Below are 72,089 nucleotides of genomic sequence, written 5' to 3' on the forward strand. Positions count from 1 at the left end.
ACTCAAAGTGCACGGGAAGAAACGTGATGGGAAAGCAGAGAGTGTGTGAATTGAGCAGTGCATGCTTCTGTGAAGCTGACGGCACACGGACACCCCGAGTGGAGGCGAACAAGCCTCGCCTGAGTCAGGAGGAAGCAAACCATGGTTCCACCTGATGCACGCATGGAGCTGCGTGTTTCTGGCCGCTGTGTTCATCAGCTGTGGGCAGTGATTAATACCCGGCCTCCTCCATGTCTACTCATGCCATCGGAGGAGGAGGGACAGGCTGTCTACCACTGCAAAGTAAGACGTCTCTAACAAGGCTAACATTGCGCTGTGGGTCAAGTTGCAGCAGGAGCGATGGCAAATGCATGGGAATGAGTCAAAGCAGGATTAGAACAAAGAATGTAATTCATGGAAACCTCTCAAATGTGCATGTTGGGATGTGCTGAGCCCTCGACTTGCGTGGATGTGTAGCGGCATGTGAGGATAATTTACATAAATGTGAACTCATGCCCAGAAAACAAATGTGACTTGCAAATTCACAAGCCCGAAGCCATGGAAGACGTCCTCGGGGGCAGACACAATGTATAGTAAACAAAAGCCATGACTCCCCTTAACTAGGAGTCAACGTTCAGTGAACTCCACTCGTGCACAGCGAGGATGAGACTGAATGAACTGGCCTTTCCGGGTAAATGGCTGGAGGGCCAAGCCTGGGCCCCCTCCCACCCGAGAGGAAGAAGACTCGCTGCTGCAGATGAGGGTGGTAACTTGGACTCCTCTCAACTGGAAGGGTTTTGCAATGTAGACAGAAGTGTTAACTTTCAATCTATCTGCCCTCCAGCAGCCTACTTCATGTGTCCACTCCAGATGTCCTGCCGGAGCCTTCAACCCAACGCGTGTTCCTTCCGCTTCTGACAGTCCTCTCTCCCGACTCCTGTTCCTTAACTCAGCCGTGCTGTGACCAATCTAGAACCCTTCCAGCCCCCGTTCTCCTCCCGTAATTTAAACAGTTGCCAAGGCAGGTCCATTCCTCTTCTGCACTGGCTCTGGAATCGATCACGTCCTCTCCCTTCCCAAGTTCAAGCCTCATGACCTCGCACCTAAAATATTGCCGTGGGCTCTTAACTGGTCTACCCAGCTCTTGTCTTCATCTCATCCTCCTCCAGTCAATGCTGTGTATTCCAATACGTCATCTTTCTACAAGGCACGATCCTTCTCTTACTCCCAAACCTCAATGGTTGACACAGGCCTCCACTTCAAGTAAAATCATTGAACATCGTTCAGCTACTTCCCAGACTTAGTCCCCATGAATGTCTCAAAGTAGCTACACCCTAGACCAGGGCTTCTCAATGTTGGTTCTATTGACCTATTGGACTTTGCATTATCGAATGCTTAGTGGCATCTCTGTCCTCTGCTCATTAGATGTCCACCACTCCATGTTGTGACAACCAGAAATGTCTCCAGACATCGTTAAAGGCTCCTGGGGGCGAAAATCCCTGCCCTAGACAATCCCGGGTCACTTACGGTTATCAAGATGGGCCTTAGGTGTTTGGGGGTCTGTAGGTGTGTTTGCAGTGGGCCCTCTGCTTGGAATGCCCTCCTCCCATCCTACCTATTCAAATCAGCGCGATCACTGCAGGTTATTCCCGAACGCTCTCTGTCACCGAAGTCTTCCCGTCTTCTAACCAGGATCCCGGAACAGAGGGACAGTCCTTCACCTCTGGACTCACCACAGCATTCGCTGCATTTCTTAAGCCATTTACCTTATTTTCACTGTTTCCCTTTTACATCGCTGCTAAACACGGTTTAAAAGTTGAGGCCCAGCCCGGCCGGTGTGGCTTAGTGGTTGAGCGTCGACCCAGGCACCAAGAGGTCGCTGGTTCGATTCCCGGTCAGGGCACATGCCTGGGTTGTGGGCCTGATCCCCAGTGGGGGGCATGCAGGAGGTGGCCAATCGATGTTCTCTCTCATCGATGTTTCTCTCTCTCTCTCTCTCATTCTCTCTCAAATCAATAAAGAAAAAATAAAATAAATAAATTAGAGTGAGCTGGCCCTTCGAAACTCTCTACCCTCCTCCCCGGCCCCTCACTTGAATGAAACTGGGAGCGCGGAAGGGTCCCCGTCTTTCCCATGGTGGCTGACCGCGTGGGCTGCAGGCATGTACCCAGAGCCATCGTTCAGAATTACTGCACTGGACATATTCCTCCTGTGGGGTCCTCGTGTCAGCATTTCGGGTACCACCTGCAGACTCTGGGGTCCCACCCTAAGCTTACTGACTTAGCCGCTCTGAGGTTGGGCCCATCTGTCTGTATGTGGCCCCGTGCAGGAGGCTCAGCCCCCGCGCCGCAGAGGAACCCAAAGGATGCGCTTCGTGCAGGCCGGTCCTCCAGCGCTGGCCAAAAGGTGAACCGTGACTTCTCCAAACCAGAGTGTGAAGGCAGCTGTGTTCAGTATCAAATCGACAACCTGACCTATTTCCTGGCGTTCACAACAATCCAGATGCCTTTGTTGATGGAGTAAAAAAAAAAAAAATGTATTCTACTTGAATCACTTAGTGTCTGCTTCACCTTGATTAAGAGAGCACTCAGTTTGCAACCCACTTACAATAAAAACGCACTACAGCCCATGGGCTCTGCTTCTGATCGCGAATTCCAAGGCAGCGAGAGAGGGAAGTGTGCTTTTGTCCTTTTGAAAAAGAGATGTAAATGCAAATAAATGATAGGCATTTTCAGACTGATTTGTTTGAATACAAGTGTTAAACATGAAAATAACCACGAAAATGGAAGAGAGAATGTATATTTTTATGCCAATAAAAGAAAAAGTGAAGACAAACATACAGTAAATCTATACAGTAAAGAACCGAATGGAAGGAGAGAAGAAGCAAGGAAAATAAATGTCAAAAAATTGGTATAAAATCAGGCAAAAAAATTACAAAGAAAGGTAGAGAATAAAGGGAGAAAAAAAAAAAAAAAGATGTACTGGGTGAATTCTTTAAAAACTAGGACAGCATTGCCATAATAATCCCATGCAAAAAGAGGGTTAATGTTTTGGATAAAGTTGTAATTCTCCAATGAGAGTTGATAATCACTCACATGAGGGCCCCTAACAATTTAACATTGAGAAATACAGGAAGAAAGTGTCATGAGAAATAGAAGTGGAAATGAACTTATTTTACCATCATGGTAGAGACTTACACATGTTTATCTCAGTAGTTAAGATGTCAAACAGATAAAAAATATTTAAGAGTGTCGATTATTGGAATTGTGTCAACCGCAGGCATAGAATTTGTATCTAACAAAAGGCAAGTCACTATACTCTCATTTCAGATAGTCTTGGCATATTTACAAAAGGTGGCCATTATGTTTTAAAGAAAAAAATAATGCCATATTTTCGGACCACAGTTCAATAAAATTAGAAATTAAAAACAAAAGGAAAGGTAGACGCCTCCCACAAAACAAAACAATAAAAAAATTAAAAAGTAAAACAAGTATTCAACAGAAGATTTTAACCCTTTCTGATAACTTTTGGGTTATTACAAACTACTTAGAATTTTTTTAAATGAGAATGCTATAGATCCAAAATCTAGGGATTTTGGCAAAAGCAGGATTCAGATGATATTTTATAAATCAATGCATTTATTATAAAACAAAGGAAATGGGAAAAATGAACTATAGGCTGAACTCAATAATCTTGAATGAGACCCAAAAGAGTGATACATTTTCACTGTAAAAATGTGAAAATTATAAATAAATTATAAAGAAAACAATGAGAATCACCCCAATCCCATTATTATTATTATTATTTCCTTTCCTGTAACCACAACACATATAATAGACAATTACTAATTCAGGCCAAAAATCTAAAATTATGTGGTGTTTGTACAGTGTTTAGGCTGAATTTCCCCTTTGATCCTACCAATATCAAAAGAGAGAATCCTGACAGGTGACTCTGGGAGACATTAGGGGGTGCATTTAGTTTTATGTGTATATGTGCAAGTGGTGTGTGTGTGTGTGCATGTGTGTGTTTGTGTGTGGTGTAGTGGGGGGGGGTGTTTGTGTGGGTGTGGGTAGGGTGATAGGCAAAATGAGCCTCCTCATAACACTTTGTCAGGAACACTGCCTTCTTTCTTAAAAAAAAAAAAAAAAATGTCAAAGGATAATACATGGTTCATTTTAGCCAGTTTTCTAGAAGGATATCAGGGCCATGAAAACTTGGTAAAGATTTGGCCACAAAACGAAGAGATGGCAACGGTGCGAAATGACACCTCTAAGGAAGTGACGGAGAAAGAATTGCGTGGCACCCACCAAAGGGTCACCACTTTGGACACCACGGTTGGGAGGAAGTTTTCTTACGCAACCAGCCCTGGTGGAAATGTCTCCACTCCACATGGGCGATAAAGCCACGCTCACTGGGCCAGGAGTTTCAAGAAGAGCCAACCTCTTGTTCTTCGGAAGCACTTATTATGTTTCGGGTCAATGAAGCCATTTTGCTCCACCAAAGGTCCCTGGGGCATTTAATTCATTTCTTGTCTGGGCATTGACCCTCCTAGGAGGGATGCCAGGAGAGTACGCTCTTTTCTGGGAAAGAACAAGAATAAGAAACGACCAGCATGTCTACACAAGCTGTGAAATCCTATTCCCTTTGCCCCCTGAATAGAATCCAATGCCCCAAGTTAAAGGAAATCCACTCTGTAACCTGATAGGTTTGTTCCCAAGCATTTTGCCAAGAGCAAAGCCTTTCTGCCACGTACTGCCAGGGTCCAGGTGCATGAACGCCAACCTTATAAACTCCAGCAAGCAAAAAACAAACACACAAACAAATAAAAACAACCACGTTGACGGTGAATACGTGTAACACACAGGGAACGCTACGGATTTTCTCAGCCACGGCGGAGGAGAGGGCACATCTCTTTCACCGACACTACATTGGAGATCTTTTGGCTTGATTGCCAAGGTCAGAGCACAAATATAGAAATCTAAAATTAGATTCCTGTCATTGTTGTTCTCATTCTCCCTCACCCACTGCAAACTCTTTGAAAATCGTACCTTTGAATCTCCGACATCTACCCTCGTTCCAGGTGTTTGATGCTTGGTGACTGTTTCCTAAATGGGAAGAGTTCTCTTTTCTTTTCTGGGTGGACTTAAATGTTTTGAATTTTGAGTAAAGACTCTCTATATTAGAACATAAAAAATTGGGCTCGGCTGGTGTGGTTCAGTGGTTGAGCGTCGACCCATGCACCAAGAAGTCACCGGTTTGATTCCTGGTCAGGGCACATGCCCAGGCTGTGGGCCTGATCCCCAGTGGGGGGCCTGCAGGAGGCGGTCAACCGATGTTCTCTTTCATCAATGGTTCTCTCTCTCTCTCTCTTTCTCCTTTCCTCTCCCTCTCAAATCAATAAAGAAAATAAAAAATTGCTACCACAAGAATAAAACTAACCTATATATATATAACTTTATCATTTATGGAGCACTTTTACAAAAACTATCTCCTTTTAAATCTTGTATTTTTATTTTCCAGTGAGCAAACCAAGGCTCAGAAGTCTTCAAAACATGCGAAAGGCAACTTTTTGCAGCGATTTCTCTGCAGAAAATGACTCCAGTTACAAGTACTGTCACTGAACGGCATTAAATTCATCTGAATGGAAATGGAAAGATTAGGAGAAATCAAATCTGTGCACAAAAACTATAGGAGTTCCTTTGAGGTTTTCTTAATATTTCAGATTTCTTTAGGGAAATATATATGCTAAATTGTGTGTGTGTGTGTATATATGTGTGTGTGTGTGTATATATATATATATATATATATATGTAATTTTTCAAAAGTTGTGCTACCAAAGATTTAACAAAAAGAATGTCAGTGAACTAGGAGGCTGGGCTGGGAGGTAGGCAGGAAGCTGGAGAGGATTCACATGTATTGAGCCCTTGGAAGTCCCCAAGATCTTGAAAATTGGACAGTACAATTTTCCTCCAAGGGTTAGAGGGTAAAACCAAGGACATGATGCATCAAAGCAGAGCTATATAGGGCTTTAAAAGACAGGATGGAATTCTAGAAAAGAGATTGCAGCCTGCAGGTGAAATGGCATGGACAGTTCAGCTAGTACCATTTCTAAAATTAGACTGGCCATGTTGTTTCTCTTTATTTATTTTTTAAAGTGTTTTCCTTGATTTGAGAGAGAGAGGAAAGTAGAGGGAGAGAGAGAGAGAAACATCAATATGAGAGAGAAATATCGATCGGTGCCTCCCATATGCACCCTGACCAGGGATCAAACCCACAACCCAAGCATGTGCCCTGACTGGGAATCGAACCCGGCAGCCTTTTGGTGCATCGGATAATGCTCTCACTCGGCCAGGGCAAAGCTGACCATGTTGTTTAAATATCTACTGAAACCAGCTAGTCTTGCAAAAAAAAGAAATGGAACTGAAGAACTTCCTTGAGTGTCTAAGGTTGGAAATTTTGTTTTTATGAATCTAGAATTTCTAGACCTTTGTAACTAGTGGTAAGAACCACCAAGGGGACATTGTGCAAACATAGTGTTAAATATCTGATTGGCTCTGAGTTCACATGGTTTGTATCTGAGGGTTTTTTGTTGTTGTTGTTGCTGCTGTTGTTCTTTTTTTCTCTCTGAGTTTTTCCAAAATAATCGGAAACTCCATTACAGAGCGATGTTGATTTCACAGAACACTGTATGCGAGGAAGTGAGGAGGGTTCTCCGCACACACTCCCCAGGAAAACATGTGACTGGCAGCTGGTATTTCTAAGTGGATTTCTTTCTCCTACCTCCCCCCAGAGGCTTACTCTTTTTACCTCCAGAAACCCATTGAGATACTAAGCAAAACAGATGGCCACGTGGTGAGCAACACTCTCCTTGTTAGAAATTAGCAGCTTTATCAATGCACAGATTTATTTTATTTTGCATAATAACGGTGCCCCTGAAATGAACAGAGTAATAAACTCCTCTGAGTGGCTGTAACATACCAGGAGGTACAAAGGTCTGGAAATTCTAAATTCATGGAAGTAAAAATTTCCAAGCTTAGACACAAGGAAGTTCTTCAGTTACTTTTTTTTTTTTTTGCAAGCACCCAGCTGTGTTCGGTCGGCATTGGAACAACACGGCCAATGTAGTTGCACAAATGGCGGGAGCTGAACCAGCCTCGTGTCTGACCTGCAGGCTGCTGGCTCTCCAAAAGGGGAGAAGTCCCTTTGCTATTCTGTTCCGGTGAAGGACTTCGTGCCCTGCAGAAAGCCTCCCTCCGGAGGGGCCTCACAGGATGTAAAATGCTGAGGGGGATCAAGAGAATGGGCGGGCGTAGTCCCAGACAACACATAGGATTGTGTCCCGCACCGGCCACGCCTCGGGCCTTTGCATTTTCCTCTCTAAGTAAATTCTGTAAGGCACATCACTGCACGCAAATCACGGGCGGAAATAGCAACCAGCACTTTACCAGTCGTGCCAAGGTGCAGGTTTAGGACTGCCTTGTTTCCCCAAAGGGTGCAGCGAGAAGGGGGGAGTTTTTCCTCCAGCACATTTAACCCCTCCACCCCTCAGAAGGTATAAAGGACAGGGGCCGACTCTCCATTCTGAACCCTTTCTCTCTGACGATATTGCCAGGGGGCCACTCCTGAGATGCTTGCCCCCCCACCCCACCCCAGGAAAGGATGTGTTTATTACAAGTAGCAACAGGATTTCTTTTTTTCTTTTTTAAAAAGGAGAAGAGCCCAGCCGGTGTGGCTCAGTGGTTGAGCATCAACCCATGCACCAAGAGGTCGCAGGATCGATTCCCAATCAGGGCACATGCCCAGGTTGTGGGCCCGATCCCCAGTGGGGGGCACGCAGGAGGCGCCCGTCAATGTTCTCTCTCATTGACGTTTCTGTCTCTCTCTCCCTCTCCCTTCCTCTCTCTCTCAAATCAATCAAGAAAAATCTTTTTTATAAATAAATAAAAAGGAGAAGAATTGTGTTAGCTTTCTCCATGAATTGCTTTTTTTTTGGCATTCTCCTGTGCCTTTTTATGATCCTACAAAAATAATCCTATACCTATAGACTGTTTTAGACCCCGGGAAGGGAAGGCAGGAGGACCTGGAAAGCCCAGGTGGCCCAATATAAACGTACCCTGGAAACTGACCTTGTGTTTTTTTTTTGGTACGTGCCCCTAGCCGAACCGAACCCGGGACTCTGATCCACTCGCCGATGCTCCAACCACTGAGCCAAACCAGCCAGGGCCGGACCTTGTTTTTTAATAGGCATAATATTCCCATTGAATGAGCTGGGGAAAGGTCTAGATGCCTTTATCTTGGCACATCTGCGCCTCCCTTCCATTAAACCTTAAATGAAGACTCCTGCTTGAATAGCTCCAAGGTTCTGGAGTAGAAGACAGAAGGAGCTGCAGACTGAGCAAAAGTACACACTGTATTTATTATATCCGCACACAGCCTTTTATATAATTACATCCCTGTGCACTTTTTATTTTTGGTTCTTGAATAAAGTCACTCAGATGAAATTAAGGAGTGTGCGGGAGAGGCGCCTGGATGCGTCTCTTCGTTCCCATGGCAACTTGGAGGCACCTTCTTCAGCTGCCTCCTTGACTGAGGGGGCCCAAGTGATGGGGGCTGCCGCTTCTAGCGGATCCCGGAGGAGGTCTCCGTGGACCTCATGGCCACGAGGACCTGAGTAAACCTCTGCAGGTGGATTCAACTTCCCCATTCGTCCTATGAATGGCTGCGGCTTTGTTAGGGATGTGTAGGCACTTGCCTTTGAACTTCCTCTGTTGGTAAATCATCTGTTTCTCCGGATCTGTGTCTAAGGGCCTAACGAAACTCCTTCTAAGGACACCCTGATATCCTAGTTAGTAAAACACTCTCTTTTTTGCAGGATCAAATAAAAAGTTGCTTAATGGGGGACTTCAGATGTAGAAGTATATTAGCAAAAATTAGAAACACAAAAGTCAAATAAAACCACCCACTGTGAAACTGGATTCATTTGTTCCTTCTCCAGGAGCGAACCCAGATACTTGCCGCAGGGGTGTCTTTCGGATCCTGCATCAGGGTCAGGGAGGTGTTGAGGCAAAGATGATGTCACGTTCCTAATCGAAGCAGAGTCTAGGGTCTGACTGGCCCTTTAACACAGAAATGACAGAGCAGCTTCCATGGGAGCAGAGTTTTTCCCAGATCAACTTAAACCATGCCCATACTAAAGTGTTTGGATGCACGGTGACATCCCTGAGAAAATATTTAATTAAGCGAAGCTTTCTATACACAGAGGGTGAGAACTGTGTCTTTGCCTCGGATGACATACGTACCGCCTAACTGGTAGTTATTGTTACACGTAACTTTTAAAAATCTAAACCCCAGTGGCTTTTCTCAACTGCAAGACAAAAATGATCACACCGCCGTACTGCCCATTTTCCAAACTGGGGACGTCCAACTCCAGCCATATCATCGTTCCTCAATACATATTGTGGTCAAACCGAAGAGAGTTCTTTTAGACATCGAACCTCTGACCAGCTTCAATCTCTCAGAATATACACTCAAATCTGAAATAGAAAAGATCTCTGAAAAGGAGAATCCTCACCGTGAAGCCCCCACCTGCACCCTGTGTGTTTGGTGTCTCATCTGCATGTGTCTGGCCCCCTGGCATTCTGATACCCATTACGTCATCCGGATACTGAAGGATCTGATTTCAACACCGATCAGAGCAGAAACCTGAATGGTGCTCAGGGCCTCTGGCCCTGGACCAAACAGCCCCTGAGGGTTTAATGGACAAACCTTTCAAAGCACATCCTATCAGAAAGGGCTGTGTGCCACACAAGGAAGGCTACCTGACACAGACCATCTTTTGATTATGGCAGAGAATTGTATAATGTTTTAGAATTCCATTCCTCCAATACAATGAATGCCTTCAGGCAACACCCTTCATGACTTTGGAGAGAGCCACTTATATGTAATTATTCATCATTATTATTCTTCCTAGTCAGTAACATTCCTCTGCCAATCTGCCAATCTAACTCCTCCCCTTCCACTTTCTTCATGACTGGCCCTCCCTCCCTTCCCCCAACTATTCTGCTGCGCTAGCTCCTAAAGTCCGAGCCCATGACTGACTCATCCGTTTGCCCGGAACTTCCCTAGTTTCAGCCCTGCAAATTCTGCATCCCGGGAGAACCTCTGTCCCAGGCGGACCAGGATAGCTGGTCCCCCTAGTTCTGAGCCAGGTACTGTGATCCTCTTATTGCACCTGCACTTTGCAGGTGTCCCCTGGCAAGTATGTAACTTCTGAAAAAGTCCTTATAACAATCCTTGTGTAGTGGCTGAGGTCATCAGGCCACTAGGGTCCTAGATCTGAACTATTCTGAAAAAGAAACGTCTGGGGTCTGAAATATGCTAATCATGGACTTGGTTCTTGACGCCACAGATAAAACCTAGCCCGCTGTCTGCAGCTGTAAATAAAGTTTGATTGAACCACAGCCGCACCATTGCATTCATAGTAGTTTGACCGCTCTCACGCTACGAGCTCAGACAATGTTCCGCAAACCGAAAACTTTTACTATCTGACCCTTAACGAAACACATTCACCTACTCCTGATGCTTAACATGACAATAACAGTGTCCCCATTTGCTTTTTGAGAATGAGATCATATATAAGGCAGAACCCCACAGAGTCTAGGCTCCGGGAAAAGGGACACTGGTCATTAAACAAAAATATCCAAATCTAAACCTTTATCACATTTCACGGACGTTTTGTTTGCTTGTTTCTAGGTCTTTTCTATCCTCTCTCCGCCTGGGTCGTTCTGTCCACAAACAAAATATGAGCTTGACTTCCTCTAACTTGGATTAAACTAATCCGCCACCCCACCCACTGCACCTGCCTGCTGAGGCAATTTCTATGGCTCCATTCATGCAAAGCATCTGGGTTTCTGCCCCATTGTGCTCCACTGTGTATCCCCCAGCTCGGTGATTCTCCGGCGGCACAGCGGAAGCCCACAGATCTTGCACCAACGTGTGTTCAACGTTGAAGTTTTTATTTAGAAATAATAAAATAAGACATAATATATAAAAATATGTACAACCCATGGTTTGTGCAGTACAATAGGAAGACTTTAGGTACAAAAGGACAGCAAACGGGAAAATAGGAACTAACATGATTGTCAGAGGCCGGGTTTGTTCAACTTGCCGGAGGCCAGAGCTGACACCCAACGTCACTAGAAAAGAGGTTCTAGTTCTGAGTGGGGGGTGACTATGCAACACTTTTTTTTTTCCACCTTAACATCAGTAGACACGGAGTGAAAAAGAACCCACTCGACTCGTCAGGACAAGCTTCTTGCCTTTACTAGGTGGGTTATGGTGTAATGTGAGCTGAGATTTGTTATTTGCAAGGGTAACATGATTTGGGGGCGGGGACACAGCTCGTGAAATAGACATCAAGGTCTGGGATGGGAGTTCGTAGGGAAGAAAAAGGAGCAAAGAAAGACATGATGCAGAAACTGAATTTTCTCGGAAAAGGTAAAACTTCCTTCAGGAATTTGGAAAGGACTACAGTGCTAGAGTGTGACATTCTTCAAATGTCTGATTCAAGTATACGCTTAGAGGGATAGAAAACTATTCCTTTCTCGATAATCAAAATAGAGTTCGCTTTGTCTACATTTTATTTAAAAATAGGATCACCAAGAATCTATGCCTCCTCCCAAAAATAGAATGCCCAGCGAGATATGGGCACATCACCCTTTGAAAGGGAGTAAGTCCTAAGTAAATTCAACAAGGGTTTGCTCGCAGTGGAGAAGCAACATGTGTCTAGGACTAGACCCCAGACGTTCACGGAGAGTCTCTTCAGTCTGCATCCCAATGACATGTGTGCACGAATGAAGGAGACCCAGGCGATAAGGACAAATGTTTTGAAGGTAAAAAGCAGCGAAAAAATGTTGTGCATTACTTGTGTCTTGGCTCTCGACGAAAAAAAAAAAAAAGCCATTTAATACTAATAACTAGAAAAAAGCTTTCCAATGAACAGTCCATGCTGAAATAAATAACCGAAGAACATAGCAATACAAACCTTATAAGGCCAGTAAATATCTGCTAAGACCATGCTAACCGGTAGCATATAGTACTGGCTTTCAGAAATCGCTACACTGACATCATACTTCCTATGGCAAGTTTGTTTCCCTTTACAGACGTCTATTTACATTTGGCTTTAAATATGAAAATATCTGATAAACTTTATAAAATGTACACTTTAAAAACATAGCTTTTGCAAAATTTTCTTGAAAAAAAAAAACAAAACAAACAAACAACAAACAAACCTGTGCACCAGAAATTTTAGATTTTTTTTTCCCTCTAGTTCAGAAAGAAGTTGAAAGATCTCCCTCCCTCGTCCCTGCCCCCACGCCCACCCCTCTTTCCAAGAGCTCAAGTCTTTTTGTGTGTTTGGGAGGTCACCCCCTCTCCCCACTGTATCTTCATTTAACTTACGTTATCACTGAATACTCTTTGGTTTGATTATTTTCCTTTTGCAAAATATCAAAATAGCAGCAGCGGAAGCCCTCAGTACCCTCTCCTTAGTCCACGGCCGAACTGTTGTCCCTTTGGCTGATTTGTCTTGTCCACTCAATCCCAGTTCCTCCAACGCTCTGAACAGCTTCCCAAACCTGCCTCTAACTTGGGGTTTCGAACAGCATCCACTTCTCTGTCTTCGTGTCCGTGAAAACAGCCCACGTTCCGAGCCCAAGGTCACTGAAGGCTGACAGCAGGTCCCGGGGCCGACTGCCGGCCCTGCACTCAGGTCTGGCTGCTCAAGACCCAGAGACCATCACAAACGTCAGTTCACCAAATACAGGATTCTGGAACAAGCGATTTTTTAATGGCATACGGGGTATAATACCGTAAGAGAGTTGGTTTGGTTGCGAGACTCCAATTTAAAAAGAAAAGTCAGTAACCCCAGAATTCACATACGGCATACTTTAGACAGGGAGGGGAAAAAGAGAGAGAGAGAGAGAGAGAGAGTGAGTTGCATTATTAAGCTAGAGAAGGGGGGAAACTGTTTAGGAAGTCAGGCAGCCAGGCAGGAGAGGCTTCTGGGAAACCATGTGCTCTCAGTCCCCCTCTGTAGGGGTCCCCAGGGGACAAGGGTCAGCTCGGATTCAATCACAAGTGTCCCTACATAAAGGGAAAATGACCCTTTCAGACCATGCTATCTCCTTTGCTTGTGATGGTGTTCTGCTTTGTATGGCTCTTGGTGACCCTAAAATACTGAGATATTTTCATTCCTACTGTCTACCATGAAAATAAGGCCATCATCCTCTCCCTCCTGAAGACTTGGGCTGATGTACCACATCCAAGGGGCTTGCCCACATCTCGCCACCTCCCTACTGGGGCCTAGAAGCCCTCTGGGACACGGTGGGACTCTCTCCCGACACACTGACTGGAGGGAACCAGCCTGTGGGCTCCTAGTGTGGCATCTTTTCTAAGGCAAAGCCAGTCTGGACGTGTCCCGGGCGTGCGGGAGATGAATTCAACTGCAAGAGTTTCATTGCACTTTCCTTCCACGTTGGATGGCTCAGTTTTGAGGATGGCTACTCAATTCAACCGAGGTCTTAGCTTATGGAATACCTTTTGGAATGTGCTAAAAAGGAAAAGCGAGAAAAATCTGAGAACGTGTCAGCATCTCTCACCTGATGCATTAGCCGGGCCAGCACTGCCTTGCACGAAAGAAAAGTAGTGTATATGTGTGTGAGCTTCCGTTCCCCTTTCTTCTTCCCTTTTTTTTTTTTTTTAATACAAAAGTTACATGAAAGAACAAAATTTTAAAAGCACTACGCTCACTAGACTCTGTATGGACGATGTCCTATTTTCTAGAGGGCGGTTCAAGGTCTTGCTGAGGTTCAAAGTCATGGTCGCTTGATTTCAAGGCAGCTACGGAGCTTTGCTTCCTTTTTAGTGTCAGCTCCACTGTGCAAACATGTGCATTATCTTTGGTATTCATTTTAGGTAGTCTAACTTAAAATTTGAGATAACCCATTAACATCATGAAGGAAAAAAACAAAACAAAACACACAACCCGGAGGCTACCATTTGGCTAGCATTACATAATGCCCTAATGTAACCAGAGAAAGAGAGAGAGAGACGGAGAGAGAGAGAGAGAGAATATCAATTCTAGCAAACAAATTACTGGCCTCAAAAAAGCAGGCTCTCGTTTTGGCAGCTAATAGCCAACACTTGCCACTTTGAAGCACATACCATGAGCTTTCAACGAAGTTCAATACTGACTTTTAAATTACACGAAAGAAAAACTCTACACAGCCACAAAAGCACAATTTGTGCCCGTGTAGTTAGCAGCTTTTCGAGATTAAGGCAGAGACTCTTGCCTTTGTTATGCCATTAAAAACATTCTTGTTCCCTAAACAGAAGCGTTCTGGATAAGTCAAATACCCAACCAAGGCTTGCCTGCAGGTTCAAGTCTTGTGAAAACACAACACAAAACATAAACACCCCATAACTTATTCTACAACGTGTGTATGTGCCATCCGGCCACGGGAAGGCGTGTTGAGTGTTTTCTGTTCATCTCGGAGCTGACAGTCTTCCTGGGAAAAACCGTTGTGTTCGCCTCAGTCGCTGGCGGCCACTTGCCTTGACCCACCTCTTCGCCGGTACCGTCGTCTGAATCGCTGTTTGGGGCCTTGGACCAACAGGCTGTGTTTGAACGGAACTATTCCAGGCAGGAACAGGCCAGTCATATCTCCGATTCTCGCCGCAAGGGCCTGGGCTCTAGAGGTACGCTGGCCTGGTTGTGAAGGTCCATGTCGGGGGGCGTGTCCGTACTGGTGCTTTCGGGGACGCCGTTGTCACTGTCGTCTTCCTCTTTGCTCGTGAGGGCAACTTCATTCTCGTAGCAAAATGAATTTGCGTTGGAGAGGATGTATTTCTTCTCGGCTAAGTCCCTGGCGCTGCACAGGGGCGTGTTGGGCACTTCGTAGGTCTTGTGGAACCGCGAGTAGTCCACTTTGTAGTAATGCTTCTCCTCGAACAGGACCGGCTCGTAGCGGTGGCCCCAGAGGATCTCGTTCGCCAGGTACGAGCTGCGGCACTGCGTGGTCATGGCCGTGGCCTCCACCATGCCCTCCAGGATCACCACGATTTCGAAGTCCGCGTTGTCGATGTCCTGCTTACTCAAGTCATAGAAAGGGCTGTCCTCGTCGATTTCGTGGACTATCGTGATCGGGGACACCAGAAATATGCGGTCAATGCCACTGTCAAACCCCACGTTGATATCGATTTGATCCAGGGGGATGTACTCCCCTTCGGACGTAATTCTGGACTTGAGGAGCTGCGCGCGCACGTGCGCCTCCACCAGGTGGCTCTTCCGAAGGTTGCCCACTCGCCACATCAGACACAGCTTGCCGTCCCGCATGGCGATCACAGCGTTGTGACTGAACACAAGAGTCTCGTTTCTCTTCTTCGGCTTCGCCATCTTCGCCATGACCGCGCCGATGATGAAGGCGTCGATGATGCAGCCCACGATGGACTGGAAGACCACCATGAAGACAGCAACCGGGCACTCGTCCGTGACGCACCTGAAGCCATAGCCTATGGTGGTCTGGGTCTCAATGGAGAACAGGAAGGCAGCGGTGAAACTCTTGACCTCGGACACGCACGCCTTGCTCTCCTTTGTTGGATCCAGATCCCCGTGGAGCAGAGCGATCAGCCAAAACACACAGCCGAAGAACAGCCACGAGAGCACGAAGGCCAGGCAGAAGATAACCAGCATCCACCGCCAGCGGATGTCCACGCACGTGGTGAAGATGTCCGCCAGGTACCGTTGTCCCTTCTCGCCCACGTTGATGAACTGAACGTTGCAGTGCCCGTCCTTCTTCACAAAGCGGCTCCGGCACTGCTGTCGGGTGTGCACTTTGCTCTTCCCGTTCCCAAAGCCATTCGCAACCGCCATGGTGGCCAGCTTCATGCCGTCTTCTTCCGAAGACACAATGCTGTAGCGGTTGGTCCGCACACTGCCCATCGCTTCTGCTGGGGACTCCAGTGCTTCTGCTTTGGAAAACAGTCTGAGTTTTTGCAAAACCCTTTGGAGAAACAGTTTTGAATGCTCAGTGAGGACACACACCAAAAAAAATAAGGAGAGATGGGGGTCTCCAGGAGCCTTGAGGTTCTAGCAAGGTCTGTCTACTGACATGCAGAGTTACCTTAGTAACTCAGCTGACATCCAGGGAACAGGTCCTGCCAAAAACAGAGAGGTCATTCATTACAAAAGAAGTCATTATTAAGGGCTCTGGGCCCTAAGGCAACATTCCCTAGCAAGACACAGAGCCAGCTATAGATAAATAGACCTTACATTGAATTACTGGGTTTTTAATTCTTTGTGCCCTAAAAGATTTTTTTTAATTTCATTTCAAAGCATAAAATCATTAAACACAGAAAAGTTAGTCTGTGACAGTCATTCCACCAAAATTTCAGGTCCTTTTTCTCCTGCTTTCTGTAAGCTATCTAAAATATTTTATTTTATGGGTCTACCTCTCCCCCCTCATCCGCTTCTTCTGCTTTGTCTACTTGTAAGGGTCCCAAGTTATCAAGCAGAAGACAGACTTTCTAACACCAGAGTGTGTCATGCGGTTTTCAGAACTCGAACACATCCAGAGAACACTCCAGGCGAATGCAGAATGTTAATACTAAGGTGCAGGTGCATTGTGGGAGAATATGACAAGGCTGAAATCAGAAGGGACAGATTATTTCGCTTAAATGATGAAATTGAGCAGACAGTCCTTAAAATCATCTGAAATAGATCCCAGTTTCTGGGGACTGTCTGGGCTGGCTTCATCTCCACACACTTCAAGCAGCCACTATGCAGAAATGCCCGATAACATCTCTGTCAGTGCAAGTGATTCTCACTTGAAGACGCAAGTTTGCTCTGGGGGATAGAGAGCGAGTCTGTTGCCTAGCAATCAGAGTCCTGAAATTCTCCGGAGATGGGGCTGCCATGTGTAATGACAGGCTCGGAAGTAAGGACCTTTGTGCCCAAGGACCAGGTCTTTAGTGGATTGAGATAAGGCAGGAACTCATTTCATGTGAGTCCACTTCTGTGTGTTCCCAAACAGAGGCAACGGTGGAGGAATAGATCATAAATGTCAGTCGGCTTATTTTCACTTCCAAGCACTGCTGTTTGCTATAGGTTCCTATGGAGAAGGCACTCACCTTTACCTAATGTGAACAAACAGTCGTTCTCAGTTTCCTCTTGCCTTATCCTGTCCTAGGTAAAAACTATCTGTTGACTTGAACTTTCCTTCTTGGCCAGAAACACTTTTTTCCTTGACTGCTTAACAAAAGCCTCAGCAAAAAGTCTAGGGTGTTTTCTTGATTGACTATAAATGCATGCAGCACAGAATGAAAAAACAGAAGCAATTCTCTGCATGTAAAGCCACCAAATCTGTCTTAAAGGGGGACCAGGAAAAAGAGATTGAAACCCGAATAATGAGGACTCCACTTTTTCTTTCTCCTTCCAAACTATAATGAGATTAAGCAGTTCACAAAACCAATTCCAGCCAAGTCACCTGCAAACAAAACAGCAAATCCCGGATGGTGTTTTTGTGCACCCCTTACAGACAGGCAAGGTGCATTGTCTTTGAAAACTGCCTTGTTACAGTCTTCTCCCTCTTCATCCAAGTTATTATGCAAGAATGTGCCCCAACACATTTTTCCTGAGATTAGTCATCTGTGAAAATTGCAATGTGTGTTACATTTTGGCAGCTTTTGACACCTAAATGATGCCCGATTTGAAAGTGTCTTTGAATTACTTTATAAAAGAAGTTACTGTGCCTTCCCAGTCTTCCACCTGCTTCAATGTTTTGTCTGCTTCCCTATGAAGTTTGTACTTGGACAAAAGAAACAAAACTCCTCGTCCTCAGGGTTCTAGATACTGGACATGGAAAGAACTTTTTAAACAAAAAAAAAAAAGACAGCGATTTCAGCTTATTTGGCTCATGTGAAATTGCCAAGCATTTCTGCAAAAAAAGGGTGATATAACACCAAATACAGGTGTACTTTCCCCCACCCCAAAAAGAGGGGTGAGGAAAAGGCATCATTTAAATAGTACTTGTCTCCTTGAGCTCTGATTGACTTCAGAACCTTATAATTGACCCCAAGAAATTCCTTTTTCATGATTCAAAATAATCCTTCCACTCGAGTTAGTATTAGGGATCACCAGCAGACAATCTCAGATTTCTTCTGACTTATTTCCGCACTTTTCCAGATTAAAGTAGAGCGACCACAGGAAATCTAAAGACTGAATAAGGACTTTCCCAAAATCTTGACCCCAGGACATCAGTCTGAAGGCCACAAAACACACATTACCAGCTTCCTCTGAATAGCTTTCCGCATTTAGACCCCTGAAGAGAGCCTGGACTCAGCGACTATCATTGTCTTGTTTCCACTGCTAATGACAGACTGTGTCCCGCCCACATGCCCACGTCACTGACAAATTTTACCATTTCTGCCTGGAAAGGGAAAAAAAGAATTTGGGGAGGCAAAAGGGAGGCTGTTGTCACTTTGGATAGGTATGCTCCCAAAGAGACGATGCGTACACATGTGTGCACACACGGTACATGCATTCATTTGCTTGAGCTGATTCAAAGGCAACAATCTAGAACCTGTTTTAATATTCCACTAAGAAGAATTTCCTTGCTCTTCCCTTCCTGAAAACCACCCATTCACGAGCATCTGGGGAAGCTTCCATTAGGAACAGGGCTTCTGTGCAACTTTATTTTAGGGACAGATTCAAAATTATTACTTGAGAAAGAATTGATGAAGAGCAGATGAGAACACTAAGCGAAGCGACCCCCTGATGGCAACAACTCGGGAGAACTGGCATCTGATTGGGCGGGCAAAGTACAACGTACCCTCTCAGCCTAAATATTTAAGGTCCTGATGTAAACTTGAAAGACACAAATCATCTTTCACCCAGGCTATAACCAACGAGGTAGAAAATGTTTCTGGGAAATGGAGAGGCTACATGTAGGGCTGTTCATGGTAAGCCTATTTATAGGCTGAGCCAAAATTAAGCATAAGCAATGGAAAAAAATAGTTCAGTGCTTCAATCTTAGGTAGATGTTAAGGGAGAGAGAGAGCTATGGATAAAAAAAAAAAAATTTAAAGGATCACAGGGGGTAACTTAATGAGTGACCCTAAATCATTTTTACCATAGAGGAAATATTTCCAATATGGATGCTAAAAACCAGAAAAATGTAACTGTGAGCAATAAACAAGAATAAATGTGTCCCCTAGTAAGCTCACCGGGTAGTGAGAAAGTTTCTAAGGATGGGAACTAAGGCTAGGGGAGGAAAGTGTTCTGAGCTTAGAGAGAGGTCTGCTAATGAGTGTTTAGTGTGGCTATTCCCCAGCTGACGCCACACAGGCCAGCCTGCCTGTGCTCTGGGCACATGTTGCTATGTGAGCACAACTGCTAGTAAAGTAACCTCTTAGAAGCTCAGTAAACAGAAGGGAGGGGGAGGGAGAGGGGAAGTGGAGGAGGGGCGGGGATACCCATTTGTCTGTGTGATCAGTACAACACTGACACAAAACAACGCATGTAGCATCACTCAGCACGTGCAAATGCTGGAAAATATATGTATTTGGTACACAAAAACATACACTAAAAACCTTAAAACAGTCCATCTGTTCAGGTAAAGATGTCAATCTTTCCTGCTACTCAAATGTCATACAAGGACTCGACAGCTAACAGGAGATTCTACAACTGGAGAGTCTCAAGGAAGGAGAACTATTATGGGTTTTTTTTAAATGCCAAAATACAGGAGTTTAGAACAAATATCCCTAGGGACACCAATAACATAAAAAAAAGTGCCACCAAAACATGAGGGGGAGGGGCTGAAGGCACAGTGAAATGACCTTGACCCCAACTCTCACCCCTCCCACAGTCCTTGAAGTCACACCTCTTACCCCTGAGCAGAGAGATTTTTCTGGATAATGGCAAATCTAAATAAAACACTTGAGGGTGGGGGTGGAATCCAGCAGGAAAAAGGTAACAAGTCACTGTAATATACAGCAGACATACAACAGTGGTTAGTGAGAGGAAATCTCATCGCCTATAGATTATTAGTGTGAAAAAAAGTAGTAAAAAGCAATATGCATTCTTTGCATACCCAAAACATGTTTTCAAATAGCACCTTAATTCCTACCAGGTAAATCCTGAGTTTATGACACTCCCCAGGATTCACAGTCCTGGTTACCATCCTACCCATATGGCTTACTGAGGCACAAACACTGAACTGCCCATGTCTTATCTCTATTTTTTTTTTTTTAACTGTCACGATCAGTCTATGTTATGATGCAATCTTTTTGCAGAAAACGTCGTTTCCACCACTGGGCTCCCTAGAAACCATGCTGTCTTCTACTTAGGTATTTATTATTATTATTATTATTATTATTGTTGTTGTTGTTGTTGTTGTTGTTAAGAATTGTAAGTTGCTTAGGGGAGAGTGACCTAATAGTGTGAAAGTTTTGCGATCGATCTTGAGGCTCAATTCCAACTCGGGCTCCCGCTCTCTTCCCCAGCAAAGCAACTTGGAGACGCTTGCTCTGCTTGGAACTCGATGCTACACTCGAAGCAATGACAAAGAAGAAAAAAGAAAAGAAAAAAGGCCACGGATCTAGACTACTGCTGAGCACCAAGATCTGCCAAGGTTTCAGACCAGGACTCTACTTACACTTCTAACCCCCACTCTCGCTTTTTCCCCTTAGAGCGATAATCCAACGCCAGCTCCCTCACCCTTGTCTCCAAGCTCAGTATCTCGCTACAGCTGGTGCATTGGAAGTTATGAACACAAACAGATGCTGCAGAGAAATGTTTCTATTGCTCAACTGTTCCAAGCATGTCTCAGTATTTTTAGATCTGGGGATGTTCTGGTGCGCACACAAACTCTATAGGCATGATCTGGGACTCGGGAGCGTGGGTGAGCGCTACTGCAGCATGACAGCTGGGCACCGCTGGAGCGGCGGGGCAGGGTAGAGTCGGGAACGGCAGCCCCAGTCCACTCCCAAGGACACACAGGCGGCGAGACAGGAGGGAAGGAGGGAAGAAAACACATAGCAGCCCTTACCTGTTGCTGGCGCAGGAGCATGGGGACATGGAGTGGAAGTAGGGGGGCACAGAGGCATGTAAGATCCAGGAGCTGGTAAGAGCGAGTGAGCCAAAGCAAACCAGAATTTCCAAGACCCAGCTTGCCGGCGCGGGGGAAGGCTGCGCGCTGGCCAGGGATCCAGTGCGCTCTGCAATATCCTGGGCTCTTTTGAGGCGGCCCATGAGATACCGGCCAGCCTGGCTCCGCCCCCCGGCCGCTGCCGGCCAATCGCAGCGCATCTGGCCGCGCGTCCGGCCCCGAGAACCGCGGCGGGGAGGGGAGGATGCTACACCCGGCCCAAGGCTCCGCCAGCGAGGAGAACCTGCCGCGGCTTCCACCGCCTCCAGTCTCCCAGCCCGGTCCGGGAGGCCGGCCCCGGCTGGGCAGGAGGAACTGGCGCCCAAGCTTGCACAGCAGCAGGTGGGAAGCTCCGCTTCCGGGCTTTGGCAGCTGCCTAATTGCAGCCTGGCCTTGGGCAAAGTTTCCTACCCTGCGCCGAGCCCCACACTTCCCTTTTTCTAGCCTCGGTGGCCACTGGGCTGGGCGTGCTCCTCGAGGGGCCTGCGAGGTGCCAGTGCCAGGGCGAAACGTTTGCAGCCGGGGAGGATTGCACTTCGCCCGGAGCGCGTCCTCCCTTCTCCCCTCCCACCCACGCCCCCTGAATCAGCCGCAGAACTTGCGCTTCGCGGAGGAGCCGCGAATTAAATGCGGAAAGGGACGGCGAGCCCAGCTGCTTCAGACGCGCGCCCGGGCTGCAGCTGCAGAGCTGCTGGGCTCCGCTCCTCCCGCGGCTCGGCAGTTACTTACAAGGCGCCCGGGTTTCTCCGCGGGGTGAACGGCTCGTTCCCTCTCGCGTTGGCCTCCCTCCCCCCTCGATCGCTCCCTCCTCCACCGCCTGACGCGCTCTGCTGATCTAAAATCAGAGCAATTAGAGAGTAATGAATTCCCTGGAACAGCAACTCCTACAGACAGACACTCGAGCTCTGCCCTCGCGGCAGCGCCTCCCAGCCCTCATTCCCGGCAACCGGGCAGGAGCGCGCGGACCCTTTAAAAACCCAGGTCAGGTTCAGTGTTAACTGGGCCTGGAACCTGGAACTTCGCAGATTAATCCGTGTGTGTGTGTAAACTAAATAGTAAGTGCATAATATATTGGCAGTCTTTTCTTACCGCCGAGTTTGAAATCGCTGTGTGTTTAATGTTAATTTCCTTAAGCGATCCAATTAATCGTTTGTGCAGTTTATTTACTTCTCTCAAAGGCCTCCTAGAGTCGCCAAACGACTTCAACAATCTAGTTCTTATTCTGAGCGGCACTGTCCCGCTGGATTTGGAGGGGGCGGGGCGGGGGCGGGGGCGGGAGCGGGGGGCGGGTGGAGGTGAAACTAGGAATACCAGGAAAGGGTTTGCGCCTGTGCTCACCTCTGGGCTTCATATCCTCACACGGCCTCTAGGAGGTGCTGGTGAAATGTGCTTAGGCTTTGCAGATATGCACTTAATCCTGCGTTAGCCAGTGTGCCTCTTTTCCTAGCACTGAGCAAACCATTGAAACGAAAAGGGTGTGGAGTCGGTTGTGCACGCAGTGTGGCTGCTCTGATAGCCACACACATTCCGGTCCCATTGCATTTTCTGCGAGTGCGCAGTACCGCAGGCCCTGTTACCTACCGTTTTGCCTTTCGAAGCCCTGTACATGGGAATGATGCTTCACAAGGGAGGTCCACCTTGACGTTTATTTATTAAGTCGTGTGTTATTTATAAACAGCTTCAATGAACTCTGCAACATAGCTGGATGGATAGGAAACCAGGCTGTAGCCCAAAGCTAAAAGAACCTGGAGATAGACAAGCTAAGTCTAGATAGCCCAAGGACAGAGAATGTTACAACTGACTCCACTGTTGAGATCCTTCTTCTGAAATGTTTCCTATGGGATTTCTTCTAAGAAACAGGTGGGAGAGATCTAATTAAATCCTTAAAACATATTAAGCTGTAATGGAAAAAGGAAATTAATCATTGATGTATGTTCTCTTTATTATGATTCAATATGTAGGTCTGTAGATGGATACAAGTTTTCTAAACCACATGAATTCAGAGAGGCAACACTTTTATTTCCAGTTTTTTCTCTCTTTTTTTTTTTTGAACATCAATCACCCAGAAAGAGATGTCATTTCTCTGGAACTTTGATTGAAATGGTTTTAATATTCTACGTTAAATAAACTGAATACAACACAGGCCAAGGTAGTTTGATGTGGTAGGACAATCTTTAAAGAAATGAACACCAAGTTATATGATTGTGGTTGGTTGTATAAATTGAGTTATGGGGAGAGGTAAAAAACATATAAATATATATATATATTCTTAAACTCATATATATAAGTCCCATGGACTTATTCCTTGAAGTAGAAAGTTAGAGAAAAGTGGATTATTTTAATAACCAGATCTCCAAGCTGAATGAAAATGTTTACCTTATTTAGCTAAATAAAGAAACATGAAAGATTACATGTTGTAAGCAACTGAAACATTGTGAACATGTTTGCACTGATAGCATGATAGCACTGATTGATTCCATTGCTTCATCTCAGAAAGGAAATATATATAAATGTGCATTTTAATCAGTGCCTTTTCCGTATGTCCCTATCAGGAAAATTCTAGTGTTCCAATGCGATCAGCGCTTAGATCAATGTACTTCTTAAAGCGATGTGTGATACAGATTTCTAGTCACACAGTACACTTTCTTTTGGCTGAATCAGTCTTTATTTAGTAAAAATCCCCATTAGTTTTGGACACCACTGCAGGTGGGTGTTGGGATCCTTCCATGGATTAACTCTTTCCAAGGAAATGAGTTATGCTCTTACTGATTCCCTCTACAGTAACCACCAATAATATGAGAGCCAAATATTAGTCACAGTCTAGATCTGCAGTTGGAGTATGAATGGTTGGTTGGGTGACGCAGAAGGGGATTGTTCCACTGGGAACACAGATCCTTCCTTTTTACTAATATAAAGCTCTACAGCAATTAGATATAGCTTGACTTCCATTAATCATGCATGCAGTCCAATTTCACAATGGAAAGAGCTGAGGAACTCCTATCATTTGCATCTACTAGGTATTAGAACCACTTACTCTTGTTCACAGCAGTAATTAACAGTTACAATAAATAAATATCAGATTGACTTGAAATGTAGACAAGATGAGTTTGCAATCATCTGCGATGGGGACAAGCCATCTTCAATGGTATTTTAAGGCAATGAATATATTTTTATCTGTTAGAAACCAGCTTTGGCAAGTTCACTTACGGCATTGGTGAGTTTAATCTTCACTTACGGCATTGGTGAGTTTAATCTTCACTTACGGCATTGGTGAGTTTAATCTTCACATTAGGGTCAATAGATGGATTTGTTGGGTACCTCCTTTGTACTTTCACTGTATTCTAGGTTATGATACAGGGGCCACAAGAGCCCTAGGAAGAACAGTTGCTTCCTTGTAATAACTGACCATCTCCAATTAAGCAGACAAGCCATGCGCTCGTGAAATCAAACAACAGTAGGAGGCAACCAGTGATGAAGTGCTCAAATGGACTGTGCCAAACAAAATTCCCAGGGAGTGTCTGAGGAGTGCAATGGAATGGAGTAGAATTTCTGGAGGAGTTTACAATGGAAGACAACATGTATGACACATTGCCACGTGCAGTTGTGTTAGGGATGCTGAGACTAGACTAGAAGGCAACCCTGTTTGTGCCCTCAAATGCATGTTGGCCCCCAGATCTGTCTATAAATGGGCATGCAATTGTGTGGATAATTTCTAAGCTGCTTCTAAGCACGTCATGCACGCCATTGCCTACATAGACCCGGTGTTCCCTGAAGCCATGGGATGTACTCCACACACCCTGTTTGCCATTTGTCACCCCTGAAACACACAGTGATTGTGCCTGACTTATCTGGCATGCTTGGGGATGCAACGTGTCACAGAATGGCTTTTCTACACTGAATTTTGTTTGGGTGGGGATTCTTTTCCCTGATGTACTATATGCATCCTCGATCTCTCCAGTCGATGCCCCTGGAGCGCTGTCTACATGTCTCCAGTAGAGCCTGTTTGGTGCCTCTCCTGCTATCAAGTATGTTTCCCTATGTTTGTTTCTACCCACCAACTACCCACCAAGTGAGCTTTGAAAAAACGCACTGCGTGGCTTCTTTTTCTTTATCTCCTCATTGCCTTGCATATGGCCAAATTCAAAAAGAAGTCAGCCTCATTCAATGTCAGTGGAATGAATGAATGAATGAAAGTAGCAATAGTTGTGAGTATACCGTGGCTTTGGAATAACAACTCAGTTTCTGCGTAATAAACATAAACTATTTCACTTTACCTTCAGTAGAGCGGACCTATCAGGACACAGTATTAGCAGTGTCTCCTCCATTAAATGACCCTAGACAAAGCTTTTTTAGGCCTCTGCTTGCTTTTCCTTCTTCTCCATCAGTGAACGCCTTCTTGTCTCATTGTGGCTCCTGCCAATGTGCCTTGAATCTGTCAGGCTGTCACCGTGCTGTCTAATTTGCTGATTCTCATCTGCACTGGGCCGAGAAATTATGTAACCGAGGTTGTTAAAAAGATGTATATGAAGTAAAAGCAAATATGATCTAAGGGGCTTAAAGTGGATGCATGTTTTTGAAATGGAATGAGGAGAAGCTAAATTTGGAGTTACCTTGTTTTGTTCAGTTCTTTTTTTGGGTAAAAAGCTTCAGGATATGGATTTACAACATCTATTTCAGCTTCTCAGGGCACTTAAATGCTTCCATTCTAGTATTTGCTGTGTGATGAATAGTTGAAAAAGACCTCTGGGTAAATGAGGTACCCGTGTGTTTGCATATATAAATATGCCTATATTTATGTGTCTATGTATATAAAACTTATATGACATTTATGCAAAACAAAAACGTTGTACCTATGGTCACCAATAACATGAATGACTAATGATAACAGAACAATAACATTAGATCATTATTAAAAGAAAAGCCAAGGTATGCCATTACTCGTTTTATAGGTACTGACTTAGATATTTTAACGTATTAATTAGGATTGAATTCAGATATTTCCTCTCCTGCTTTTGGATTTGAGCTACATCGGCCCACTTTAAAGATTAAAAAAATTCTAATGAATTAGCCCTCTAAACAAATGTTCGAGGAAGTCATTTCTCTGATTAGCAATAGAAAAACTTTGAATTTGTAACAGATCGAAACTCTGTCACCCATGTTTCAGCTTCTGGTCTTATCAGCGAAGAAAGTCTCCATTTAAAACTTGTATTGATACCTAAATCTATTCTTTTATATGGTTTGCATACCTGAGTCACCACATTTGGGCAAGGCGGGAGCCCCACCCTGTAAACAATGCTATTCAGCAACTTGATTGTCATCTGCCTGCGTGGAAACTGAACTACGTGCAGACTCAGACTATACCTGTTAAGTCAACCTGGGGAAACAAACACCTGCCCGGAGAGCCGGGTCTCCCACTGACTGACATTAAACGTCTCATGCATGTTAACGCATGCAGCCGTGCTTTTCAAAAGTCATGCAAAACGATCTATTTCTCACTTAGACAGAGGCTAAACCCCAAAGCTATTGCTCTTAATGTCTATTATTTTTATATAAAAGTTTAGTGCCTCCTCCGTACTCAGTTAAATGAGGGAAGGAGTATATTTTATAAATTAGTGGCAGAAAGCAAATTTGAAGTACACACACACACACACACACACACACACACAGTCATATCTGTTGGCGCAATATTGAAAACCTCCTAACAGATGTAGAGGGTTAAGTTTCCAGTTGCAGTTACTTAGCTGTGGCTGAAGAGCAGGGCTCAGCATGGAGATCCCCTTTCTCAGTAACCTGCTTGCAGGATTCTGACTTTATTGTGTTTAGAGTTCACTTACACTTTACATTGTAACTGCAGTTTAAAAAAAGAAAAATCATCTACTCACCCACTACATACACATTTCTTATGCATGAAAGCATGAAACCTTCAAAGCAGCTAATGGTAACCCTCTCGGTAGATTCCAAAGTAAAAGAATCTGTACGGCTCTGAGGCTCAGCTTCAGTATTGCAGCAAAACACTAGCTCCTAGACACATAACATAGGCAATGACAATGTTGTCTGCATTTCCTTGCGGATGTTATCTGAACATCGACCGGGCAAAGCATCATCCAGCGTAAGACCTCGTCACCGAAGCCGTACCTATCGATTCAGAATCCGGGCAGTGTGATGGGCACATACGCACAACTCTCCCTAAGTGAATGAAGCACAGAAAATAGCTGACTCCTCTCTCTGTTCGACCTCCTCTCCTCATGCGTTGCTCGCCTTGCTTTGTGTTCCTCTCCATCACCCATGCATACAGTATTCCAAACCCTGCAGACGAGGCATCGGGACCGAAACCTAGCCAATGGTGCTGGCACAGTACTCGGAATTAGACTGCTGCCATACCGTAGCATTTGGTTCGTCTCTGGACAGACGGCTCAGGAGCTGAGTGCCTCCAGCTCCCAGACTCTACTGGAAAGCATAGCCTCGCGAAGCAACGTGCCCCCCAAGCACCCAGCACTCTTGACGACAGAAAACCAACCCGTACCCTGCAGGTGGGACAGTCCGCAAAAAAAAAAAAAATATTTTTAAAAAAATCATTTTTGAAATTGTTTCTCCAAAAGAAAATTGACTATGAGTTGACTGTAAGGTCACGACATAAAACAAAACCCAAAAAGAAAAGAAAGAGCCCCGCGCACCCTCCCGTCTCCTGGACCCTCCGAGTCCCCGTCAGAAAGCAACGCAGAGATGGGAGAGCGGGCACAGAAGCTCTCACCCCTCGCTCCCCTGGAGACCCCCTCAGACTGTGAACGTTTTCTCACAGGAGCGCTGGGGAGAGGCCAACAGTTCATGCCCAAAGTGAATTTCATAATTTCCTCTCTGTGCAAATACCAGGGTATTTATTTCTCTTACGTAATTTCCAGGGAGCCCGTTATATGACCCGACTTCTATTCTGTTGGTCGGCCCAGGGGCCTTAGCATCAGTCACCGCTGGTGAGAACGACCAAGGTCTGAAACATGACTGCAGAGGGACTTAACAATTCCTGGAAGGAAAAGGGTTAAGAGCCAGTAAAAACAGCATAAATTTATACACAACCGAGTGTGATTTCACGTTGATTCTCTTCCTTGCAAGGAGGACAACAATGCAACTCTGTAACTAACGCTTCTGGTCTGAAAAAACCTGCTCCCCAAAGGGTCCGTTTCGCCCACTGCAGATGGCCTCAACAGCCTTCTGCTTAGAAAAGTCCCCTGGACAGCGAGAGGGTGAGCTTTCTTTCCAAAGGACCTGAAGGGTTCATGACATCATGGAAAAATAATCTCAGCGACGGGGCCGAAGGGAACAGCCTCCTGTGATTGGTCTGTGATGGTTTGAGTCAAGCTGACAGGTTCTAGAATTATAACTGCTTTGTCCCAACCTTAACCTGCTAGGAAGGGGGACGGCTTGAAGAGCCGGAGAACTTGGCTTCAGAAAGAATTATGAGCAGATATAAGCCACTGCACTGGCTTAAATGTTAAAAAACAAATAAAAAGAAAACTGGCCCTGATACGCTTGCGTTTCATCCGGCAAGCACGCATCGAGCTCGGCCTTATTTCCACAAATATAGGCAGAGGATTGTCCACGCGAAGGAGTAACGGAGGAGATGCATTTGCTTCCCTTCCGAAGGACAGCAAACGCTCCTTGGGATGAAGGAGGCAGCTGCCCGAGTCCCCTGTGTCCTCTCCCTGCGACGGAGGCTTCTCCGGATGAGCCAGCGGGTTGTTAATGGAGCGCTCAGGAGGGCGTTCGGTGGGGCCGGTGGAAAGAGGGCAGATGGGGTGCAGCCGCCCCTCTCCCCCACGCAGTCCCTCCTTGCTCTTCTCTCTCCCCTTCTCCTCCAGGAATTGCCTGTCAGTTGGAGAGTAAGGACATCAGTGGTCCCACTGAGGGGAGAAGCTTCCCTTTTTCACTTGGCCGTGGACGGTCCGGGTGGCTGAGTCTTTGCCTGTAGTGCTAGAGGGGCACAGGCAGCTGCCCCGACAGTGTCCTGCCATTGTCCCCCCAGTGCTGCTCTGTTGTCCTCTCCCCCTTCCTTAATGTGCTTTCCGATTCTTCAAGGGAACCCCTTGCTGCCTCCTGGCTGCGGAGCTCGAGTATCCGGATCACGACACCGGGAAGAGCTGGGCTTGGGGCTTCTTCTTTCTTTGTTTCTTTTTTTTAATTTTTCTTCTATATCTACTTTAGAGAGAGGAAGGGAGAGGGAGAGAAACATCGCTGAGAGAAAACACCAGTGGGCAGCCTCCTGCATGCCCCCCACTGGGGATCGGGCCCACTGGGCATGTGCCCTGACCGGGAATCGAACCGGTGACCTCCTGGTACAGGAGTCGACGCTCAGCCACTGAGCCACACTGGCCGGGCGACTGGGGCCTTTTCAATACTATTGATTGTATTAGAAGTTCTGATGAAGATGAGAACTAAAATGGAAAAGCTCCCCCGCCCCCCAGTAAACATTTAGAGATGGCATCATTGGGAGGTTTTTGTTCAAAAGTCAGTTCTCCGAAAAACTCGATCTTTTGTGTGGAGTAACCTCCCTGCCACCAGATAGGGCCAACTCTGAAAGGCCTTCTCCCCAACGTGTCCCCTTCTTTTGTTCATGAAAATCTGTCGGTTTGATCATTTTTGGATGGGAAAGTATCATGATGAAGAAAATGACCCAAAACAAATACATGCTTTGTAGGTGAAAATCCTCATTAGACAAGACCCCTAAAAAAGAAACCATTTTTTCTGAAACCCAGGCCTCTCTGATATTTTAAATCAAGGATGTCCCACTTGCCATGGTGCTGGGTCAGGGCTCTGCGGACCGCAGCTCTCGGGCCCAACCCGGCCCACCAGCTACACAACACGTGAGCTGAGCCCGTTTTTACATTTTTCAATGGTGGGGTGGGGGAGGGGGATAAAAGAAGAAGACTATTTCACGATACTTGATTATTTGATAAAATTCAAATGTCTGTACTCAGAAAGTTTTATTAGAACAGAGCCAAGGTCGTTCGCTTACAGAGAGTCCCTCGTCCCATGCTCAATGACTGAGCTGAGGGGATGAGACCATCTGTGGCCCACGAAACCCAAACTATTTATTCTCTGGCCCTTTCCAGAAGAATTGTGCTGACCGCTGGCCCAGAATAACGCTGTGGAACGTAGGGCCGGGCTGGATAAAAAGGGTACGAATACATCCCTCACCTCTGAGTGGCCGAATACATTATGTGTGCTTCCGTGGAGAACAATCAGTCACGCCAACCATGTGCCACGTGTGGGTAAATGTTCGGAACTGGCCCTAGGACTCAATGAAACAGAAACGCGGGGGGGCATCAGATATAAAGGTGGATGGGGTTTAAAAAAGAATAACCACAGGACTGTGAAGTGCCAGGAAGAAAAGTCATCACACGTTAAAAGGAAAGCAAGCCAGCTCCATCACTTCGGTGGAAGTCCGGGTTGCAGAATTTGAGGAAATGGAAGTGGTGATATTAATGATCTCAAAGGATAGAGGAGTTCCCCAGATGCTCTCCAGCTACTATTCACATGTTTTATTTAAGAGGGGATTTTAGTGACCTTTGGGGTGAAATATTCATCAAAAATTCATGGACAAATTAATTTTCTTTTCTTATCCCATTGTTATTTTACAAACATGGAGGACTGAGTCGGACAAGTTCATCCTCCAGATTCCACCTGGACTTTTTTTTTCCCTAAATGATTTGCTGCTACTCATTCTTTCTGCTTTTTAAATCCTTATCTGAGAATATGTTTATTAACTTTTTTTTTTGCACAAGAGAAAGGGGGATGGGGAAAGAGAGAAGAGAGAGAACAAACATCGATTGGCTGCTTCCTGCACATACCCCAGCCTGAGGATCAAACCCACAACCTAGGTGTGCCCTGACCTGAATCCCCCCGCAGCCTTTCGGCGTGTGGGACGGTGCTCCAGCCAACTGAGCCACACCAGCCAGCGCCCACCGAGAGTTCTCCTCCGTGATCTCTTTGACCGAACAAGATTTTGTCAGAAATTTGACCTTATTTGACTGGCCCTCTTAACAATTTGATCTACAAGAAATGAAGGTGTTACAACCTATTTCAAAAATGTGTGCATGGATGTAAGTCCCGTGGGAGTCACATGACTTAAATGACTATGGCGTAAATACAGTGCAGTGAGTTCCTGCCTTAGTTCTCCTGCCTTGGTGGTCAGTACGCTGGCATCCAACACACCACCGTATAACTTCTGTTTGTTTTTGCAGAGTTCCCTTACTCGGACGATCTCTGAGGGTTCATCTAAAGGTGGTGCCACCACTAGTAATATTATCATCCTCATTACCATTGTCGTTTTCGGTGCAGGGAATGCTAAGCTAGAGGTCAGTACTCTCTCTTCATAGCCAATAATTGCTATGAATTTAAAAGCAGTGGTGCCCTGTCTTTTCAACACCGTGTTCTTATAGGAATACGAGTTCCTTAAGTCAGGCTCCTGGGAGAATGGAGTGTACTGGCAGCTGCCCTTACAAATAACCAGAAAACAAGGGGATCGTGCATCTAGTCCTTCCGGGAATGCTCCCTTAGTGAGTGTGTGTGAATAAGCATTCCAGCAAGTTTTTACGAGCGGCTCCCTCGCTTCCATAGCAGTCAACAAAAATCAGCAATTCAATGGAGCTCTCTGATAGCAACTTGACTATGAACATTCCTTTTTCGAATATTACTATTGAATGTACAATGACATACACAAAATAGTCACTAAATTCAAGTTGATTTGCATCATTATTCATGAGTCAAGATAGTAATGCATGCCCTAAGGTGCACCCAAACACTGCTCTTCAAATACTTCATTTATTCACTGAAAATCCCATTGCCAGACCTGAATCCATCACGCTGTCTTTATAACACTTTAGATGATCATTGAACCTGTTTAGCTTTTATGTTCGGATAGGTTGACTACATAGCCCTGTTAGATTATGTGATAATGTGTTTTAAATGTATGAAAAATAAATTTAAAAGGACTTTGTTCTAAACAAAAGACATATCCCAAACCAAGCTCTGTCCTCTCAAAAAAAGTGGCTATGGCCCTGGCTGGTTTGGCTCAGAGGTTAGAGCATCGACCCACAGACAAAAAGGTCTTGGGTTCAATTTCTAGTCAAGGGCACATACCTGGGTTGCAGGTTCGATCTGTGACCCAGGTTGGGGTCCTGTGGGAGGCAACCAATTGATGATGTGTCTCTCTCACATCAATGTTTCTCTCTCCCTCTCTCTCCCTCCCTCCCTTCCACTCTCTCTAAAAAAATCAATGGAAAAATATCCTCAGGTGAAGATAAACAACAAAGAAGAAAGTAGCTAAGGAAAAGGTCCCCTGCAGAGGATGCCCATAGCAACAGAGAGTCCCCTGGATGGAGATCGGCTGGTGTTCACGGAAAAGACCCCTTTTGTTTGACATGATACAGATATGTGAGTGTGTGGGACCATCAAATCCGTGAATGGAAAAAAATAATTCAAACTCTCATAAGGGCCAACGAATGTTTGGTTGAAATTTTTGTTTCTCGGTTGATTGCTTTTGGCTCCTGCACAAACCCACAGTGGCCAGGTGACCGCCCTTCCAGAACAGTGTGGTTTAGCTCGCGGAACTGAGCCCCTTCGCCACGCTTGAATGGGGTAGACGGCGGGCTTGGGAAATAGTACACAGACAAGCGACGGCCTGGCACGGGTCCTCACACGCCTGGGCCTTCAACAGTTGGTGGTGATCCATGACCAGGAGAGAGATGGAGAGCTGGTTTATTCCAGGGTTCGAGGATTGTTTTCCTCTCTGGTATATTTCTGTGGTAGATGTTCTTCTTGACCCAAGAATGATCTGGCCTTTCCTTCTAGAACCTCACCATTGGCAGATGAAGTTCGTTACGTCTTTTATGGAACGCCACTCACGCACATAAGACACGTTCACTTGGAAAGCTGGGTTTTTTTCCAAACTGATACAGTCTTGGGAATTGAACGTCATGTCAAAGGTTAAAGAGCAAGAAAGCACGCAGACTGCAGAGGGGACTTCGGGACCGCCTGGCAAGCCAGCTCTCTGTCCCTGGTGCAGTCACTCTCCTGGTCCCTAGGTGAGCCTTCGGACGCTCCTCTTCCCTGCAGACCTCTGACAGCCTCCGTCTTCGCTGAGCCCCTGCTTCTCATTGCAATAAAAAAAACAACAGCAGAGAGAACAGGCGTCTCCAGCCTCAGTCCCCGGGGCCCCGACCTGAAATCTGCCTGGACCTCGCTACCTGTACACGCTGTCCCCCTCCTGGAGCTGTGGCCACGAGGTCACCCAGCCCTGCCTTGTCGACTGGATGCCGTCCCTTCTCATCTATTCCAGGACTCACTTCTTTAATTATCCCTCTCTCCTACATTGTCTATTTTTTCCTCTCTATGGGATCATTCCCATCTGTTCATAAACATGCTGAGCTACCTCCCACTTACAAAAAGAAAGAAGAGAAATACAGAGGAAGAAATGAAAGGAAGGCTCCCCTTGACCCCGCATCTCCCTCCAGCTATTATTGCTTCGTGTGTCTTCTCCTCTTTATATCAAACCTTTTCCAATGCGGCCACCGCGGCGCACCTCTCCATCTCCCTCTGATCCCCGCGTGTCCCCCGGGCTACACTCCGAGGCCTTTCATGCTGAGTCCCACGGTCAGCTCTGCTCCACTCTCATGGCCGCTGAGCCGCACGTGATGGTCAGTGACCTCTGGGGTCACCCCTGTCCTTGGCTAAGTAGCCACTCTTCTCTGTCCTTCCTCGTAGCTCTCAGAGGCTCGCTCTTTCTCGTCCCCTCTGATGCATTTCCTTATGGCTCAGCCTCTCCCCCTGGCCGGGCCCCTGGGTGCCCATTCAGTGCCCGTCCCAGGCAAGCTCACACCTTTAAAGAAATGGGGCTCCCAACTTACATCCCCAGGTCCGACCTTCTCCGCTTCTCCAAACTCACAACTTCCTGCGTTTTCCCCACTTGAGCATCAGAAGCACCCGAAACACACGGCGGCCGCACGGAGCTCCTCACTGTTTCTTCTCCCACGGAGGCCGGAACATCTTTCCGCCTCAGGGCCTTTGCACTGGCTTAACCGTCCGATTCCCAGGTAGCCGCGTGGTGCACGCTCTCTGTTCTAGGTTTCAAATAGTCTCTTCTAATGTCCTGAGCAAACGTCCCTCAAGCGACAGGCCTTCCCTGAGCAGCCTACCTGAGGTCGCGCCCATCGCTCTCGGCTGGGGCACACGCCGTGGTCTGCTTTCATGGCATTTGGACGTGCCTGTCGTTGAATTCCGTGTTTGTTTCTGTACATCTCTCTCCCCTCCTACACTGGCAGTCCAAGGCGGTACGATCGTGTCTCTGCTTCGCTCAGGATTGCCCATATGACGTCCCTGAATGGCTGGACACGAGGTAGATGCTCGAATATGAATGCATGGATTAATGGGCTTTAGGAAAATCAGGTACTGCCGCTGAAAACTCTTATTTCACTGAATGCATGGATTCTAGTTTGGGCCAATAAACTAGGAAGGGAGAGAGGGAGGGAGGGAGGGAGGGAGGGAGGGAGGGAGGGAGGGAGGGAGGGAGGGAGGATTAGTCAGAAAATTAAAACCATGGCTTAGAAGGAGAACTATTCATTGCAACAAACTCTAGGTAAAGATACACAAGGTTGATATGGATTCATGTCTGGCGTCTGCTATTTAATTATGCGATTATAGGCAAATGTTTTCCGATTCTTAGCATTTCACTGATGACGTGGTTGGAAGAGATATATGGGAGGTTTTCCTGTTTTAAATCCTATGAGCTACATCGCTCCTTTGAGGTGACATTATTTCTCTAAATGAGACAATCTGGGGACCTCTTATGAGAACACCTTATGATAAATATTAAGAATGGATACCTTTTTCAGACAATAACTATAAAGATGGGCACCAGGTATCGGCCACTTGCTCTGTGCTCACTACTTCCACTTACAATGTGTCATTTAATTGTGACAATCTTATGAGGTAAGGACTTTCACCCTCCTTAACAGATAAGGAAACAGGCTAAGAAGTTTGAGTCGCTGGCCCAAGCGCACTCCACTAGACATCCACAGAGTTCAGATTCAAGTCTAGATTTCTGTCCAAATTCCATTCGCGAGTGTACCAGACAGACAGAAAGAGAAAGGGAAACAGACCTACAGAGAATGAGAATAAGAGATAGAAGGAGACTGAGAGAGAAACTGGCAGATTTAAAGACCAAGAAGCAGATGAAGAGACTTGAAACCAACCCTAGCCTGGCAGTATCTCTGGGAGAAGTCATTAAACTCTCCCCTTCTCTCCGCGCACACATGCTCTTTATGAGGGAATTGTTGGAACTCCATTGCTTTCTAATACCTTCATCCTTGGTTAAAACTATATCCTTGATCAAACAAGCCCTGGTAATATAAAACAGAGGCCATTAAATTCCTAAATTTGTTACCAAATATATTATTTAGTCCCGAGCAGACAGAACTCTTCGGGAAGGTGGCCAATCCTATCTTTCTCTGTTGCTCACATCTGGATGCTGACATCAGTGGAATTTAGGAAACAGAAACGTCCTTTAAACAACTATCACGACCCTCCGAAATGCATAAAAATCCTGAGATTATCATGCACGTCGCTGCAAAGCAAATCTTTGCTCATTATTAAAATCGGGTCTACTAAACTGTTTCTATATAGGCATTACTATGATTATTCTAACACATACCTATATTGATATCTCGATTCTGGTTGCTTTCTCTTGCTATAAATAGGTCGCTGGATTATTTATTAGATCTCAATGGACGTGATCCAGACTACCATGTCTATATTTGTGGATGGAGAACGGCCACCCAAATGAACTCCAATTTCTTCTTCTAAATATATATTCCATGTGGAGGTAGCAAAGGAAAAATCCAGCCCATGGAATCCATACTTAGACCCCTGGCATTTGCTGCTTTTCAGTGCTAGCTCTTTTCTGACTGAGCAGTACCCATTGAATTTTCTTCAGTGGCCTTACTGCCCATGTGATTCCCAAGTTATTCTTCAAATTGCATCCCATAGAAAGCGGGGTGGGCGGGGTGGGCGGGCAGTGTGGATTAAAACCTAATGGATTTACTTCATGGAAAAAAGCATGTGTTCCCTTGTGACCACAAGGTGGCGCAATGGTGACCAAGAATCCTCAACCTCCTAATAGAATACAATTACCAGAGGCTTTTACATAATTGTTACTATTAATAGTTGTTATTATTATCATGATGGTATTTTAAAAGCCCAGCCTATCACCCTAGCCTTTGGTGAAAAGATAAAGTGCTTTGATTTATTTATTTTTAATCTCTTCCTTCTGCCTGCAAAATCATACATATTTTGCTCTCACCCAATTCCCAGGCCCAGAAAGGACGGGTAGGTGTGCACATTCTTCATTGCACTTATTGCCCAAAGCGTATGTTACATCTCTGGAAAAGGAGAAATAAAACTTCATACTGTCTGACGGATCTGCAGTTGCTCAGATCCCTGATTTCCTGGCTTGCCTGCTACTTATCTGTCATATAAAGACAAAATAAAAATAAAAAAGCCATTCTGGGCATTTTGGTTTCAGTAAAGGTTCAGATCCATTTCCCCGGGTCCCACCGCAGACATGATATTGAGAAGGGTCCCCGGAATACTCCAATGTGCTGTCCGTTCATTTGCGATGGTTTGGAATGAGGTCAGGCCATCTCCCTCACGCCCAGGGGACGAAGACGTCACTGGTGTCTGGGAATCCTGCTGCTGTGATCACAGTCACTTATACTTATTGGGGAGGAGGGGGCGGATATCAAAAAGCAGCTACTTTTGCCCAAATGGAAATGAAACACAGGCTGGCCAAGTACAGCCGATCAGGTGACTCCCTGCACCAGGCACCCCTCTGAAGATGCCCCTGTCGATAATCACACGAAAGGGTCAGCAGCACCCTTGACTAAATACTCCACCTCCAACTTCCATGGATGAAGCGTTCCGGCATTTCATGAACCGCGGTGGCATATATGGTGACCTGTGTCACAAATGGTGGTGACCCTCCCCAGGACGTGAGTGCTCTGCTTGAGTGACCATGTTCTTCTGGCCCCTGCCGGCTTCCTGCACTTGTAATTACAAACCCAATGTTTCATTGTTTTTAGAAAATCAGGCCTGTGTCAGTTGAATCTTCCCTGTTTAAAACAGGCCCAATTTTAGGAAGGGACAGTAATATAAAACTGAACAATGAATTCAGCAAATAGTGTTCCTCTAACTGAACTGTTGATTGATGATCACGGGAAGCATAAAATGTACATCACAGTTAGTTACACATTAAAGAAGGGTTCTAAAGGAAGCAGAAAATAACATGACATTAGAACTTGGCTGGTAAATTCAGAGTCCTATAATCATGAGAATAGAAAAGATTGCAGTCAATGACATATGCTAGTGGAAAAAAAATCGTAAGAAGCCAACAAGAAATAAACAAACAAAAAAGAATCAGGACTCGAAGTAGAGTGAGGGAAAATCATTCCAGCGTGTGCTTGCTAGGGATCATGAAGTAGCCGAAGCAACATCCAGGCTGTCAGTGTTTGAAAGCAGTGGACCAGAGAGGTCGAGTGATTCCCCCCCCTCCCCCCCAGCTCATTAGTGGCAGTGCTGGGACCAGAATCAACGACTCTGGGGAGGAGAAAGACAATACACTTAGAAAATTGACCTCTGACATCAAGAAGAAAGCACAGATATTCAGGAAAAAAATAATTTTGTGATAATTAGTAGAGCATTATTATCCTACAGTGAATGATGCTTTTGCTTTCAGATTCCTCTGAAACATGCTATAACTATTAGTGATATCTAGAAGGGAATGTTAGTTAATTGAGCAATTCCTATGTGCCAGACAGTTATATGTATGTGTGTGGAGATATATACACACACACACACACACATATATACACACACATATATATATATATCTCCACACACATACACAACCTGCCCTCCATATCCACGGGTTCCACATATATGATTCAACCAACTGTGGATAAAAAATACTCCCAAATCCTGGCTGGTGTGGCTCAGTGGATGAGCATCGTCCATGGACCGAGAGGTCCAGGTTCGATTCCCGGTCAGGGCACGTGCTCAGGTTGTGGGCTCGAACCCCAGTGGGGGGCGTGCAGGAGATTGATGTTTCTCTCTCACATTGATGTGTCTATCTCTGTCTCCCTTCCTCTCTCTCTAAAAAAAATCAATAAAAACATATTTTAAAAACAGAAAATACTCTGAAAAAATGTGTTACCATGTGGCTGATGTGTAGTCTGTAGTGAGGCCCACGATAGTGCTTCTATACGAAACATGTAGCCTTTTGTCTTGTCACTGTTTCCCAAACAGTATATTGTAACAGCTCCTTACATGGCATTTACATGGTGTTAGGTATCGTGAGTAACGTAGAGATGATTTAAAGTATACGGGGGGATGGGCATAGGTTATATGTGAATGCTGTACCATTTTCTGTAAGGGACTTGAGCATCCCCAGATTTGGGGGTGGGGTGGGGTCTGGAACTTACCCTCACGGAAACCGAGGGAGCACAGTGTACGTATATCTAGACATGTACGTATGTGCCCATGGGGGGGGGCGCTATTAGATAAACATCATCTCCATCTCCATTGACAGAGTTCCCGTGACAATGACAAAATTGCCCTTGTTCTGCTGAAGGGCACCCCCAGAACTTGAATCTGGTTCGAAGTCCATGCCCTTCCACTGTATGTGGTGCAGGAGAGAATAAGAACCGGTGCTCCCCGCTCCGGGCGATCCGCAGGCTTGTTCTCCAGCTGGTCAGTGCGGCTCCGTGCCCGTGGTTTGCAGCCCGCCAGACCGCGAGTGTCCCGGGTTCAACAGCAGCGGCGCGTTTGGGTTGCGCCGGGCCCTTGGCTCATGAGCCTGCTCCTCCCAGGCCCCCGCTCCTTTGCTGGAACACGTCGAGAGGTTGGCACAGAAGTCTGCAGACTTTATGGTATCATGACCTAAAGCAGTCCAATGCTTTCTGAGACAGCTGCACCTGAGTGCCCAGTCGAATGTACAAGGGGGGTCTCCTGTATGGTGACCTGCAGTCAGTTTGTCCTTGGTTTGCCGCGAGTCGCTCAGCCTTGGAGGCGTCGGAGGAGAGTGGAACCTTTGTTCCCAAAGCCCCGTTTCACTGAGTCCTGATGCCTGGCACAAGGGGGGGGGGGGGGGGCGGGGCGTGGTTTGTGTAACCCAGCGAGGTTTTGGTGAGATAGCACACAGAGGATTTGCATTTGGATGGGAATGATTTCTATTCCTTCTACCAAATGACTGCTCCTTTTAATTTGCTTTTTTACCTCCTTAGCTTCCGTCAACGTTGAAGGTAACACTCTGAAAGAGATGCAGTTTGGGGATAATACCTTAGACTTCCGTAGGCCCCCTTGTGTGCCTGGTACTGTTTTAAGCACTCTGCAAATATGATCTCATTTAATCCTTACAACAATTGTGTGTGTGTGGTGGGGGTGGGGGGGCTATTATTTTTCCTCACTTCTCAGTTGAGAAAACCGGGGCACAGAGAGGTTAAGTAAACTGCCCAAAGTCACACAGGAAGAGGGGTAGAAACAGGATCCGAGCCTAGGCGGTCTGGATTTTAACCCTGTTCTCACAACCACAGCTTCGTACAACAAGAAAAGCTACAGATACGAGAACTAAGAATCAGAAGCGCCAGCTAAGTTGGTCCAGGCCGCGCAGTTACAAGATGAGAAACTGCTCAGCCCAGGTATTCGCGGTTCTCTCAGGTCGGGCTCCTTTCCTCACAGGTCCTGCCTGGAGGGTGCACCTCGTCCTTGTCAGGGGTTTGCTGATGCCCTACGGCTGCCCTGCCGGGGCACCAAATGTCCCTGCCCCCAAGGTGAGAGGCTCAGGGACAGGGATCAACAGGCAGGGGTGTACCCTTCATGCATCAGCATTGCCCTGAAGACAGGCGAGCCTTTTTCTTTTGAATTCAGTAATTTTTGTTTCCCTTTTGGATGAGATTATCCTCCCTCATCATTGCCCTTAACAACAGTTTCCACGTTTTCTGTCCTTACCTGCACTCTGGCTTCTCTCGGTAATTACTGACAAGTGAACAGTTCAGTTCCAAAAGCACGTCTAGAAATAAAACAACTTTTATTTCATAGAGGGTCTTGGCATGGTCACTTTTCCAGACTGGCGACTGCAGGACGAAAACATCTCAACCTCAGGCAGCAGCCGGGCTACTGATGGTCAGCGGTGATTCAGACCCTGGCTTCCTGGGCTGTCCCTCCAGGGCTAGGTCTCTCTGGGCACCCAACTCCTTGACCCCGGAGGGGTCCTCGGGTGTGAAATGAAGCCTGGCTAAGTGAACTAATGTCCAAAACAAAGCTTTGGTCCTGGCCCGCAGGCACACTGGTGTCAGCACTGACAGGCAGCACAATCAATATCGATCTGCAACGTGCCTCTCGCTCAAATAAAGAGCCTTTACCCACCACTGCCCAGTGCACGGGACTGAAGTATTTTACGTGGACCCTGGAAAGTTTCTGATAACTTTCTGCAAAGACGTTTTCACGGGGTCTGAACCTCCTGGGGGCTCTTTCTGTCTCGAGTTCAAGGTACTTAGTGATTAAGGATGTTTTATAGGCCCCCGTGGTACATGATAGCACAGAGAAAAAGCACTCTTTGGCTCTGTAATTCGGCACGACTTAATCTAGCTGTTTGGGTTTTCATCCTCCCGGCTCGCTGAAAACTTGAAATGATTAACCTGTTTCTCCGCGGCCCGCCGAGGCGCCCGAGTGTCCACGGACCCCCCGACTTCAGTGATTACCCAGCTCGGGTTCCCTTGTTTATGTCGAAGCCCCTCCATCTCGGCCCAGCTGTTTTTTCTTGGGATGACAGACTCGAGACCCATATTCTTTTACTTTGCAGCGTTTACAGAACTGCATCATCCATCAAGGACACCCGAGAGCCAAAGGCCATCGTCTCGTTATTTTTATCTTTTCCCTGCGAGGTACTCAGCCACTGAGAGTCGGAAACACGCAGCTGTGTCCATTAAGTCTCCAAACTCTGCACAAAAGATCCCAGCATTCCCGGGGCAAGGAACTCGGGGCAAGATGCCATCTGTCCCCAGCCACATCTCATGGCCCAACCAGAGCCGTCAGAGGACTGTGCGAAGTTGCTTCAGCAAACTGTGCCGTGGAGGAGCGGAGGAACTCACTAGGACGTGTCGTGTTTCTTCCCAAAGAAAAGCCACACAGTGGTGCGGACCAGGAACGGTTTCCGGGCAACACTGTGATTTCTGTCTGTCCGGGAAAAGGCTCCTGTCGGAGGCCTTGCTTGTCCTCCGGCCACAGAGTGTCTCTAGGACAAGCTTTCATCTGCAAAGGCCTCGCATCCAGGGGAACCTTTGCAGAGAATGTGCCCAGCGCCTCCCTGCCACTTCCTCTGCGGGTCTGCGTTGTCCCCATGGGCATTCTCGGGGGAGGCAGAGGGGGGCAAAGTTACTTTCTCGGGCAAATGGGTCATGCTGCTCCTTTAAAAATGAAAGGGAGAGAGAGCGAGAGAGGCCACGCCAGATTTAGCACTGAGGCAGGGTTTTGTGATTTATGGAGCGCGAGGGTGTGCAGGCGCGGTTTCTCCAACTCCACAGGCAAAGCTTATTAAAAAAACCACACACGCAGGGCCTTAGCCACACGCCTTGAAGAGCATTCAGGGCAGAGGGACCGACGCTGATCGGGACTGGAGCTAATAGCGTGGTGGAGACTGAAGACATTTTGGTGCCCAATCTTTGAAACAGGTGCAGCCCAGAGAATCTACTTCGTACACACCCTGACGAACTGGGAAGTGACGAAACACAAGCCTTTCAAGGACGGATCTAGGTTCCTTCGCATGTATTTATACAATTGAATAAATGCACGCGCTCGGTCCGCCCAGGGTGGGTGGGAAACCCAGTTCCAGCAGACTTCTGCTCTTTAGCCTGGGTCTTCGTGGATTTTGGGTCCCTGGCCCCAGTGACGGTCCCATTAAAACCCGGAGTGTCACCCTGGAGGAGGGAAGGAAGGGGGGAAGGGGAGCAGGCCCGGTCATTCCTTTTATCTCGGTCACTCAGCCGTCAGTGTCTCGGAGGGATTTCCAGGCCAACAGTAATTCTTTTGTGTTTGTTTTACAATAATAGTGGCATTTCCTCAACTTCCCAGAAAATGTGGTTTCCACAGAGACCATGTCCATCAAATGCCAGGTACAAGCTGCATCGAACGTGTACATGGTCTCCCCCCCGCCCCGCCCCCCAGCCTTTGTTCCCTGCGTAACTGCCTTTAGATATAGGGCTCGCCGTGTCCGGTGGAAACCATACTCACTCTCGCTCGCACACAGAAGTCTGGAGACACGCACCCCTTCCTCCTTCCCAGGGCCCCGCGGAAGGCGCGTGCCTCCTCCTCAGTGAGGGCTGCAGACGCTTCAGCCGCAGGTGCTGGGTCTAGAAGGGCGCACGCAGGGAGAAGGGGCACATGCCTGCTAAGCCAGTCTTCCAGAAAGGTCACATCTAGAGTTCTGACACCACCTGGGCCAGAACCATGTCACGTAGGCATCAAACCTCTGCCCCCAACACCCCCCGCTGCAAGGGAGACCAGAGAGTGTAGTTGATTTATTTTATTTAAAAAAATTATTTTATCCTCACCCAAGGACATTTTTCCATTTTTTATTCAGATAGAGCGGGAGGGAGAGAGAGGAAGAGAGAGGGAGAGAGAGGAAGAGAGAGCGAGAGAGAAAGATTGATGTGAAAGGGACACACTGAGTGGCTGCCACCCGCACGACACAACCAGGGCCGGGGACAAACTGCAACTGAAGTACAAGCCCTTGGCAGGAACCAAACCCGGGTCTCTCTGGACCGCAGGCCGACGCTCTAACCGTTGAGCCAAACCGGCCAGGGCTGATTTATTTTTTAACCTGCACACTGTGGTCCCAATGGGGACGTTGTTAGAAGAAAAGAATGCGATCATTTGTGACCTGGACATTTAAACGATCCGCCCCAGCATTTTGCTGTGAGGATTGAGAGTGTCTGTTCCCAGCCCCTCACAGAGCTTGATGAGCGGGTTGTCCCTGGAAACAGCACCCCCTTCTCCTCCCTGTGCCCCCTGGCTCTGCACGGGCCTCAGCACACAGCGGAGCAGTGCCCTGATGTCACAGCTACTGTCCTGTCTATGTTCTCCGAGTAACCACATCTTTAGGGAGAAAGGAAGAAAACACACGCGACCTGACTCTCATCGCTGGTGCGGCATTTGAAGCTAGAAACCCGTGTGCACAGAGCCCTCCCGCAGCGCCGACCCAAGCACCTTCATCCCACTTTGGATGCAGCTGTTCCACAAGCTGTTCCAAACCCAAAAAGGCGGCTGATCATTCTGCCTGCGTCCCCGATTCTACGGGACAACACCGTCCTTGTTGGTGCGCTGCCCCCCCCTCCCCGCTGACCACGGCGGCAGAGTTGGCACACACCCCCGAACGCGGGCGCTGCCGCACTCTGTGTGTTCTTTGAGATCTTTATTATTGAGTGACTCGTGGGGGGTGTCCAAGTCTGTTGTAAAGCTACCCAGAAAACGAGAGAGAAATAGTACCCGGGAATGCCAAGTTTACTTTCTGTTCTGGGTGAGAGAATGTGACAACTGAATGTCCTTACTGAACACTGATGTCTCTCTTCTGCGTCTCACAAAGCAAAGTCACGGGGAGACAGATACAGGAGGCGAAGGGAGGTTACGTGAAACTGGGTGACGCCAGTGCTCCCGTTTCCCCTGTGGAACTGCGGCCACAGGAGCCACGTCCGTCAGGACAAGGGGCTGTGCACGCCTGACGCCAGACGCGCAGAACACACCATTCATCCCCCAACGTTAACCCGAGAAATCTCTTACCCATGAAACAACGGGAAGGAGGGGTCTGCACGTGTTGGTTAAGAAATAACTTTGTCGTTCACAGGCAAAAGAAAGAAAGAGGGAAAGGAAGGGAGAGAGGGAGAGAGGGAGGTAGGGAGGGAGGGAGGGAGGAAAAAGGAGAAAAAAGAAAAACATTTTATATATCAATGTATTTCACTTTTACCAGTCATCATGCAGAATGTGATTCGGTTCAATTGGCTTGTATGCTTTAATTTAAATAGAAAAAGAGAGACAGAGAGAAGGAGATTTCCCAGAAGAAGCCAAAACTGTGTGTGTGTGTGTGTGTGTGTGTGTGTGTGTGTGTGTGTGTATTTAAGCAAAATAAACAAATAAAACCTGTGGCATAGACTGATCGCCAACTCAGAAACACACGTTAAAAAATGCAGGCAGTTCTGAATGTAGCCAATACTCTTCAATTTATAAAGCAAGGTGATTGAATTTGTGTGCAATCATGATTAATATCTTTTAACATGGAAATAAGAGTATACAGATGGATCTCACGCCCTCAAATGTAAGCAGTTTGAGAGCCCTTAGCTTCTCCATTCAATAATGCACATTGCATCACTTTAATTATGTTTCACAAAATCTTCCGTTTAAATGATGGCTCTAAATTCAGTGGAAAAATTTCTTCCAATCCACAGTTCAAGTCATTTACATTTTGTAAAGTGACCAAGACAGGCAGCACACAAAACTGCTTCTGGGCTCAAGTACGTTTCCCTCGTCTCCCATCCCCCGAGGAAAGGTTCCGCCCGCAGGGAGCCAGCCAAGGGTCCAGCCCAGCAGCACCGGGCTTTCTCCCGGAGTCTGGGACTGTTCATCGCTGCGGTGCACCCCCCACGCTGTCCCTGTGGCCCGGCTCCCTCATCTTGGCCTTGGAGAAGGTGGGGGTGGGCATCAAAGGCCCCCTGGTCAGAAACCCACAAAGGTCAGGGTTGCCTTATTTCTGCCCTTCCTGGTGCAGTCCACCGGGGCATTTAAGAGAGAATCACTGCTCCGGATAATAACATCCCCTTTTCTCCTGCCTCACGGAAACACGGCTCACGGCACTCCCTGGTCAGGACCTGGGCAAGTGGCCGTGCAGAAATGTCCGAATTGGTGGCACTGTCTATTTCTGACGGCCACCACCTCTTCCTGCCGATGCCAAGATGCACTGAGAGGCAAACAAGGGGACCCGGACAGGAAAGGTGATGCCTTGGTTAAATATCTCAACCTCGCGACTGACTAAATGTGGGCCTTGCATCTATCTTGCTTAGAGGAGAGGATGTTTTTATAGGAAGCCACTCATTATACTATCAGTAATTTGATTCATTCAACATGATGATGGATGCCGGTTGCCTGCTCTATTTTTATTTATTTCCGTACCCTTCCTTCCCCGTGATTGACTATTACATGTGACACCTCCCACTGAAGATGCAAGCGTGTGGAATAATAAAAGGAGCTGAAACTCGTACTCATCAATCAGCTTCTCAGCACTAACACAACTGCTAGCAAAAAGGCAAAACGAAGTTTAAGTGATTGGATACTAGGTACTTTTGAAAATTCTTTTCATCAAGTTTGAGCGTGCTGTTCTTATCAGCAGCATCCAATAGAGCTACCACGTTCTTTTAAAGGCCTGCTTAGCACTACTTGCCTTACGGTGATGGGCTAGGGACTATCATGACTCCGCGTCACCGAGGTTTGGGACTACATCTGGGATTCCACGGAGATCCTGTTTAGAGTCAGGAGGGCTTTCTGGTACGGGGCTTCCTTACACTCCTCCAGGGCGGAGGTGGGGGGCTCCTCGGGGCTTTCACAGCTGCTGACGATGGCCACGGCGCTGAACGACCTTCTCCTGACCTTGGTGTCTGCCGCGCCGGGGCCCCGCGCGGGGGGCGCTTTGTCCACGTGGTGGAGCTGCTGGTCCTTCCAGTCCAACTGCTTGGCGCTGCAGAAGGGGGCGTAGACCTCCACGCTGCCCTCGAACTGCAAGCAGTTCACCTTGTAGTACTTTCTCTTCACCTCCAGGACGTCATTGAACCGGTGGCCCCAGAGAATCTCCCGGGGGACGTAGGAGCTTCTGGACTGGTGGGAGGTCCCGGTGGAATCGCCCGTGTAGATGAACGTCACCAAGATCTCAAAGTTGTCTTTGGCCACCGCTTTCCGGTCCAGGGCGTACAGAGGGCTCTCGTGGTCGATCTCGTGGACAATGGTGACCGGGGTGACGAGGATGATCTGGTCGTTGACCAGCTTGAGGTCTTTGAACGCCATGGTCATGCGGCCCTCGCTGTCCTCGGCGTAGCGCAGAAGCTGGGCTCGGACCGTGCCCTCCACCACGTGGTTGGGGCGGAAGTCCCCGACGCGCCACATGAGGCAAAGCTTCCCGTCCCTCATGCCGATGAGGGCGAAGTAGCTGAAGCGGATGGTCTGCGCTCTCTTGCGGGCCGTGGCCATTTTGGCCAGGGCGGCGCCGATGATGAAGGTGTTGATGATGCAGCTCAAGATGGACTGCAGGATCACGGTGAGCACCGCCACGGAGCACTCCTCGGTGACACAGCGGTAGCCGTAGCCGATGGTGGTCTGCGTCTCCAGGGAGAACAAGAACGCCCCGGTGAAGGAGTGGACGTTGTCCACGCAGGGCGTGATGTCGGGGCTGTTCAACAGGTCCCCGTGGTGGAAGGCTATGAGCCAGAAGACGGAGCCGAAGATCAGCCAGGACAGGATGTAGGACAGAGAGAAGATCACAAACATGTGGCGCCACTTGGTGTCCACGAGGGTGGTGAAGATGTCCACCACGTAGCTGCCCCACTCCCCGAAGATGTGCTTGAAGTACACGTTGCAGCTGCCGTCCTTGTGCAGCAGGCGGCGCCTGGCTCGCCTCTTCTCGGCGATGATGTGCTCCGGGGGGTAGCCCGCGTACTTGGGGTCGATACTCACCACCGGGTAGCTGCTGCCGTAATAGCTCATCCTGTCCCAGGCCCTGCGAGCACCCAGGTGGCTTTGGAACAGAAGTAGTTCTAAGTGGGTTGCTTTGGGTTTCCAGTTAAAAACCTGGGGGGGAGGGGGGGAGAAAAGGAAAATTAAACTCACGTTAGCTTTCATTTCCATCTTTAGAGCCGTTTGCCAAATGCAAAGCAATTGTATGCCGCGGGAAATGGCTGACTTCATTGGAACGCGTGAGGCTCTTGAGTATTGATGACTCGTTTCAGCGTAGGATCCAACTCAGCCATTACAGAAGCAAAATAGGAATTAGAGAAAATAACGTTTTCACAGATGCACACGGCTTGAGCGAACACTATGATGATCCCAAATGAAACCTCACCACCTCTTCTGAACTGACATACAATAAATAAATAAACAAATGAATAAATAAGTAAGCAAATAAACAACTAAGTAAATAAATAAAGTCTCATTCTTGTAGCCTCCTCTGGCAGGAGGGCATTTAGGAAACAAAATAATCTATAATGTAAAAAGGCAGAATATAACAGATCATCTAGCAGTTTTATAAGCTTTCTATGTAAATCGGGTGGTTTTCTTTGAAAGGAGGAGGCAAGGAAGAGTTTCTGCCTTCACGTTACAATGTAACTAACATTCTGGTTGCTACAATATAGTCCCTCACCTCCAGCGCCTGCTGCTTCCTCTCTCTTCCCGCAGGTTCTTCCTTGTGAACTTCCCAGCACAGAACTGATAGGAACACTACCAGATTCGACTCCTTTAGCTCTACCTTTAGTCTTGAGAGGGGAAAAAGATCTTTCTTAACCCCAGAGGAGTTAAAACCACTCCCAGGTAGGCTTTCAATAAGGTATAAAATTGCTTGTGCCTTTGTCTCATAACATCCATCTTTTTTTTTTTTTTTTTTTCTTTTTGGCACCGGGAGCTCTTTTCTTTCCCTCTGAATAGAAGCCCGAAAATTTGCCAAAGTTGCTAATCTTATTTCCCTCTTAAAGGGAGCATACTTCCAATGGCCCCTCCCTCCCACTCCTCTGTGTATCCCTGATGCTTCCACACTATCCCAAGGCAAAATCATTCCAAATTCAGTCTTGAAAAACAACATCAAGACAGAACATACAATTCTTAACACTTTTAGGGTTTACGGTCTAGGCCAAAGGTTTTCCCAGCTCAAGTCTGAGAGCCAGTTTTAAAAATTCAATGTGAAATGGTCTTTAGTTACTTCTATGCAAAATTATGACGTCCCTACAGCCTGGTTTCTATGGTTTAGCGATTATCTGAGAGTGTTTTCCACGCAGTCCACCTGTGCTGGGTGGGTGCAGGGAGGATCATGCCACTTGGTGCACTGAAGATGCTGCTGGAGTAATTACTACCCTGAAGTGGAGACCCCCCCCCCCAAGTCCCCTAAAACCAAACAAGGAAATTGATCACGAAGTACTTATCCAGCACCCTCCAGGGGCAGAAGGGAGGAAAGAGTTAATTTCCCTCCAGTCACAAGGAATCATTTTTCCTCCTCTCCAGGGATCAGGCCCTCTTTACAATAAACACTTTGTTTGGTGGACCACTGTGAGGATGGACACTCCGCCAAAATATCCCGCAAGGCATGTAGGAGTTTCTCTCTGTCCATCTGCCCGCTGCCTCACTCACCCACCCTCCTCCAGATCTGCTTTGGATCCTTTGTCAGCCCTTCAATCGTGTTTTGGGGAGACACTTGCATAATTTCAGGATGTTACCCAGGGCTAAGAAAATGCTTGCTGGAATGACGAATGGCAGATTCTTCCACAAATTTTGTCTACAGCATGTATTATTCCTTGTCAGTTCCAGGCTGATTCTCATTGAAAGACAGCTGCTCACAGGTTCTCGGTCTCCTCTCTCTCACCTGGTCATTTGAGGCTCGAGAATGGGGCCAATTATAATCAAAGACCCATATGATTTCAAATTCAAAAGCAGATTTGGAGATAGGGTTGTTTTCTTATTAAACGCCTCCAGCCCAGTTCCTTAAAGGGACCTGCACAGATCGTGGGAGTCTGAGAATAAGAGAGCAGAGTCCATAAATCAAGAGCTACTGTGTGACTCTGATCTTGACTGCTGCCAGAAGAAAAATGACTTATTTGAAATGGCGTTTGGTTGGCATCGTTTTCCATTCCAGGGGTGCCGGCCACTTCTAGAAATATAAGCCATTTTTAAAATACCTTCTTTAGCATGCTAATTAAGACAAGCAACAAGTGAGCAAATGTGAATAGGTGGGAAATGTATTTCTGAATCATGTAACAATTTCAAGGATACAAGTTAGAGCTGAGAGCATTCATTCGGCCCCAAGCCCACCATGTCCTCGGCTGTGGTTCATCACTGGGGTCATTTTAACTTTCCAGAGCAAAGCTTGGAGATTTCAGTTAGCTGCGTGCACTTCATTCGTCTGTTCTTAGATTCTCCAACCATGTAAAGGATGCATTTTCTAAAAGGCCACTGTTTTTCAACTAAATGATAGATTATAACCAAACATTTTCTTTAGTTTTTCTTCTCCTCCTCCCCCTCCCCCTCCCCCTCCTCCTTCTCCTCCTCCTCTTCCTTTTAGTCTTAACTATTTCTCTGGCTACCCAATGTGCAAAGAAGTGTATAGAGGAGATTCTTTTGCCAAAATGGCTAGACAAAATGAATATTGATCTATCTCTTGTTTCACATATTGTGTTAATTAGAGCACTCCCAATTGTTTGCCGTCAAATAATAGAGGAAAAGGCTTATGGACTGACTGGACAGTCTGCATGTAACATTTGTGTTTCTCAGGATTAACACCCGGTTTTACAAGTTCTTCATACTTTCGTAATCATCTCGTGACCACCAATTCCACCATGAAAAAGCATTTGCAACGTTCTTACATCTGTATTCTTTTTTTTGTTGCATGTTTTGCTCCTTGCTCTTCAGAAACAGACGGTGGACATTTCATTGGTTGCAAAATTCTTTTTTTTTTTTTTCCAACTGAGAATGGAAATTTTATCACTGTCTATACAAAATTATAGAGTATAAAGTTAAAAAGCAAATGCTGAATCCGGTCAGGGCCCCCTTCTGCACAGGTAGGTTGTCTCTCCAGGTGACTGACGACAGAGGTAGGAAAAGTACTGCAGTTTCCTGGCTGGGACAAGGGGGTCCCTGCCGACCTGCGGCCAGAGTAAGAGACCCCACAGTCAGAAGGGGGTCCCCTGGGAATGCCACGGACGCTCCTTACAGTTTGCAAACATGCTCAGGACAGCACAGTAAGGTGACCCAGTTCACTTCACCCCACAGAGACACCTGAGGCAGAGCAACTTAGAGGGGACAGTGACTCAATGCTGACATCTACTCTTCTCAGAAGTTCCTTGTCTTAAGTTCAGACATTTTTTTTAAAAGTTCCTTGATCTGCTCTGACCAGTGAGATCTGCCCCTTGCCCCTAGTCTCCTAGGTCTTTGTATGGATCTGAGGAGAAACCTTGACTGATTTAGCCTCTTTCAAACGGGTTATACACACGACAGGGAATATTCTCAACAAAGCCAGTAACACCCGCCCTGTCTCTACCCCTCCAGACAATTCCCTTCCGTGGACTCGCCTGTTTGAAGCGGTATCTCTGCCATCGCTTCGCAGGTTCAGTCTCACCCCGCGGCCCGCGCCTGTTGGCTTCCCGTTAGCATGTGGCGGGCACAGCACGGTGCCTACGACCTAATCCTGTGCCACCTTCACAATAAAATCCGATCCTGTCTCTAGATCTGCTTAAGATGAATACAGTAACAGTAACCACAAATAATAGTGTCTTCGGTAAGTTTCCTGTGGTGAATGCCCCGGCCGTTCAGATTAGCCAGTACCATGTTTACAATGTAAGTGGCTTACGTGGAGTCAACGGTAGTCAGGTTACGTTCCTGGCAAGGTTCGGTGAGATCCATTTTGTGGGGACTTAGAGCGGACGGAGCCGGAGAGTAGAAAAGGAGGCCTTCACTCCCAGTACAGGCCGTTGTCTTGGGGGACAGGCTTGGGTGGAGCTTTGTGGCGTGTGGGGAGGGGGCCCCGGGGTCAGGGAGACAGGGTGTGGTCAGATGGCCCATGGTGGTTGCGGAGAAGGAGAGGGGTGTTCATGAGTTAAAACAGAACCCAAACAAGTTAGGTTATTTCACTCAAAAACTCGTCCTACAACTTGTTGCCTTGGAATTACGCCTGAACCTTATCTTGCCTGGAATCCTCCCAAGACACCCAGACACACTTAGGTAGAGCCCATCATTCAGCCATTGAACACCTGCTGCACCCAGGGCCTACTGTGCAGACTTCCCCAAATGCTCCGTTTCCCGAGTGGCAGACAGTTTCTCCTTTGTTGACAGGCCCACGGTGTTCTCATGGGTCCTCTCCGCTGCTCTCAGCCCCGGCCCCGGGTGGACCGAAGGCCTCTGTGTCCTCTTCTTCCCAGCCCTCCTCTCCAGCCTGGTCCAACTTCTGTCAGCGGCCATGAACTTGATCTCTTTTTTCACAGAACCTGATCACTTCTCCCTCTCAATCAATTTCAGTGACCTCAATGAGTGAGGTCATTCATGGGAGGGATCTTTCACCGTGCCAAGCTCACAGTCGTGACTCAATAATTACTGCTCAAGTGTGAGTCCCTTGAGGACTCAGTTTCCCTCTCTGCGTTAACCATCTCAAAGGGCTTTCCACGTGCTTGACTGCACGGCAGAAAATACGTGGTTCCCAATAGCTATTTCTATTTAAGTTCAAGGTGGCATCACTGTTTCCTGCCACTGCACCTCCTGGTTACTCCTCCCCCGAGACCCCCAGGACTGGGTCATCGTCCTTTCCTTTTCACAACTGTGGCAAATGAAAGATCCCCTAGTCCTTGTTCTCAACACACACACACACACACACACACACACACACTTTCAACTTAGTTTAAGAATTTTATTGCTATTTACTCTAAGCAACCAATCTACAGGGGACTCACGAGCTGGGCAGATTTGACAAGTTAAAGAAATTCACAAGGTAATTATTTTGTGGACAGGGGAAAAAAAGGGGGTTCTATGAAAAGTAACTTCCCAGGGTGATCTGATCATAAATCTCTAACTGGGCAGGTCATGGTGGGTCCTCACGCCCCAGGCCCAAAACTTTCTAGTTAAAGGTCTGTCTTTGCCTTAAGCCGGCCCCGTCCATTGTTCCTGCATCTAGGTTAACACACCTTTGAAATACCAGAAAGAATAGCCCTGGAAGAGTGTCAATCCTCAGGAGAGCACATAATCTCGTCAACTGTTCACTATCCTGTAATCCAACCCCCGTCTTGGTTTCTCCCACAGCCGTGTACATTCCCTGCTTGATTCCAAGTGCACAAAAGAAGCCGCAGGACTGCGATCTTCTGCGGGGTGTTCGAGACCTGGCCTCCCCAGTGCATGTTGGCAGTTTGACTCAGATACACTCTTCTAAAAACATTTTTCTGTCGCATCATCATGCTTATTCTCGGTCGTAAGTGGCATGCACGCGTTGTACTGAGATGGCTCTGAAGGTGTCTCCTATTCTTGTCAGGAATCAGCCTGCCCACCCCCGTCTTGGTTGCACGCCAGCCCCAGCTGCTTAGAATTGCCTGGCGCCGAATCTGGGCCGGGGCAGAGGTTATGTACCATGAGCCCTTCCTTCGCTGAAAGAGACCACAGCCCAATTTCCCCTTCTGTGTCAGGAAAGTACTTCCCCCCACAGGCTTCTAACGTTGTCCAATGGAGAATCTATTACTGATTGTTTATAGTCTTATTTTGTTTTAATTCATTAAAAACACACACACACACAAAACCGAGCTCCTTAGGTGAGCCAGACCCACCCATTTCGAGGAGGTAGTGAACAGAGTCCCACCTGTATGGCATTGGCGTTTGAGTTGGGCATCCATAAACATGAAGACAATAACATGAGGGTGTCACTGATCGTAGGAAGTGCCGAGGAGAAAGCAAAGTGAAGTAGTGATGTGGAGAACGGCTGGAGGAGGGTGCCACCTAACGGGCGGTCAGGGAAGGTCTGGTCCCGGCCCTGAGAGTCAGGCCGAGCCCACTTTTCCTGGCTCCAGCCTGGTACCGGTACCACTCTCCGCTCAGGCCTGGCTCCCGGCCTGTGTGTTTGTTTGTGTCCCACTCGCTGCAGGTTGTCAAGGCGCCCACTATTTATAGGTGTGATCTGGCTGCTGCATCAGCTTTGTTGGAAGCTCATTTTAAGGCCTGGTTCTCACAGGAACCTATCATTACAGGAACTCATCTGCATTTTATCACTGAATTCAGCCTCTCCCTGCGATTGGGTGAAAACCCGGCTGTCATGCTCCTTTATTCCTGTCACCTAAATGAGCAGCAAATCCAGTTGGTTCAACTTCAAAGAAGATCTTCTGTCTCATCACATTGTATTATAGTTCAAACCACCATGCCTTTCATGGACCCCATCTTCAAAGGACCACAGAAGCTTCCTGAGACATCTCTTTCTGTCCCTGCTGGACTTGAATCTATTCTTAAAAAAAAAAAATTAAAATGTTTCGCGCCCCTGCTTGAAGCCCTCCAGTATCTTTCCGTTGCAAGGAGAGTTACACAATCTGTATTCACACAAACTGTATACATCTGCCCTCTGCCCGTCTCTGGAAATGACCTCCTGCTATTCTCCTCACTCTTCTCTCTAGCATCACAGTATCTGTCTTTTTTCACTAACATGGGGGTCAGAAAACTATAGCCTAAGGGCAAATCTAGTTCACTATTTTCATAAATAACGTTTTATTGGAACACATGCAGACTAGGGTTTTATATATCGTCGATGGCTACTTACTGTCAGGCTACCACTGCAGACGTGAGTAGTTGAAACAGAGGCCATGTGGTCCACAAAGCCAAACATGTTTATTATCTGGACCTTAGGAGAAAAGATTTGCTATATTCCATGCTAGTACACAAGGATGTTCCTGCCCCAGGGCCTTTGCACGTCCTTTTCTGCCTGCAAAGCTTCTTATCATCACTGAAATCTTATCTTTGATGCCACCTTTTTGAAGAGGACTTGACTGATGAATGTCAATTAAAACCCTTCACATCATAGTTTTGTGTCTCATCAACATGCTTTATTCATTTTAACACACTTACCACTGCTGACTGAATGACTTGTTTGGGGCTGGATTGCCCCATGGACTAGATTGTAAAGTCCATGAGAAAATTTCCCCTTGTCTTATTCGCCACTGTATCCCCAGCTATAGAAATATGTGGCGTGTACTTTAAAGAATGAATTAATACATCACCAAACAATATAAATTGAGCAATGCAATATTTTGAAGGAGATTTCTGTCCTGGTAAGAGAAGCAACATTGCTAGAACTGTGGAAACATCAGTGCTAACGATTTTCCAGGCACCTGCTCTCAAAACCTTCTATTCACCTCACCTCTCCCCTGTGCAAGCTGCCTGTTTACGCGGAGTTTAAAAAAAAAAAAAAGAAAGGATAACTGCATGTAACTATGTTACAGAACTCTCTGGAAATCTGAAGTTGAAAAAAAATATTGAAAATGGCGGCGGAATGAATGGAAGCTACACAGACCATCTCCCAGGACCAAACTGGAATTACAACTAAAATAAAGACAAATTGATGGGAAAAAGCAACAGAAAAGCAGCTTGCGAGGATCATATAACCAGAGACACTGATTCGAACCTGGTAGGATTGTGGAGGTGCGAAAGGGGGGCTGGGAGCCCGCAGACAGCAGCGGCCTAAGCTGTGAGCAGCGCCCTTGGGTTGAAGTCCCAAGTGGCTCCACAGCGCAGAGCCAGGACAGAGGCTAAAATAGCCACAGCCACTCACCTTGGGCTCCGGCAGAGGGAGGGCGGACTGGACTGGAACTGTGTGGGGACATTCGGGATTTGGAGGGTACTCCGAGCTGTTGCTGAGTTGCAGCCATGCAAGACGGTGGCCATCTTGCTCCTTCCCAGGACTCTGGGGAGAGGTGGCAGCCCCATCTAAGTGGGCCATTGAAGTGCAAATTGAGGCTCATTAACAACCAGCATCTGCCCCACCCTCTGGAAATCCCCTTACACTGAGCGCCTGAGGGAGTTTTTTTATTCAACTGAGACCCCAAGTCTCTTCAAGTAACTGCTACTGATAGCGTCCAGGCAAAAAGCTAGAAGATAACTGAACCATTCCTAGGCTAGCAACTCTAACCAGGAAAGTAAGACTTGACAGTGGTATTTAACATTGCTCCTCCCTCGCTCATCCAAACCCAGGAGAGGGGGCCACAAATAGCAGAATACCAACACCCACAGGGAAAATTTGGCACGTTCCAAAGCCCACTGTGATAGCCAACATGGTGAGGCAAAGAAACAAAAGCCAAATGAAAGAACAAGAGACCTCTACCAAAGATGAGATAAATGTGGAGCAGTTAAGCAATTTAACAGAGCTGGAATTCAGAGCCATGATATTGAGGAAGCTCAACGGCATGAGTAAAGACATAGAAATGTTGAAAATCAACCAACTGGAATTCAAAACAACCAAGAAGAAATCAAGAATGATATATCAGAAATAAAGAACACATTGGAAGGACTAAACAGCAGAGTAGAATAAGCCGAGGACCAGATCAGTGAATTAGAAGACAGGGTAGAAAAAAATCAATCAATCAGAAAACCAAAAGGAAAAAAACAATTAAAAAACAGGAAGACAGCTTAAGAGAACTGTGGGACACCTGGAAACACAATAATATTTGCATCATAGGAGTCCCCGAAGAAGAAAAAAATGAGCAAGGGTTAGAATATATTCAAAGAAATAGTAACAGAAAACTTCCCTAATTTGGTGAAGGAAGAAAGGCATTCAAGTTCAAGAAGCACAGAGGGCCCCAAGTAAGAAGAACCCAAACAGGCCCACACCAAGACACATAGTAATTAAACTTCTAAAAATTAAAGACAAAGAGAGAATCCTAAAAGCAGTAAGAGATAAGCAACAGGTTACCTACAAAGGAACCCCGTAAGGTTCTTAGCTGACTTCTCAACAGAAACACTATAGGCCAGAAGGGAATGGTATGAAGTAATCAAGGTCATGAAAAACAAGGATCTGAATCCAAGACTACTCTACCCAATAAGGCTGTCATTCAAAATAGAAGGTCAAATAAAGAGCTTTCCAGACCAAAAAAAAAACAAGGCTAAGGGAATACATTAGCACCAAACCAGCACTGTGAGAAATGTTAAAAAGACTGCTATAATTAGTAGAAGAAAAAGGAAGGAAAATATAACCACAATAAACAAAAATGGCAATAAATAAGTACATATCAATAATCACCTTAAATGTAAATGGATTGAATGCTCTGATAAAAAGACACAGAGTAGCTGATTAGATAACAAAGCATGACTCATCTATATGTTGTTTATAAGAGACCCACCTCACAACAAAAGACTCACATAGGTTGAAAGTGAACGGATGGAAAAAAATCTTCCAATAAAATAGATTTCAAAATGAAGGCCATAACTAGAGACAAAGAAGGCCACTACATAATTTGAAAGAATCTATCCAATAGGAAAATGTAACCTTGATAAACATATATGCACCAAATATAGGAGCACCAAAATATATTAAAAATCTTCTGGAGGACTTCAAAGGAGAAATCGACAACAATATAATCATAGCAGGGGACTTCAACACCCCGTTGACACCACTGGATAGATCCTCTAGACAAAAAATTAGCAAGGAAACTGAGACTCTAAATGAAGCACTAGACCAAATGGATTTAATAGGTATCTACAGAGAATTACACCCCAAAACTACAGAATTCACATTCTTTCCAAGTGCACATGGGACATTCTCAAAGATAGACCATATGATAGGACACAAACTAAATCTCTACAAGTTCAAGAAGATTGGAATCATATCAAGCATCTTCCCAGATCACAATGGCATGAAACTAGAAATCAATTGCAACAAAAACATGGAAAGTCATTTGAACACATGGAGGCTAAATAGCATGTTATTAAACAATGAATGGGTTACTGAGGAGATCAAGGAGGAAATAAAAAACTTCCTGGAAACGAATAAAAATGAAGACACAACAACACAAAATCTATGGGATGCAGCGAAATCAGTTCTGAGAGGGAAGTTCATAGCACTACAGGCCTACCTCAAGAAACAAGAAAAATTTGTAATAGACTATCTAACCTCACAACTTAAAAAATTTGAAAGCAAACAAAAAGAAAACCCCAGAGCAAGGAAAAGGAAGGAAGTAAAGATTAGAGCTGAAATAAATGGCATGGAGACCAGAAAACAATTCAGAGGATTAATGAAACAAAGAGCTGGTTTTTCGCAAAGATTAACAAGATTGTTGGACCCTTAGTTAGACTCACCAAGAAACAAAGAGAGAGAACCCAAATGCACAAAATCAGAAATGGAAGAGGAGAAGTAACAACTGACACCACAGAAATACAAAAGATCATTAACAACTGCTATGAACAATTATATGGCAACAATTTCGACAATCTAAGTGAAATGGACAAATTTCTAGAAACACATAGTCTCCCAAAACTGGACTGGAAGAGACAGAAAACTTGAACAGACCAATAATAACTAAGGAACTTGAAGAGGTAATCAAGACTGTCCCAGTAAACAAAAGCCCAGGCATGGATAGCTTCATGGGGGAGTTTTACCAAACATTCAAAAAAGAACTAACACCCATTCTCCTCAAACTATTTCGAAAAATTCAAGAACAAGGAAGACTTCCAAACTCGTTTTATGAGGCCAGCATAATTCTAATTCCAAAACCAGAAAAAGACACTACAAAGAAAGAAAACTACAGGCCAATATCCCTGATGAACATAGATGCCAAAACCCTGAACAAAATACTAGCAAATTGGATCCAGCAATACATCAAAAAAAGTATTCACCATGACCAAGTGGGATTCATCCCAGGGATGCAAGGCTGATACAATATTCGCAAATCAATAAATGTGATACACCACATAAATAAAATGAAGAATAAAAACCACATGATCATATCAATAGATGCTGAAAAAGCATTCGATAAAATCCAGCATCCATTTCTGATAAAAACGTTCAGCAATGTGGGAATAGAGAAATCATATCTCGACATAATAAAGGCCATATATGAAAGACCTACAGCCAACTTCATACTCAATGGGCAGAAACTAAAAGCATTTCCCTTAAGAACAGGAACAAGAAAGGGATGTCCCCTTTCGCCACTCTTATTTAACATAGTACTGGAAGTTTTAGCCACAGCAATCAGACATGAAGAAACAATAAAAGGGATCCTAATTGGAAAGGAGGAAGTGAAACTGTTATTATTTGCAGATGACATGATATAATACATAGAAAACTCTACAGACTCCATCAAAAATCTTAATAAATGAATTTGGCAAAGTAGCAGGATACAAAATTAACATCAAGAAATTGATGCCATTCTTATATACCAATGATGAACTCACAGAATGAAAAAGCAATCCCATTTACCATCATGGCAAAAAAAAAATAAGATACCTAGGAATGAACTTAACCAAAAAAGTAAAGGATCTATTTGTAGAAAACTACAGGACATTGAAAAAAGAAATAGAGGAAGATATAAAAAAGTGGAAGCACATACTTTGTTCATGGATTGGAAGAATTAACATCATTAAAATATCCATATTACCCAAAGCAATCTATAGATTCAATGCAATCCCCATCAAAATACCAATGATGTATTTTATAGAACTAGAACAAATACTTCAAAAGTTCAACAAAAGGAACCAAAAAAGACCTTGACTAGCCACAGCAATCTTGAAAAAGAAGGACAAAGTAGGTGGGATCACAATACCAGATATCAGGTTATACTACAAAACTACTATAATCAAAACAACCTAGTACTGGCACAAGAACAGGCATATAGACCAGTGGAACAGAATAGAGAACCCAGAAATGGACCCAAGACATTATGCTCAATATTTGACAAAGGAGGCAAGAGCATACGATGGACTAAAGACACCCTCTTTAATAAATGGTGTTGGGAAAACTGGACAGCTACGTGCAAAAAAACGAAACTAGAACATCAACTTACACCATACACAAAAATAAACTCAAAATGGACAGAAGATTTAAATGTGACCCATGAATCCATAAAAATTCTAGAAGAAAATGTAGACAACAAAATTTTGGACATCATACGCAGCAGAATTTTCACTGATACATCACCTAAGGCAACAGAAACAAAGGGAAAAAATGAGCACATGGGACTACATCAAACTCAAAAGCTTCTGCACAGCAAAAGAAACAACCATCAAAATGGAAAGGCAACCCACTGTATGGGAGAGCATAATTGCCAATGATACATCAGATCAGGGGTTAATTTCCAAAATGTGTAGAGTACTCAGACAAGTCAACAAAAGGAAGAGAAAGAACCCAATTAAAAAATGGGCAGAGGAGCTGAATAGACACCTCTCCAAATAGGACATACAAATAAATGGCCAAGAGACATATGAAGAAATGCTAAACATCACTAATCATCAGAGAGATGCAAATTAAAACAACAATGAGGTATCACCTCACACCTGTCAGAATGGCCACCATCAATAAATCATCAAACAACAAGTGTTGGCGAGGGTGTGGAGAAAAGGGGACTCTAGTACACTGCTGGTGGGAATGCAGACTGGTGCAGCCGCTATGGAAAGCAATATGGTGTTACCTCAAAAAATTAAAAATTGAACTTCCATTTGACCCAGTTATCCCACTTCTAGGAATATACCCTACGAAACCTGAAACACCAATCAGAAAGAATATATGTACCCCCATGTTCATAGCAGCACTATTTACAATAGCTAAGATCTGGAAACAGCCCAAGTGTCCATCAGTAGACGAATGGATAACAAAGCTGTGGTACACATACACAATGAAGTACTATGCAGCTATAATAAAGAAAGATCTCTTATCCTTCGAGACGACATGGAGTGGAGCTGGAGCGTATTATCCTAAGTGAAACAAGCCAAGCAGAAAAAGACAAATACCACATGATATCACTTATTTGTGGAATATAATGAACATAACAGTCTGAGGAATAGGGTAGACCCAGAGACATGGAAGTAGGGTATAGACTGACAACCCTCAGAGGAGGGGGACATGGGGGGATGTAAGAGATAAACCACAGAACTTGTATGCATGTACGCATAACCAATGGACATGGACAGCAAAGCCAGGGATGGGGTGGGGCGGATGGTGAGGAGGGTGTCAATGGGGTAAAAAAGGAGAAATATCTGTAACAAAAATTAAATTAAATTAAATTAAATTAAATTTTTAAAAAAATTGTGCTTAGCACTGCAAAGTGATCAGCGACATTGTTAAAGCAGTGACTGCATTATTATAAATGTGGTTCTCCTTCCAGAAATGCAGGTTATTATACTGTCATTTTAAAGATTCATTCAAATGTAATATGCATAGATTTCATCTGAACAACTTCTGGGTGTAAGTTGGCTCTTTGTGGCAACAGTCTATGAACGTAGTACCACCTCTGATCCAGCAATTTCTGCCACAGCAATTCACCCGAAAGAAATGACTGTGGATGAACAGTTTCAGCTCATTTGTGGGACTATCTGTAGCAGCAAATGTTGGCCATGGCCCAGCCATCAACAAATATGGGCTTGCTTTATAGGTCCTGGTATAATCATATCATTACACATTACTTTTTTTAAATATGTTTTTATTGATTTTTTTAGGGGGAGAGAGAGAGATAGAACATCCATGTGAGAGAGAAAAATCAATCAGCTGCCTCCTGCACACCCCCTCCTGGGGATCAAGCCAGCAACTTGGGCATGTGCCCTGACCAGGAATCTAACCAGGACCTCCCAGTCCATGAGATGACACTCAGTCCACTGAGCCACACTGGCCAGGCATTACTTGTTACTTTTAATGTAGCCATTAAAAATGATGGAGTAAAAGAATATTGGGAAACAATGTAAACACTGTTTAGTGGAAAAAATAAAACAGGACTATAAAACAGCAGGTACTATTGACCTTTGTAAGTTTTAATATATTTAAGCATGGAGACAGAAAGACATACAATACAGTGTTCATTGTGCCCTTCTCTGTTTGGTAGGATAATTTTTTTCTCCACCCTTTTCTTCTGTTTGCTTATTTATATTTTCTGAAATTTCACAATGAACATGCTGACTTTTGAAAAGAGAGAGAGAGAGATGTAGGTATTTTCAGCCGGGCCTGTGGCAGTGGACACTTCTCAGGCTCATACAGGGAAATCAAACCAATAGCCACCTAAGAGCATCTATTAGCACGTTGAAAAGGCAACTATAAATAGCTCAGAGAGGCAGACAGTCTTACAGACATTTAAAGTCAGACACTGATGCTGTAATTTTTGCTGGAACAATTCACAGAAACAAATATAGTGACATTTAATCCATCTAAGTAAAACCAGATCTCATTTAAAACAAGGAAGGGGCGGGGCTAGAGGGAGCTGGGTCAGATTTGGCCACTGGGGACCAATTGGAGAAAGCAGCTGGGAACGAACCGGGGTCCACCGAGCAGAGTCCAAGTTAAACAGGCATCCAGGCCTGCTCCCCCTCTCCACGCCCCTGTCCTCCCTTCCCCATTCCAAAACAGATTAAACTGCTAATACCTTCATTTCTTGGCTTGGTATACCAAAATCTGTTTTAGGAATCTTTCTTCTATCTTAATATTTTCAAAAACTTTGGAAAGAAAATGTTAAAAACTGTGCCGTTTGGCAACTAGGCTACTTTAAGGTCTAAGTGAATAGACGTTTAAGACCCAAGGAAATGGTCCTTTGAAATGGAAAAATTCGAGGAGGGCAATTAGATGTTCACGATGTAGGTTTGTCTAAATACCTGGCCCTAGTCAGTTCTTATTGATTTGTATCCGTGAACTTCAAAAGCTCACGTGGATACCCCTATAAGCAGTATACTAGGTCAGTGCATAGTGTACTAACAGCCTGCTCCCGAAGTCCTAGAGGGGCATGTTACACCTGCAGATCTTTGGAGTTCACCCCAAACATTCTGATTGTCCCCCACCCCGCCCTGCCCAGTTGATTCTTATACATCCTCAAGATGGACATCCACTATCTTAAAGTTTCAAATTGAGAAGCTGGGTCTGAGACACGAGACGGAGTTCAGCTGGCCGGCCTGATGTCTGCGACTGCCTGCATGTCTGCATTCGTTCTTCAGCATCTCCAGCCTCCAGTTGCTCCTCTGACAAGTGCAGAGCAGAGGGTCGCAAGGGAGGGTTCAGTGAGGCTGTGTTCCCAAACCTCCTTTCATAGGGACTTGTGTATGTAACCGCAATGCTTGTAGCTATGAGCACGGTTCATTCACATCCAGATCCGACAGAGAGAGAGAGAGAGAGAGAGAGAGAGAGAGAGAGAGAGAGAGAATCTGCCAGTTTTTCCACCATGAATTCTTGATTGCCAATTTCCCAGACTTGTTTGAAAGTTCTCTTCTAGCATCTAATTGCCATGACATCACCTTCAGGGAGACACGGCCGGGCAGCCCAGAAAACACACACGATCATTGGGATCAGAAGTCGCCTGGCACTAGGCACCACCTGCTGTCTGGACGCCGGGTACTGGGACTGGCCTTCCGTGGCTCCCAGGCCGTTTGGTTGGGGAGTTGCTCTGATCGAATCTCACTGTCCATTCCCAAACAACTGTAACTATGGAAAGCGTATGTGCCGTGGCCTTTGACCTTCTCCAAGTTCTGTATTTATGGGACTCCTACAGAAAACCGAGTCCTGTCTTGCTATTTTCCCATTTTGTGAGAACTACCCACAAAAGGCCTTCTTCGGCAATTTGCGGAGAGTCTAATTATCCGTCCGTTCAGCCCGCTGGGAATCACTGAACTCACAAATGGGATGCGCGCATAGACCAGGAGCCCCCTGGAGAGTGTCCCCAACTTCTTTCTTCTCCCTTTATGTGATGGAGTGTCTGTTTAAGCTGTCAAAAGAAAAACTCGGGACAGCTTTATTACAGAGGGAAATTAAGCAACTGTTATTGGCTCTTATCCCAATTCCCCTTTTCCCTGCTCGATACAGAGACATTGAGAAGGCCTTAAAAGACAGGACACGAGCTCTCCCTAAGAAGATCTGGACAGACAGCCCGTTAAGACAATACCATGAGCTGTGTGTTGGGGATCACGCATGATCAGCTCTCTATCGCCTGCACCTTTAGGAGGGTGCTTGGCACAGATGCTCGGAGGTTGGCTATAGATGCCGGAAGGTTTCAGTAGCAGGCGGAAGTCAGTGCATTTGATAGAGTCTTGAATTTTCATGCGTTTTGTGTTCTGTACCCCCCCCCCCCGGTTCTCATGGTGCTGTCCGAGAAGGATGAGTCACCCCACCTGAGCTGGAGGGTTTGACATTGCTCCCAGCATCTCTTAGGTGGGACTACTCTTGGTGACAGACACTGAGGAGCTCAGTGTGGGGCAGATGGCACTTCCCCCTCAAACCTGGTGGTAAGATGCTACAGCCGTCACTGTGAGACACTCTTAACGCTGAGCTAAATATACCCACGCCTGTCAGAGAGCATGGAAACAGCCTTCGTGTGTTCTTCAATTTAGTCAACAATTAAACTCAGCCGAGGCATTGTGGGGACCGTCACTGTGGGTTATGAGGACCGCTGCCCTTGAGGAGGTCAGTCTGGCTAAGGGCACTACAGACATTCTGTCAAGACAGCCTGCCCAGAGGTCAGGCTACAGGGCAGAAGAACGCCAAAGCGGCGTGACGCTGTCCATCCTAGAGGAAGGGGTTGAGTTTGAGGTCCTCCCTGGCATTTGAGGTGCTGTGAGGATTCAGAACAAGTCACCCCAAGTCATGCCTCTATGGGAGGCACATTGTTTGAGCTAAAGGCAACTTTAGCCACAGGCTCAAGAGAAGCTTCTATCCCTCCATGAACTACATAGAAGAACTTGAATGAGGGTCCTTGCCTATAAGAAGAGATGACCAGCCCAGCTGGTGTGGCTCAGTGGTTGAGCATCAACCCATGCGCCAAGAGGTCGCCAGTTTGATTCCCGGTCAGGGCACATGCCCAGGTTGTAGGCCCGATCCCCAGTGCGGGGCATGCAGGAGGCAGCCAATCGATGTTCTCTCTCAACGATCTTTCTATCTCTCTCTCCCTCTCTCTTTAAAATCAATAAAGAAAAAAAAAAAAAAAAAAAAGAGATGATCAGACATAACCTCTTTTGACCTAGTGACAGTGAGGACGCACTTCTTATCATCCTGCACCTTTGAACCCCCCGTGTACCTCACCTCATCCCGCGCTCAGGATGTCTTATACACCCACGTTCCCTTGCTGTCTCGGACCCTCTCCTGCACGTGGGGTCACGAACTCTCTCCTGTACGTGGGGCTCCCCATACGTATGTATGTATTCAATTTGCTGCTCTATCTCGTGTCTATTTGATTATTAGACCTTGAGGGAAGGGGAGCGTCCGCTCTTCCCCCACAGCGCACAGGTGCTGCTTCTGTGGTTAATTCTCGGATTTTCCAGGCAAATAAAGGAAGATGGTGCCATAGACAAGCCACGGAAGGGAAGCAGCGAGAAATCGATTTGCATTCAGCTTGGAATACACCGTTGGCTTTGGAAAGAATGCCCCATTTCTGTGCCTGGTAGGCTGTTGAAGTGATTTTCTGTTCCCTGAACCCAAGGTGGCAGACAGGCAAGATGTAATGAAGGGGAACCTTCTGGGTAGTTGAGCAAATGGCAGTATAGGAGTTTTTTTTTTAATTTTTAACCCCTTGGGTTGATTCATGCAGCAGATAACCTGCCTGTGGAAATTTGAGTGGGGTTTAGCTCGAACAAATAGATGGCCCACATTCAAATAGAAATTCACTCCTATCCAAAAATGTGATGACCTGGAGAAAGATTTCCAATATCTTTTGAAAAATCAACATTTTTGAGCTACTGATTTAATTAAAAATTATTCATAACCATGACATGTGCAGCCAGCGTGGCCTCATTTTATTGGAGGCCGATGGGAGGCGGGGATGGAAAGACATGTTTTCTCTGGTAATAAAATTACGTTTGGTTTCAACTTAATCAAAATGCCACGTTGCACCCATGTCGGGTAGATAACGTTTATGAAAAAATCATTCAACGGACGAGTGTGGCAATACCGCAGACGTTAAAACCTTCATGGAGAGAATTCACTGTGAACTAAAACAGCTTTTTCCATTCACGGAGTTTAGGAAGATGGTGCTTGTTAGCTGATAAACGTGACTGGCACCGGACTTCCTGCATCTCACGTAACTTTCTTGTAGAAAGATAGACGGGATGCCCTCCTTGAAAATCCAAAAAATCAGAAGCCAATCCTCAAATCAGATTTTCAACAACTTGTGAATATCCCTCGCCAGTTCCCACAGCCACGAACATTCAAGGGAGGAGACACAAGAGTCATTCACATTCGGCTCAGTGGCACTGGAATCTCGTGAAAACCAACACGTGGACACCGCACCTCGCTTCCCAGCACCAGCAACCCAGAGCTTCCACTTGCTTCTTGGTCCCAGGGTTACCGGGGTGTGAAAGCACAATAGATATGCCTGTGCCCTGAGGCAGAGCTGGTCCCCACTTCCTCTCCCCAGCAGGGCCCATCTGACCTCCATCCGTGTCCTTCGACTCCAAGACTGCTCTGGTGTGGAAGAGACATGTTGGCATGTGCGACCTTGCCCATCTGTGGACATATTTCCCCAGTCCCTTCACCCGAGGAGATGTCACTCTCAGTCCCACAGAACACACTAATCAAAGTCGCAACTGTCACAACAGGGATGGCAGGATGCTGAAAAGGGTCCCCAAGCAGCACGGCGCAGCTTGAAGGCCCAGCTCACAGGCAGTAAGTGACGCTGATCGGGAGTCTCCGCGGGCTCCCAGCTGCCACGTCGAACGGCGTCTGCCCTTCCGTCTAGCTGGGCCCCTTCTTTCAGAGCTTCGGTGCCATGCTGCTCGCCCCGAATCCGAACTACTGTCCCAACAGGTAGGTTTCAGTCTGTCGTTCCTGTCCTGTCCGTTCACAGGCTAAGTCTGAGAGGAGCGGAGTCTTCACTGGACGGCGTGGAGTTGGAAAGTGAAAGACCTGGGATTGTGTCCCCTGTCCCTCTGTCTCAATGAGAAATGGTGCCTCAACCACAACGGCATGTTCTCGGAGGTGCCTATCATGTTTATAAGGCTCAACCAGATTCTAGAGTTGAGATGATATGCTGTTCCCGTGTCTCCAAACACCAGGGGGCCTGGTCGTTTGCAAGTTTCTTGAGATAGGTCTCCACACTCTCCGGGCGAAACCAGCCCTGGACGTGCTTATGCACAAACACAGGCAACTGTGGCCCAGCGAAGCCCACCTGATGGAACCATTAAGGATCTAAACAAGTGTCAGCCAGGAAAGAGGCCGGAGGAAGCTTTCCGAAAGAGCTAACTGGGTGACGCCGTTTCACCAAGAAGGGAAGGTTGGCTGCCTGTGGACACCTTCTGGCATTCAGCCAAAGTGTCTGAACACAGAGGGAAAAACAACGCAGTGCGGATGATGCCGCAGCATCCTGAGGAAGGCAGCAAGGAGAGCGCTTCCTACTGCTTGGATCCAAAGTACACACTCGTTTTGGCAATAATTCCTTCTGCCGCCAGAAACTCGGCTCTTGTGAAGGGATTAGTCTTAATCATAAAGGCTCAGTGCTGAAGAGGAGGGGTGTGTGCGCGTGTGTGTGTGTGTAACCCAGGTCCTGTTAGGGGAGTCAGAGAACCAATGTTCCCACCTCTCCCCGACACATGTTGTAGGTTGTTGATGAAACCATCATAACTAGGCAAGGGGCATTGTCATGGAGGGAGACAGAAAACTGGCTTTCTCTCCTCAAGAACTCCCTCCAACTGTGATCAGAAACCTGCCTTCTCATACAGTAATGATGGTGAATGTGGTGCCTCCCCTGGGTGAGAGAGGCTGCCAGCGTTATCCTCAGAGGGCTGGCTAACTCTTAGGACAGCAAAGGTCCCAGCCTGCAGCATGTGTTTCTATAAGAGGCTTCCCTCCTCTGCCTGGCCTGTGCGGCCCAGAGGCCAGTGTCCTGCCTTCATCATCCCAGGCCAGGTGCCAAGCAAGTAGGGACCACCCCCAGGGACTAGCCAATTACAGACTGTTCACGGCCTGCCCTTCCTTTTCCACGCAAACGCTGGCAGAGGCCATGACTGAGACCTCCTCATGCCTGTCTCCTGCCTCCTGCCTACCCAGTGTCTTCCCACGTGCTCTTCTGAGTCCGTGCTGCAGCCCTGTCCCCCGGACCTGCAAGGGTAACACACTGTGTGTGTTCCGACCTTGACACCTCTCCTCTCGTGGCCTCACGTGACTGTACTATCATTAGAGTCTAGAATTGCTTTTTCAACATATTTTTAATCCTCACCCAAGGATGTGCTCATTGATTTTAAGGAGAGAGGAAGGGGGAGGGAAAGAAAGAAGCATCAGTTGGCTGCCTGCAATATGCACCCCACCCAGGGCTCGAACCCGCGACCTAGGTATGTGCCCTGGCTGGAGATAAAACCCGCAACCTTTTTGGTGGACGGGACGACGCTCCAACCAACCAGCCACCTGGCTGGGCTGGGATTTCTGTTCAGTGGGAGGAGCCCCGTCCACCTTGCAGACGGGGTTTCTGTTCAGTGGGAGGAGCCCCGTCCACCTTGCAGACGGGGATTCTGTTCAGTGGGAGGAGCCCCGTCCACCTTGCAGACGGGGATTCTGTTCAGTGGGAGGAGCACCATCCACCTTGCAGACGGGGGCAGTAGCATGGTGAGCATTTCGGCCCCGGAGTCACTGCCATGGCTGCTCTAGCCTCTGGTTGTGGAGTCACTACCCAGAGCTTCTCGCTCTGCAGCATGTGGGCCCAGGGAAGTCACCCCAACGTCCTGGAGCCCCGATGTAGCAAGAAGGTAGTAAAGCCTTTCTAAGTATCAAGTCTGACATTCGTGGCTTAACAGGCAATAGCATGGCCGGATTCCTAAGGTCAAAGGCCAAGATGCTTGGAGGACGCCCAGCTCTGACTGGGAAGGACAGAGCTGGGGACAGGGATGCTTCTGGAGGGCAGGAGAGGGGGAAAGAGCCATAGGGCTCGAGTTAATCAGCGTACAAGCCACCCAGGGAGAAGGGACGGAGACGCAGGACTGAGAGCTTCGCAGGAGAGAGCCCTTCCTTGACTCGCTTAGACTTGATTCTTGGAGTCAGGCGGATTTCTGTTCAAATCCCACGTCTACCCCTCACTTGCGTGAACTCAGACAGGGACTTTACCTCTTTGATCCCCTTCCCTGTGAAAGGGGCACTGATGAGAACCCACCTAGACCACACCGTCTAACAGCAGATGCCCCAGCAACGCCAGTGGCTGTCACAGGAAACTGGTCCCTTGGACGAAACGGGAGCTTGGCCTAAGATGATCTGAAACAGCCACAGTGACGATGACAGAGAGAAATGTTTGGATTTTAAAAGCTCACTCCGTGTCTTTATTAGACTATGTGTACACAAAAGAATGTCCCTGGCCCTAACTCTGGCCTTGAACCTTATTGCCGCTCAGGCCAGCCCATCCCGACACATCTGACCTCCGGGCATCGCCTGCGGCAGAGCCGGGCTCAGCAGAGGGCGAGGCCGGACGGAATGTGGACATTGGACAGCGGAGCGGCTCGGGTAGAAGGCCGCGTCAGCAGCAGGCCGGGCTGGTGTGCACCACCCGAACTGACTGTGATGTCACAGGAGTCGTCCCCCTTCCCCATGACTAAACGGCCACTGCTTCCTCTTTTCACAAGCCTGAGGACCACAGGGCCGTTTCTGGGAGCTGATTTTGAGAGATGATTCAGGGCTCAGCCTTTAACCCCTGGCACCGTCCGCATCAGAGTGGCCCCCTTTCGGAAACAGCCGGTCATTACGGTCTCCGCTCAGCTGGCTCCCTGCCTGTGCCAGGCACCCCATCGAGTGCGAGTCAGTGGGAGTAAGAGGTGAACATCATCAGAGGCTTCTGAAAGGGGGTTCACACTGCTCCTGAGTAGCCGGTTAGGGCTCTACCTACAGGAGGGGGGCTTCCAGCACCTCCGGCAATGTTGCCGTGGGCTCTATCGAGAATCATTCCAAGGCTCCTGAGGAAATCAAAGAAGGGGGGAGGGCTTTTATAAAGAAAAGCGTACAGAGTTTTATAAACGAGACACATCTGTGGTTAAACCCAAGGCCATGTGGCCCGGAGCTACTGAATAGGCAGAACGGACGGGCTCCATTGTTTCAGCATCCGCGCCTTCCCCGGGGCAGCCACTTTCAACCCGGGACCGCAGACTTTTCCAAACACGGGTACCTGGCTCCTGAGCCTGGGGCGCTGACCTCTTTCCCCGTAGATTGTCGAGAGAAAAAGTGACAACAGCCAGCACAATAGCCATCCAGTGTGAATGAATCAAAATCATACCTATTTTTTGGTCAGATCATCAAAAAAATGTATGAATATAATTTTTGTTGGTGTGCCGCAGAATCTCAGTACCTCGCTTGTGTGTGCCGTGGACGGAAAGGGTTGGACATCGCTGCCCTGGCGCCGTGGGAACCTGGAAGGAAGCTGTTGCCGCCTCTATAGCGACAGCCCGGAGGGCACAGCACAGGGCAGCAGGGGCGGGAGGGAAACCGCCGGAGAGACCGCGGGCCCTTCTGCCTACTCCGACCTCCGTGCTCGGGAGCCGGTTAGTGACTGACGTTACCTCGCAGCGGGTTTTGCTTTTCTCATGAGTCACGGCCGCATTTCAGTCCATATTTTTAGTTGTAAAGACGTAATTAATCATGACCAGTGACGGCATAGTTTATCACTCAGCTTCGAGTTCTCCGTGCGACCCCGTTGTCCCTCTGGAACAGGGGAGGAGGGGCCGAGACACAAAAAGAGGCGGTTTTGTGAGTGATCGTTCCCACGGGAAATGAAAGACTCATCCTTTTCCACGCGGTCCCACGCCAGTGAGCGAGGCTCGGCTGGCTGAGTGGCCTGTTTGCCTCCGAGCGTCCCTTACCTGATCTGTACACGGCACGCACACGCTCGGCCTGACGGGTCCAGCACGCCCCCGAGGTTACTGAGCGAAAGGAAGACTCTTCCCAGCCGTCCAGATCCAGCAACAAGGCGTGCCTCGGGGCCAGGTGCTTGTGATGGGTCCTCGCACCTAAAGAACGAGCCTCCCGAGCAGGGGAGGCCTCGGCTCAGGCCTGTCGCCCACGAAATGGTCTTACCTTAGTTACCGGCGGGGACGCTCAGGGCCAAACCCGTGTCCCGTTCATGTTGTAAGGGCGCTGCAGCTCACCTCAGGGCTCCCGTCTCTCTGCCCCTTCGGCTTTCTCTGCGCTGTCGGCGCCGACCGCCATGGAGACGAGAAAGCCCGCAGGAGAATCTCGCTCTCCTTGCCTTTCCGGGCGCATTCACCGCACACAAAGGCCCCTGAGTTCTCAGCTTCACGCCAGTGAATCAACACTTTCTTTGACTGGTGCCCAGGCCTGCACGGGGTGGGCAGTCTTGCCAATGACGGCTGGCAGGAAACAAGAACCGAGCAGAAAAGCCGCCCCCTCCCTTGCCCATCTACATCTTTGTCTTTCGATGAAACCTTTGTGAGTTTCTTCGATAATAAAAAAATCTCCCCAAATCACAGAATGGCCAGAAATGGCCCCGAAACCGCTTACTGTCCCAGAAGGCTGGACTTTCTCTCACGAACATCTCCAGGTTTGTATCACTGTCACTGTAAGGATTTTTCTGTGTAAACCCACACCCTACGTCACCCACACCGAAGGCAAACAACTCCTTGCCCAACATCATCTCGCCTGGGTTCCGAGGAGGGGTGCGCCCCGAGAAGACCAGGGGCAACCTCGAGGGTGGTTGCAGGAAGCACGCTTGGATGTTTTTCTCAGAAGCTGGTTTTGTTCTGTGGCTTCTCTGCCTCTCCTTCATTTGGGATAAGGGAGGGCCCAAGCGTCTTACTCAATGCCCGTTTTTCACGCAGGAGGAAGGTCCATTTGGGTCACGTGGTCATGAAAATGCGGACAGGTATGAGAAAGCGAGTGAACGCTGTGTCATTTACTGAGACGATAGAACTGGGGGAGGAGGAACTTGGAAGGCGGGAGACTCAACAGCTGAGGTTTTGAGGTGCCGATTGGATACGCTCTCTGACAACCCAGAGGTCAGGTGGATGGAATGTGATTTTGGAGCTGAAAGGAGAGATCGGAACAGAGGGATACGATGGGATGTTCTCAGCACGTACATGATATCTAACGCTATGAACCTGGGTGGGACCACACCAGAGTGAGCGTCTCTCGACGAGATGGGCTCCCATGACAACGCTTCGGGGCAACCCCATTTGAGGTGGGGAAGATGAAGAGAATCCAACAAAGGACATTCAGAAGGAGGGTTGCTTGAAATGAAAGAAAATCACGATGTGTGGTGTGAAGTGAGGAAAATGTGACGAGAGAAAGAAAGTGATCACCTGTCAGAGCTGAATGACAGGTCAAGCTGAGGTCTGAGCACTGACCACTGGGTGTGGCAATGGATGGTCCTGGTGACTCTGACGAAAGCTATTTCAGTGGGGTTTGGGAGGCCAATGCCCGACTGGACTAAGAACAAGGGAAACAGGGTGAGTGGAAGTGGATACGACATGCACTCCGTTTGCGGGGAGTTCTGCGGTCCAAGGGATGATGGATGGAAGGGACATGGGGGTCCAGAGGGATTTATTTTTATGAAGAGGGCTTTTTGCTTTGTATTGTTTTAATGTGTGAGATGTCACAATTCCTCAGATGAGAAGTGGCTAAATTATAAATTTTCAATTAAGTAAATGCCCTACAATGACTTTCGTGTGCCATCTCTGTTACACAGAAGTGTTTTTTGGTCGAGTTGAAGAAGGTGGGTGCCCCGTTTGGTCTCATGGGTTCACTCCAGAATCCACATGCTAAGCAAACAGATTAATCCAGTCAAGTGAGTTAAAACAGAGGCAAGCAGTCTGACTTTTATGTGGCATGGTGTAGGCACTAAGTAATGGACAGCACGGTCTATTCGAACCTGATCTTCCATACCCAAGGAAAACTTTAAGTTGTTCCTACAGCCCAGCCACGGCCAACACCATGTCTTCGGAGAGATCCACACCAACCTCACAGGTTCCAGT

At 46.8% G+C, this 72,089-nt stretch overlaps 2 protein-coding genes across 3 annotated transcripts; both read right to left on the reverse strand.

Moving 5' to 3' along the window:
- Positions 1-12,362: 12,362 nt before the first annotated feature.
- On the reverse strand, positions 12,363-22,111 carry KCNJ2 (potassium inwardly rectifying channel subfamily J member 2). Of its 2 annotated transcripts, none has more exons than XM_036268766.1 (2): positions 21,912-22,111; positions 12,363-16,194 (listed from the first exon to the last, which is right to left on the reverse strand). In XM_036268766.1, the coding sequence occupies exon 2, from the start codon at positions 15,977-15,979 to the stop codon at positions 14,696-14,698; it is 1,284 nt and encodes a 427-aa protein (XP_036124659.1). In that variant the 5' UTR covers positions 15,980-16,194; positions 21,912-22,111; the 3' UTR covers positions 12,363-14,695. The 2 variants fall into 2 exon arrangements, with proteins under 2 accessions (XP_036124659.1, XP_036124658.1); XM_036268765.1 differs by lacking the exon at positions 21,912-22,111 and adding an exon at positions 21,084-21,241.
- Positions 22,112-45,761: 23,650 nt separating this feature from the next.
- Positions 45,762-47,021, reverse strand: KCNJ16 (potassium inwardly rectifying channel subfamily J member 16). The gene has a single exon (XM_036269650.1). The coding sequence runs from the start codon at positions 47,019-47,021 to the stop codon at positions 45,762-45,764; it is 1,260 nt and encodes a 419-aa protein (XP_036125543.1).
- Positions 47,022-72,089: the final 25,068 nt, after the last annotated feature.

Source organism: Molossus molossus, unplaced genomic scaffold (assembly GCF_014108415.1).
Source record: "Molossus molossus isolate mMolMol1 unplaced genomic scaffold, mMolMol1.p scaffold_m16_p_19, whole genome shotgun sequence".
In the NCBI taxonomy this organism is placed as follows: domain Eukaryota; kingdom Metazoa; phylum Chordata; class Mammalia; order Chiroptera; family Molossidae; genus Molossus; species Molossus molossus.

What these genes read in the sequence shown, in the direction of transcription:
- KCNJ16 (XM_036269650.1), bottom strand. Translation starts at nt 47,021, where the DNA reads ATGAGCTATTACGGCAGCAGCTACCCGGTGGTGAGTATCGACCCCAAG.
- KCNJ2 (XM_036268766.1), bottom strand. Translation starts at nt 15,979, where the DNA reads ATGGGCAGTGTGCGGACCAACCGCTACAGCATTGTGTCTTCGGAAGAA.